This window comes from Solanum stenotomum, chromosome 9, assembly GCF_019186545.1.
Source record: "Solanum stenotomum isolate F172 chromosome 9, ASM1918654v1, whole genome shotgun sequence".
NCBI classification, from domain to species: Eukaryota; Viridiplantae; Streptophyta; class Magnoliopsida; order Solanales; family Solanaceae; genus Solanum; species Solanum stenotomum.
Window position 1 is genome coordinate 43,204,987 of NC_064290.1, and position 71,676 is coordinate 43,276,662.

General features: G+C 33.9%; 1 protein-coding gene across 2 annotated transcripts; it reads right to left on the minus strand.

Moving 5' to 3' along the window:
• Window positions 1–22,500: 22,500 nt before the first annotated feature.
• LOC125875983 (26S proteasome regulatory subunit RPN13) lies at window positions 22,501–37,338 on the minus strand. Of its 2 annotated transcripts, none has more exons than XM_049557069.1 (14): window positions 37,165–37,338; window positions 36,964–37,028; window positions 32,457–32,549; window positions 32,241–32,300; window positions 32,048–32,086; window positions 31,660–31,734; window positions 31,500–31,566; window positions 30,652–30,733; window positions 29,803–29,918; window positions 29,672–29,695; window positions 23,684–23,778; window positions 23,529–23,606; window positions 23,386–23,440; window positions 22,501–22,893 (listed from the first exon to the last, which is right to left on the minus strand). In XM_049557069.1, exons 2-14 carry the CDS (start codon window positions 37,000–37,002, stop codon window positions 22,751–22,753), a joined length of 966 nt encoding a protein of 321 aa, XP_049413026.1. In that variant the 5' UTR covers window positions 37,003–37,028; window positions 37,165–37,338; the 3' UTR covers window positions 22,501–22,750. The 2 variants fall into 2 exon arrangements, with proteins under 2 accessions (XP_049413026.1, XP_049413025.1); XM_049557068.1 differs by having other exon boundaries at window positions 36,964–37,040; window positions 37,165–37,306.
• Window positions 37,339–71,676: the final 34,338 nt, after the last annotated feature.

Sequence of the window (71,676 nt, forward strand, 5' to 3'; positions counted from 1 at the left end):
TTTTACCACTATATTTTTCAAAATTCATGTTCAAGTTTAAAATAATTAATATTATGAAAAACAAGCAAAGATAATATAACAAAAAAATAAAATAACTTAATTAATAAACAAATAAAAAATTAAAGTTGGAACGAATGTACCGAATGTCTACGTAAAAGTAGACGTATAACCAAAGCCGGAATTGAGAGATGCCAATTGAAGCTTCCGATTTACTTCAAATAAATCTCCGAAATTCGAACTCCAAGTCAATATCACAAAATAATAATTATGAATTTATGAGAGATTGAAAATTAAGAGATTTTATAAGATATTAATGAAATAGTTTGTAAATTTATGATTTAAATGAAAAAATATGAGTATATTTATAGTGTTAAGGGGTAGAGAGGGGTGGGGGGGCTGTTTGGAGCAGTTTTGGGCCCTAGCCCAACGGCTCCTTAACGTTCACATTTAAAAAAAAATAAAAAATAAAAAAATAAAATTAAATTGACCGTTGAACCGGACCGGAACCGGATCAATCGGATAAAAATCCGGGTTCGTTTCGATACCGGTTCCGGTACCTATAAGACCGGTTCCTTACCGGTTCAACCGGTACCGGTCTTACCGGTACGGGAACCGGACCGGAAACCGGACCGAAACCGGACCGGACCGGACAAAAACCGGTCCGTTTGCCAGCCTTAGTTACATTATCTCTCCCTTGGGAACATTCGTCCTCGAATGAGATTCTAGGCATATTTCAAAAGAAAAGACTCAAGACTAGTAGCCCATCATGCATGCAATCATATAAATGCACTTATCCAAGAAGGATACATCAACTCCAAGCTACAACACATTCATCTCTTCATATCATGAAATTCATATGCAACTCATACTTTCAATGCATATATTTGAGGAGGTAACATCAACTCCAAGCTAAAGCATGTTCAAAACATCATGTCATATAGCTCATATGCCATTTATACTCAAATGCACATAAACAAGTAGAAATCAATCAAGTTGACTCATTTTCTCAAAACTTATGCTTTTCATGAACATGCATAATAAGGAAATCATAGAAACATCTAAACCACACATGACACCAAAATAGAGAACCATGAGGAACTCAATACCTCAAGCTAGAGTAGGAGTAGAAGGAAAAAGATGAGGATATAAGGATATCATATCGGCCTCGACCTTCCAAGTATCAGACTCAACTAAATGATTCTTCCATAACACTCTCACGAAAGCAACTTTTTTGTTTCTCAACTTCTTTACTTGCCGGTCTAAAATCTCAACTGGAACTTCTTCATAAGAAAGATTCTCCTTAAATTTCAAACCCTCTAAAGGAACTATAGATGTCGGATCTCCAATGCATTTCTTTAACATATAGACATGGAAAACTGGATACACCGATGCTAATTCATTTGTCAAATCAAGTTCATAAGCAACCTTACCAACACGCCTCAAAATCTGATATGGGCCTACAAAACGGGGACTAAGCTTCCCTTTCTTACCAAACCTCATAACACCCTTCATGTGTGAGATTTTCAAGTAAACCCAATCATGCCCATCAAATTCAATATCTCTTCTTCTAACATCGGCATATGACATTTATCGACTTTGAGCCGTTTTCAACCCTTCTCTAATAAGTCGAACTTTCTCCATAGCCTCATGTACCAATTCGGGATCTATTAAGGCCACCTCACCCACCTCAAACCAACCTATATGAGATCTACACCTCCTTTTGTACTGCCTCAAATGGAACCATACCAATACTCGAGTGATAGCTATTGTTATAAGCAAACTCAATCAATGGAAAATGGTCATCTCAATTACCCTTAAAATCAATCACACAAGCCCTCAACATGTATTCCAAAGTTTGGATGGTACGCTCCACTTGCCCATCAGTTTGGGGATGAAAGGTCGTACTAAACTTAACACGAGTACCAAGCCCCTTTTGGAAAGATTTCCAAAACTGAGAAGTGAATTGAGTACCACGATCGGAAATAATGGATAAAGACACTCCATACAACTTTACTATTTCCCTCAAATACAAATTAGCATAATCTTCCACCGAATAGGAAATTTTGACGAGAATAAAATAAGCCGATTTCGTCATTCGATCTACTATAACCCAAATTGAGTCATGTTGTCACCGAGTACGTGGCAACCTTACTATGAAGTCCATATTCAAATCTTCCCACTTCCAAGTTGGAATACCAATGTCTTGGGACAAACCTCTCGATTTTTTATGTTCAACTTTCACTTGTTGGAAATTAGGGCATTTAGCCACAAACTCCGCAATATTCTTCTTCATCCCATTCCACCAATAGATTTCCCGTTATTCACGGTGCGTTGGCTCCCGGGTGAATGGAATATCGAGAACTATGGGCTTATGACAAGATCTGTTCCCTTAAGTCATCAACATTGGGAATACACAACAGACCTTGATATCTAAGCACACCATCTCCCCCTTGGGAGAAAGCCTCAACGGCTTTCTTAAGCACCACTTTTTGTCAATTCAACCAATATTGGATAAAGACATTGCTTGGCTTTCACATCCGCCACAAAAGACGATTTTGAACCACTGTGAACCATAACACTACCCTTGGTAGAGTCCACTAACTGGACACCTAACCGGGCCAATCTATGAGCATCTCGAACCAACTCTTTCTTTTCCTCTTCAATATGAGCAACACTACCCATAGATAAACGACTAAGAGCATCTATCACCGTATTCGTCTTACCGGGGTGATAGAGAATACTCATATCATAATATTTTGATAATTCAAGTCACTTTCTTTGGCAAAGATTTAGATCCTTATGACTAAACACTTATTGAAAACTCTTATGGTCGGTAAAAACATCCACATGAACACCATACAAATAATGCCTCTAAATCTTTAAGGCAAAAACAACAGCCACTAAATCAAGGTCATGGGTAGGATAATTCTTCTCATGGATCTTAAGTTGCCTTGAAGCATAGGCAATAATTTTACTATTTTACATAAGCACACATCCTAGCCCAATTCTTGAGGCATCACAATAAACCACAAATCCATCTGCTCCTTCTGATAAAGTTAACATCGGAGCGGAAGTAAGTCTATCCTTTAATTCTTGAAAACTTTCTTCACATGCTTCAGACCATATGAACTTAGCCTTTTTTTGAGTCAATGTCGTCTAAGGAGAGGCAATAGAAGAAAATCTCTCAACAAACCTTCTGTAGTAATCGGCTAAATCCAAGAAGCTTCTAATATCCGAAAAGGATAGAGGTCTAGGCCAACTCTTGATTGCATCCGTCTTAATATGATCTACCTCGATACCTTTGCTTAAAACAATATGACCAAGAAAAGCTACAGGCCTTAGCCAAAACTCACATTTACTAAACTTTGCAAAAAGTTATTGGTCCTTGAGAATTTTGCAAAACAATCCTGAAGTGATCAATATGCTCATCCTCACTTCTCAAATAGATCAATATATCATCAATGAATGGATTGTTTGGAAACCCGATTTCTTTTGTATTTATTCCTCATTTTTTTTATTTTTTTTTATTGAAGGGGTTTCCGTTGTTCTGCAACACCATAGGTTAAGGGGGACTTTTCCTGCACTTCTTGACTTCTAATTTTCCTTTTCACCACACCTTTTGGCCTAAGTTGGCTATTCACTAAACCACAAATTAAGAGGATTATAGGTAGTGAGTCAAGTGAGGTCTAGGGTTAATCAAGGTTCTTCCAAAGAAAGGTAATGCTCAAAGGGTGTTCAAAAGAGTTTCACACACTCACGAGTAGGCCACAAAAGAGATATATGTCAAATTTGGCTCACACTCTTTAAAGTTTCCTAGGATCATTTCAAGAGGACACCTTTTTAAATCAATTAGACTAACAGGGAAAATTCTAGGCTTATTCATGCATGGTTCAAAGCAAGCTAATCACACAAGGCATCGACACTTAAGTCTAAAAAGACTACACATTTTCGCTAGTGTGCAACGGTCATTACAAGAAAATCAATTCGATAAATGGCTAATTGTTGACACCCAATTTTGGACCTCCACAATATAAATTAATCATCGAGCTTCTTTAATTTCAAACGATTTCGAATAATTAGTTTTAGAAAATTAAAAAAATAAAATAAAAATAATATATATATATATATGTATATATATAAATAAAAATATTTTCAAGTCATTTTAAATAGTTTATCACTTATTTATAATTTTTAAAATAATATATGTGTTACGTATATAATTGGTACATTTTTATAAATATTCAAAAATGGTCTCAAAAGATTTTAGCTTTACTTAAATACTTTATTAAATTAATTTTGTCTAAATTAGTAGTTTATATTTTGAGTCATTAGTTCATGAGGCTAATTATTTTATTTCATTAAAATTAAGAAGCTCGTTAATTAGTTATATTTATTCATTTCATTTAAGCTCTAGCCGATTTAACTAATTACCTCAATTTGGTCAAAGTTGAAATTAATGTGGCTATGTGCTTAAGAAAAATTGACCAAACAATCAGCCCAACACCTCTCATTCTCTCAGCCCAACATACAATATTCCCTTATTAATAATCCAATACCCACTCTCCAATATAACATTACAGCAGCCCAACAACATAAACCAGCCCAACACCTCAACAACAATCCAATTCACAACCCACTCTACCCACTCAACCGACCCATTCCCTTAACCCGTAACCCGGCCCAACCCTTCACCGACCCAACCCTTTTTTTTTATTTCTCAAACGTTAACAACAACAATTAAAAAACGCTCACAGAAAACGTACAACAGCAAAAATTCAGTACTGTTCCGGCAGTATCGTTCCAGCGCCATTTTCGGCCAAGAACCGTCCTTGCAGTTGCGGGATCACGCCAAGTAGCTCGCCAAGGACGTTGGAATCGATCCAAGTCGTCCATCTCCCATTTCCCCTTTCGAAATGGAGCAAAATCTTCATAAAAAGATGTTTCTCTGTAATAGGAAAAGAATTCGAATTTGAATTCAAGATGGGCCTTAAATATTTTTTTTATCGGTTTCCCTCCAAGAAATTGGAACCCTAATCCTTGTCTATAAATACTCTCCTCTCCATTCACTGAAGGGGGATTTTTGATTTTTTTTTTAGAGTTGGGAAATCTCTTGCGAAGGCAAAAGGAAGAAATTGTTAAAGGTTAGAAAGAATTCTCAAAAAAAAAAATTCTGAAACCACAAAAATCTCCCTAGGGGCACATCAAAAATACTTGTTTCTCCCTTTCTCTGTTTATAAGCTGTCAGGGAAGAGAGAGTTGTTGATTTTGAGCTCGTGGAAGCTCGCTCTACGCTCGTAACCTCATTTCGCTGCCCCGAAAAAGGTATTGTCATTTCCTCCCATATTCCGTTTCAACGTAGCATATAGTGGGTATTCGATATTTATCTTCTTGTGAGTTTCCGGACAGTAAGCTTGGATTCGAAACCAATAAAGCTTGTTTCGATTCATGTTGGTCATATTCACATTTATGTGATTAACATTTTGAATATATTGGCAATGTTGTTCTGTCCCTCTTACTGTTTCTTCACGTCCCTGGCCGCCTTTTAGTATAGTTGTCAAGTTGTTCTATTTGTTTTACTTCATTTTCTGATCGCCATGAATCTGTAATATTGTTTAGATTTGATGTCATATGCCTCATTCTTTCACCTCAAGTTGAATGAATGAATCGAGATGTCAACATTATGAGTTAGGTGTTGTATCTACCTCTGTTTTGAGTTGTTGAGTTGAATTTGTTGCTGTCCGTTTTGACTCGGTATTGGTTCATTTTGGTTGAGTCTATTTTGAAAGGCAAGTTTAGTTTTATTTTTTTTAGTTTGCGGCATGTCTTTGTGTGTTTCTGTTCTCAAGTTCGATGTCTACGGTTCATTCTTTCTCGCATTTTAAATGTTGTAATATGAAAATTCGCATGTCACCTTGTTATTGTTAATCAGTATTGAAATGTTTAATCAAGTTAGTACGTGGTTCGATATTTGTCATGCTTTGAAGTTATTATTCGATAGTACCGTCTTCTAAGGATATCACTTTAGGTATTGCGTCTATTGGTGTCTATAATCGGCCTATATCTTGTTATTGTGTATTCCATGCTAATTTAATTGTATTGGGTTCTAACTTGTCCCTTTAGGAATCTTGCGAACATGTAAAATAATGATAACCAATCCTTTCTTCATTTAATATTTATGTGTGCGATTTGTTCCCATATTTTCTATAGTCGTTCAGGTACTGTAATGAGTATCCTCACTTTTGTTGCTCCATCTTGACCACTTTTTATATGTACCTTTAATTAGTATTTCTTTTAAGTGTCTTTTGTGCTCCATTTGTTTTTTCCTATCAAAGTCTTAGCCACCCATATGCCTCTGCTTCTCTCCCCAAATGAGACTATTTGCTAATTTGCACTTTCTTTGGGTTAAATGTATAATCTTAGTATGTTGGGTCATTCATCTTGTATTTATATCAGTTGAATTATAAGTTAACTCATTTCTTTTGTTTTGCGTCTACATGAAATCCACCCGAGTCTAGATGGGCTTCTTCCTTCTCCCTTACATTTTGAGAGAGTCGTAAAGACTCAAATTCCTTCATCCGAGTCTACCGGCCATCAAAAGTCGACGAACAGGTCCCGAAGTTGAAAGGATCAACCGATTGAGAAAGTTTGAAAAGATTGGGCCAAAGGCCCACTCTTAATTCATAATAGTTGTATTTTGTTATTTTGGGCCTAAGCCCTTGTCATTTTAATTGTTATTGTTGTATTAGTTTAGGACAGGCGAAGGATGGGCCCTTTGGCCTAAAACGAAATAGGCCCAAATACTGGTCCAGGCGAACAGAAACTAGATTTGGGCCCAACTCTCTCTCCCTCTCTACTTTACTGTGTTTTGTTTTGCTTGTTAATATTTATTGTTAACCTTAAGGTCGAAAATAATCAAATCCCCAAAAGACACCCATTTTGAATTAATCACCTAACTAAATTAGCCGTTTCTCATTCGACTTGAAAATAAATGAATGACTAAGTACGTAAGTTTACAAAATACTTCGTTTAAATAATATTGCGACATTTTTTTCTGTTCTTCCTTAAAATGGTCCTAATTACAAAATTTGTTCAATCAAGTTAAGTTAAAATACTTTAGCCAAATAATTAATTGTCGGATAACCACATTAGTGGATATTCTAGGTGCCTTAAAAACTTTCCTAGAATATTAATAGGAACCCCGAACCCCTTTTAATATTTTCACTAGATTCCTGTTTTAATCTATTGAAAATAAATAGTTTTCTTAATTTTCCTTAAAAATTAAGTGGCGACTCTTGAACCAGTCAAAATATATTTTAAAATAAAACACTAATCACAACGAGATGCAACAAGTTCACATATTGTCTATGCAACTTCATTTGGCCTCATCGTAGCCGTACATTCATGTTCGTTCAATTGAGAGCACTATTCAAGTCATTGGTATTGATTGAAATCGAGACTTAAATTCATGCAAAAGAGCAGCCACATTCAACTCACGAGGGATGGCAAAAATGTGCAAAAAATTCAAAAAAATTTCGAAAGGGTCAAAATCATTTTGCAATTAAAAGCAAACGAGAGCCACGAGCTCAAACATCCACAGAAAGAAGTATTTAACATAATTATAAACAGACAACCCAAATGTATACAAAACACAAGTATCTGAAACAAGCACACAAAAGTGTGGATCTCACCCCACCACAAATAAAAGGCAATTTGTCCTCAAATATATAACAATAATCTAGAGGTCAAATTAAAGAAAGACAAAGATAGGGCTATAGAATAATCCTGGTTAGACAGTTGTTTCGAGTTGGAGTCCTTCAACAGATGTCGCATAAAGTAGAAGGTATGTTGGGGACGTTTGGTGCATTTCCGAGTGGTTCATCAAGCTCTGTGCAGCTTTTCTTAGCATTCTAGTGCGCCTATCTTCGACCCACGCTCTCCAGTGATTAATCAGCTACCTTTTTGTGCATTGGCCTATAGCTTATCTAGTTCATTCCCATTTTATGGTCGCGTTTTGGTTTCTGAGTGATTCGGTGCTTCGCCAAATAAATTTTTACTTCGCTGAGTTTTACAGAACTTCTCAGCAGTTGTTAATGTTCAAATGGCGGTGACCATCTGGGTCGCCGATCAGGTGGGCATTTTGCCGAAACTATTCTGAGCTCGCCGAGTTTTACAGACTCCAAATTTTGAAGATATCTTGAATCAAACGATGGAATAGATTTAATCGTCGGCTTCTTCGACGACTCGCTAACTGGGTCAGCTGGTCGCCATTATGCACCTCTTTGGCACCTATTACACTTCAGTCTATAAGACTATGACATTATTATTTTACTAGTACGCCAATATAAGATAATATGGGGTTTTGGGTTGCCTCCTAAACAGCGCTTGATTTAACGTCGCGGCACGACGCAAGTCAAAGACTACTCTTCATCCTCGGAAACACCCATGGTGTAATTAGGTGAATCTTCGGTGAACGGAGGATAATGACCCGTCATTAAATGGGTGATTTGAGCATCCTGCATTTGAATTGTCATGGAGTGAGAGGCTGACGCTTCATTTAGCATTTCGACGTTTTCCTTCATCTCATTCAACAACTTCTCATATGCCTCATTCTTTTGTTGAATGAGTGACAGGGCTTCATCATCATGTATACCTCTCTGTGTCTTCCCATGCCTACATTCTCGAAGGGAGGAGTGCTTTTCTTTCCCCATAGCTTGTACCTCCAATTCAGTGACTCTAGTACATAGAATATTCAATTGGGTAGCTAGTGCGTCCCACTCCTGCTTTTTTTTGGCTTCTTTGTTGGCTTCTACCATGCCATCAAGGAGTTTTGCTACAACCTCGTAAGGCTGGTGTGGCATACCGCCCTCACAAATTTGATCAGCTATATCTCTATTCTCGGGTCCTAGACCCTTGTAGAAGCACTCCAGTAACCCCCTGTCTGTCATCCCGTGAGATGGGCATGGTTGCAGCACCGCTTGAAACTTCAGCCACATTTCCTGAATAGTCTCATCCCCTTCATGTTTAAAGGTCAGGAGGTTGTCCCTGAGGTTCAATAATTTCAGAAGGGGATGATCCGTGTGGTATCCATAATGGTTTTCCATCCTTAGTTTCCTGCTTTGATATTCAAACTAGCAAAACAAAACTACATTTTAGATTAGTAACACTAAAACTAGAAAGAATCAAAAAATCTATTTAACTACGAATTCCCAAATAACACCATTCCCCGGCAACGGCTCCATTTTGATGGCTATCGTGACCAACGACACTAACCTACGGTATGAGTGTCTACGATCGTCGATAGTATAGTAACCCAACTAAAGGTTGGGGTCGTGTCCCAAGGGAGTGGTTTTGAGAATTGATAGAAAGATAAAATTAAGCTCTAACTAGTCATAGCTAAAGACATTAACAAACAAAAACATGGTAAATTAAAGTGGGTGACACGAAAGTGTCAAATATCAAATTGGGGGTTTTGTCACAATTAGTAAAAATAGCGAAAATTAACAAGAAAATCAAGTATGGGGAAATGTTCTTGGGGTGTGACCGCAATACAAGTTGAGATAAGTAGTTGGGTACATGCTTTTTGAAAGAAAATTTGTAAAATAATAGTGACTAGGCTAAGCTTTAAATGGAAATAAGTTCCCTCTTGGGTAACTTACCCCGTTTCAAATGTGTTCCTCTCGAACACCCATTTGTCGCATGAAGACCAGCCTACACCTTAACCCACTCACTCTCTCGAGCTGAGTGTTAGGATATGGGACTAGGGCTCACCCTCTCGAGTTGAACCTCATGTCGACCCACTCCTTAGGCCATCAGTCTAGTGGTCTTGGTTTCGCGACCTCCCTCTCGGGGAAGCCGAAAACACATGGGTGACTTTGTATTTGCAACTACAAACCCTTTCGATTAAACCACAACCACGAGGTGAAATCACCATTAAATTACATCTAACCTATCAGCAAGCAAGACTCAATAATAATATCAACACATATTTGCTAAATAACACCCCAAGAATGGGGCCTCTTAGCCACACATCAAGAAATAAAAAAGTACACCTAAAATGATAGTAAAATCAAATAGGTATAAGAAATTAAACTTTGATTTAAGCAAAGGAAGAAGAATGGAGAAGACCCACTTCCAACTTGGGGAGAAATCCTTCTCTCTTCAAGTCTCCCACAAAACCTTCTCCAAACTTAGGAGAAAAAAAATCTAAAAAGTACTATTCTATTCTGGAAATTAAAATAAATTTTTGACTCTCTAAAATTAATAATAGGTTCAGTATTTATAGACTTCAGAAAATAGCGTTGGCGGATCTTTCGAGTTAGTCGATATCGCCGAATGACTTCGGCGACTTGCCCTTCGTCTGTTTCATCGTAGTTTCGTGCTTTCATTCAGCACCTTCACGTTCTAGACCATTGGGCAGTATAGTACTGCTTCGCTGAACTATTCGGCGAAGCGTCGACTACTTCTTTCATCGTCTTTTTTATCCTTCTCCTTCAGGGCTTCGCGTACTGGAACAAATGGCGAAGTAAATCCTTTTGGCGAATTGCCAAGTGTGCTTGGTGATTCTCGAGCTTCAGCTTCGTCGTTCTTTTCAGCCTTTTTGTTCCATTTTGTGCCTAAGTGTCCATGCTTTCACTAAAACTTCAAATACCTGAAACTTATGAGTTTTCATCAAATATTTAGACAAAATAAGCATCGAGGACACTATTTCTATCAAAATAAATCCCTAAATGAGTCTAATATGTGGACTCATCAGTCATACCCTAGAGACCATCGGATAAAGAATAAGAGAGAGTCATTATAGAGTTAAACTTATGGCACGACATGAAGAATGAAGAAGTGAGACTTTCCTAACACCCAATATCCTCTCATTCATAAATGTGGCGCGCTTCACACAATGAACAAGACTCTACTAGATGTAGTTTGAGACATCCTAAGATCATTCCAAAATCTTGTGCTCTGATACCATGTTTGTCACGACCCAAGGCTACCACTAGACGTGACACGGCGTACTTGACCTTGAAGGGGTCTCATACAAGCCTCATAGCATTCTTGAACATAAGAACATAGGAAAATAAGGCGAAATTTGAAACTTTCTTTACAATCGAAATCATTTTTCATAAAAGCAAGCAGATGACTTTCTATACCATGTCTCAAACCATCTAATACTTTGAATACAACTTTGGGACATTGCCCATACAAAACTCTAAACATATAATGAAAGACATAAAGGGAATATAGTGGGTTTTGTCCTCGAAACTATGAGGACTCACCAAGTCTTCATCTCTAAGCTCCATAGAAACCTATCCTTCAAGTATAGAACATCACATCTCCAAACCCTACACTTTGGTAAAAATGGAGAAGTATAGGTTAGCACAAGTAAGTACTAAGTATGGAAGCCATGCAAAAGCCATGCTTCAAACGGACATTTTCTTTGAAAATCATGTTTTATACCAATTTGAGAAAACTTTCATGAACATGAGTATAAGAGGCATAATATACAACCATAACTAACATACAAGTCATTTCATCACATTAGAGACATAATCAATATATAAACCATTACCTTCACATTAAGCTTTCACCTCAAGTAAACCTCAAGCTATACTTTGTGCAATGTATGAATAGCGTCCCATCCAACCATCCACACTGCAGTACCGCATTAAGGTCACCAAAAGTGAACTTACCATTCAAACTTTCCATTCTTACATAATATTCATACGTAAGAGACATAAATATTTCATAAGTCATATCATCACATTAAGACCATCATCTAGGGTAACTCTAAGTCATACTTGTGCAATGTATGAGTAGCATCCCATACTACTACTCACACTAAGTACTCCTTTGAAGTCACCATAGACAAGGCACATTCATATACAATAAGTCATAACAAGGAAGTAACTCATAAAACAATCCAAGTATAGTATACATCATCTCATTTAAGCATATAAGTCAACATTCTTCATTAGCTTCATTTAGAGCACTTTCATTCATTAGCCATTACGATGTAGAGAACTCACTATGACCCTCTCAAAGCCTACTCATGCAATGAATGGATGGCATACCATACTACCATCCACACTTCATAGAACTCATCAAGAAACCACAATGCACACCTCACATGATGGGAATAAGTGTTTAACCGACATAGACCATGTGAGCTTGACATGGAATCTGGTGTCATAAAGCCCCACACCGTAAAGAGGTGGTCTACTTGCCTAAGGTAAGACCGGTATATTTAGCTTAAGTGGATCCACTAGCTAGGACCTATGTGGGCACATAGTTATGGGATAAGAAGATGTTCATTGGAACCTTAACCTAACATTGGGAGAGTTTCCATCTTACCATATCCACTCGATGTTTAGCCTACATTCCCATAGAGTATTTCATTCACATAACATCATTATACTTGAGAGGAATGTCATTGGCCTATCGACCCAAGTTACATCATTACACATGAAAGGAATGCCACAAGCCTATCGAATCATGGTTCATTATTAGGATAGCTCTAGAGTCCTCATGAAAGGAATGCCATAAGCCTATCGATTTATGGTTCCTCATTACATTATCATACTCATAAAAGGAATGTCATAAGCCTATCGATTCATGGTACATTGACTCATTAGGAAAGGAATGCCATAGGTCTATCGATTCAAGAGTCATCATTACATTACTTTATTTATGAAAGGAATGTCATAGGCCTATCGATTCATATTCATCAAGTCACGACACATTCATTAACATAAGAGAGGATGCCTAAGCCTACCAACTCAAGATTCAACAATCAACTATACTTTCATTCATTCAAGAAGAGGATGCATAAGCCTACCAATTCAAGATACATCATCACATTACTTTCATTTATACAAGAAAAGGATGCATAAAGCCTACCAATTTCAAGATATACATCATATAGAAGAAAACCCTTCACATTCTATCATCAATATTCATGAGTGCATAATTGAGAATGTCCTTTCAATCATAGAACATTTACATTCTAAGCATGATCATCATACTATCATTAAGATCACATGCATATCATTCACATCATAATCATACATTAACCTTCATACCTTGCCTTTCAAGTCCATGGATCACATTCACCCACAAACCTTAGATTAATACAATTAGGCAAGAGTAATAACATAATTTCAACATTCTATATCCATATAGACATAAACAATTCACATACTTCATGATCAATCAATTCCCAACCACAAATCACAACTTAGGAATTTGGGGAAAAACATGGGTTTTAGGAATAAATCATCTTAATTCATCTTTAAATCCACAATTCATTCATAATTCAATGCAATAAAGCCTTTGAAAAACATTTGGAATCAAACCCATGCTAAGATTGAAAACTAGGGTTTTGGGGAAAACATTGGAGACTTGAAACCACTTTTGAAATTGGCTCCTTGAAATAAACTAAGTCAAGGATGAAGACCACCATACATTTTATGGAAGAACTCCACAAAAATCCCTTGATAAGGTTGAAAACTTGACCTTCAAAGCTTGCTTCCTTCACCTCCAATGGAGGTTTCTAGAGAGAGAATTTTTGGAGAGGAGAGAAGGTTTATATTTTGTGTTTTGAAATAATGAGTTGAAAAGGTGTTTTAATACTTCAAAAACCCTTAAAATACTTTATATAACCCATAATAACCGTCCATTAACTAAACTAGACTTAAAATGAATTTACCAAACTAGCCCCACCTTGGCCGAGTCCAAGACAACAACACAGTTGCCATCCACGGACCGTGGGTGGAACCACGGGATGTGCTATCATATCGTGGTCCATGGCTGCAACTCACCCTTTGGGACCTTTACCCACGGAGGCCATCCACGAGGCGTGGATGGACCTACGGGGCGTAGGTCCCATCCATGGTTCACCAAAACTTGGGCAGATTTTTGGTTTCTTGGGGTCTTGGGGGTTAGGCTTTAGGGTCCTCTTCAAGCACCCCTAGGGTGGTCCTTGGGGAGTCGTACCTTGACGTTTAACTCCTCAACCATAGCTCGGGACAACATTCTACCACCTTAAACCTCATCCATGTTAGTCCCTAGTTTTACCTATTCGTTTTACGGGTCATTACAGGTTGTTTGGAATTAACTTGTCATAACTTTTTATTGATTGACATTGTCAAATCCTTTGGGAGTAAACACCTAATCACTATTTTTGTGTTTTAATAAGAACAAAATAAAATATTCTTATTATAAAAAAATGCCAACTTTTTTTCACTTAGAGGTATGTTTATGACTTTGTGTTTAAAGATATTTCAAAGATGTAAATATATTTTTAGAATTCAACAAACTCTTATAGTATAAACTAAGAGAATATATTGATTATTTCAAAGTAGTCAAAATAATAAATAAAAAGTAAATAAAAACAAGAACACTTTCTTTTTAAGTTACTTATTAATTTTCAAAACAAACCACTCCATCGCGTAACCATCCATAGTAAATAAATAATATATATATCACGACCAATAAGACCTACAACCAACTTCAACCCCTACTCGAGTTTGGCATTCTCTACACATTCTTGACATCCGCCTTACGCTACTACAATTTCCATTATCTCCTTCTCCGCCATTTTCATTATTACTCGAAGATGTTGTTGTTGTTGTTGCTGCTTCTCTATGTTCTGTGACTTCCACGATTTCGACCTCCTTTCCAATCTTTCTTATTTCCTTTACAAGAAATTCTGGACGTACTGTCCCAACTACTATTAATTTTCTCTGGTCAGTTTTTATGTTTACAGAATCAATACCTATTGAACAAATAATGGTCATAACAAATTAGTTGCATGCATAACTAGCCCAAAAGAAGAAAAGGACATTTTATAAACAAGTCATGCATATTTGGGGTAAAAGTATGGATATTTTTAACTGAGGTGTATGTAAAAATTGATTAAACTTTCAGTGATGTGTATAAATTTTTTAGTGTATGTTTTCGCCTGAAATACATATAAAAGGGGATTGAAATTTCAGTTATGTGTGTCTGGAAAAAATATAATAATTTATTCTTCAAATTTCACAATTCAACAGACGAGTTAATACTCAAATATATTATAGATAAGCTCAAATTTGAAACATATCATATATCATAGAGAACAAAATACAATCATCAATTTCTCAAAACCACACAAATCTAAACACCTAAATCTACTCCAAAGAAGCTCAAATTTGAAACATAAATTTCATGTATCATAAAAAACAAAGTTTAATCATCAATTTATCAATTATAACAATAAATTTAACACCCTTATTATGCCCAAAAATTGTCTAATATTGACTATTCAGGCAAAAAAAAAAAGATGAATATTACTTAAATGGGACGATCAAAATAGGACACTAATCCATGAAATTTATACATAATTGGGTGACAACAACATTAAAGATAACACAACAAAATTAGTGGCTTAAAACTTTTTTTCTAGTAAGTGATTTATGTTCTTTTCTTTCTCTATCGCGTAATATCTTTAAATGACATAAAACCTTTAACTCCATGTAATAATGTTATTGTTGTTAATTAAACTAATAAAAAAACAATTCAAACTAATAAGATGTTAATCATGCATTTGCAAGATAATTCATTGTAGATGTTTTATAAACATCTAGGTTTTTTTTTTTTTAATTCTTGTAAGACATAATTTTTTATTGCTTAGAAGTGGATAGTTTAATTCAAAATTTTAAAATATATTATTATAAAAATAGACAAAAAAAATTATAAAGATTTTTTACCTTTTTATTTTTTCCTACTAACTTCAATATTATCTAAGAGAAATAAAATCATTAAAATCAACATCAATAAAAAAAAAATACCAATAAGAAAATTTGAGGCGTCTAATTTTTGGAGGCCTGAAGAAAAGGTGCTATTATCTCCCCTTCAACCACTCCTAAATGAAATATCATAGCTATAAGAAAACATAAGATCTAAAGTAAACGTATCAACATGACAAATAATAAATATAAAACAATCGTTTTTCTTTATTTTTTTTCTTTGTTAAATATGAATTACCTTCACGTCTTGAAATGGCTTGAAGAACGAATTTCTTGCACATAACACAATTGAAATTAACTTGCAGAACAGTGGTTCTAATCATATCTTGGATGATTATATATATAACCAAATCTTCAATTATTTGGTTTTTATGAAAACTAATTAAGAAGGCATTTTAATTCATGAACCTTGAGAGAAAAGACTCAAAATTAATGTTGTATCATTCTTAATCTTCAAATTAATTAGTAGACTTTGATGTGTGTGTATATATATATATATAACAAATATTTGAGTCTTTTTTAAAAATGTTTTTGAAGAAGTGGACTTTCATTAGGGAATAAATGGTTGGCCACTTTCAAAAATGATTTAATACAAGTTCAACAAAACACTATACCACTAATTAGATTTTCTACACTTGAATAATTCCTAGGTATCATTTTTAAAAAAAAGTTTATATGAGGTAATTAATATGGATTATAGACTAAGACCAACTCAAAAGACTATTTCTTTGGCTTAGAGATCAAGATAATTATTTTGTTAATTTATAAAACATAATTTACAAAAAGTATGCAAGACCAATGACCTCAGCAAAAAGTAGACTTTAATTAATTGTTATCCAAATACTAATTAATTATATATGTTCAACTGTCAAGATTAGTAGATTAATGAACACTAGTAATTTTATCTAATTAAGTAGATTATTTTTAATTATTTGGGAATATGTAGTGGGTGGCAATTACTCAAAAAACATCATGAGGTCAAGGTAGGAACTAGATTGGGATAATAAAAAAATTGATCATAGTGAAGGAAAATTTCAAACTCAAAAGGATTGATTTGAAGGAGTGAGAAACTTGAATTAATTATAAGGTACCTGAACTTTTCGTTTAATTTAGAGAAAACTTCCTCATTAAGCTAAAATTAACTATATGAAACAAGAGTAGACGAGAAACAAATTTAGTATGTTTGGTAAGAGGAATATTTTTTGAAAAATAAGTTGATTTCTAATATATTTTCTCATGTTGGGTTGGTGAGTAGAAAATATATATGAAAAATATATTTTCTAGAGTTTGGTTGGTGAAGGAAAAACATTTTCCAGAAAACATCTTTTATTTTTTGCTATAGAGTAGAAAATACTTTTTAGGAAAATATTTCCTGACACGGAAAAAATCCTCATAAACCATCTAGGACTCAACCCCGATATTCGAACAGAGATTCGACCATGATGACCAATTCAGAGTCTGACCCAAATTCCCAAACCGAGAGCAGACCCGAGTCTCAATTCAGGACCTGACAATCAAACTAGGATCTAACTGCAACTCTGACACCCAAACATGGACACATCAACGAATCTGAAATCTGACCCCGACACTCAAATTGGGACCCGACTGATAAACCATGACCCAGCCTCGACACCCAACACTCGACGAGAGATCCAACATTTGGATCGGGATTTGATCCCCTCTACTGCCTAAGATCTGACTTACAAACTAGGATTCAACTACTACTTCTGAACTAGGATACGACCTCAACACCCGACTCGAGACTAAACCCTGACTCCAGATCCAAAACCAAACTTTGAAATTGGGACCCAACACCAACTCTTGACCCAAGACCCTAACATCCGACCTGAAATTTGACCTTGACACCATACCTTGACGATTGATTTAGGACCGAAATACGACACTTGACTTGGGACCCGACCTCGACACGAAATCGGACTCCAACACCTTACTTAAAACACCACCCCGACACTTCAGTCAGGAACTGACCCCGATACCCAACCCAAGATCTAACCTCGAATTCTGATTGGAGACCTAACACTCAAATCGGGATCTGACCTTGACCCAACTTGAGACCCAACTTTCCAATCACGATCCGACCCCAACACCTGACTCGAGACCCAATCTTGACTCATAACTTAGCACTCGACTTTCAAATCAGGACCCGACCCCAACTTATGATCTGAGACCCAATTTTCAAACTAGGATCAAACTGTGACACCTGACCTGGGATCCGATTTTTTAATCGACATCCCACCTCGACAATCGATTTGGGAACCGAACCCAACACCTGGCCTAGGATCTGACCTTGAATCTCGATCCGAAACTCGACTCTGATACACAAATCAGAACACTACCCCAACGAGTAAACTGGGATCCCACTTCGACTTTCTACTCAGGACCCGACTTTCAAATCAAGATTTGATCCCAACTCTCAACCTGGGAACCGACTTCCAAATTGAGACCCGATTACGACGCTCAATTAAGGATATAAATTTTGAATCAGAGACTCTGACATCCGACCCTGACAAACTATTTGAGATCTGACTCTAACTTCTGAATCGGGACCTAACTCGAACACCCAACTTAAGATCCGACCCCGACATCCGACTCTGATGACTAATTTGGGACCCAACCTCTACTTCCTTTTAAGAACCTAACTTCTTAATCTAATCCCAACCCTGACACCACCCAATCCTACCTAAAATCTTGACTATCGATAGTGATCCAACCCCGACAATCCATTTGAGACTTGAGTTCTGACTTCCTAACCCAAGATTAGACACCTGAATCGAGACCCAACTTTTGAAACATGACATGATCCTGACATTTGATGTGGGACCCGAATCTCGACACCCAACTCTAGACCCGATCTTGACTCCCGATTCAGGACCTAACACCCAAATTGAGACTCAACCCCGATTTGATTTGAGACTTCGGAGTTGGGTCTCGAATCGAGGTTGGGAGTTGGGTCTTGAATTGAGAATCAGAAATCAAATTTTGAATTAGTATCTGAAATTGATTTCCGAGACTTGAGTTATGGTGGAAAGTTGAGGTATAAGGTTGAAAAAGAGTTTTGAAAAATGTTTTCTTTATTTTTTTGAGGTAAGTTATTTTTCTTAAATTTGAGAAAAATAGATTGATTTGAAAAATATTTTTCAAAATATTTAAGTTAGGCAAACATAAAAAAATTGGAACCAAACAAACTTTTAAGTTGTGCAGTAAGTATGTACAACACCTATATCTATAGGGTTATACAGAGAAACATCAAAGGGTATCCACTACCAAAAGAACACTATTTTGATTGAAATTTTCCATTGAGAAATGCTCCATGGTCATTTCCATAGGTTTTTTATTGAATCACTATGAGAAACAAAAATGTTTAGCGGCTACTTCAAGTATTTTAATGAGAATCTATTTTTCATTATGCGTTTTTCTAGTGAGCTAATTTGGTGGGAATGGAAGGAAAGAATCATATTTTATAACATAAATTTCTTATTAATTCTCAGTCGAAAAAAATCTTTATTTCTAGTAATGGTAGGGATGGCAATGAGGCGGGGCAGATGCGGAGTGGGCGGGTTGCGTGTCTATGCGGTTTTATACGGGTCCAAACTTAATTCTACCTATTTACATATTATAAGAGTGGTAGAGCATTATTTATTAAGATAGCTCCTTTAAAGTTACTAAAATATTCAAGATAGTAAATGAAAATGGTTCAATCGAAACTAATAAGGTTTCTTACATGCTTCCTAATTGACCTCCAAAAAATAAAATGTTAAGTCATTATCTATTAAATTAATACAACTTAATGAGAAAATGAATTTCTTTTTATGAATTTTATTTTTAGTATCAAACTTAATTAAAAAGAAAGATATTAAAAAAATTATGCAGGGTGGGGTTGAAAATGAAAAAAATGTTATGCGGAACGGCTTAAAATTTTGGAAATTTTACACAAATCTCATAGTGTTAAGAGCTAATTACATCTTATCCCTACTCTTTTCCAAATTACAAAAATTCCTTAAATTTGGTGGAATTCAAATACATCCCAAAACGTTCTGATACATCACGTCTCAGTTTTGGATACATCGTTCAACGTCCCGATATATTGCGTCTCGATTTCAAATACATCACTCAACATCCCGATACAATGCATACGTTCTGATACATCATGTAAAATGATGTATCCGACCGATACATCACGTAAAATGATGTATTTGAGAATTGGAGAGTAGAGATTTTTGTATTTTTTTTCAAATGATAAAGAATTTTAGAAAATATGATAAAATAAGTTATATATTTAGATATTTATTTCTAAAAGTTTTGCATGTTAAGCTTAACTCACCCCGCATCCGTCCCGATCCGCCCCACTGCCATCTCTAGGTAATGGTCATAAATATTTACATTTACCCTTGAAAATATAATAGAGGAAAGATTATGGGAGTGCGGAGATCAGTGAGAAGATGGTGAATATATAAATATTACTATGCATAAAGATGAAGAATAGTATTAGGAAAATTGTATTTAATGGATAATCACATAAATAATATATTTCAAATACTCTAATTTTTGGATAACCTTTTTTTGGACTATATGGTGCCTTTATTTTCGATTCTCCTAGTAGATATGAACAGAATAAATGTTTGAATATATTTATTTTCATTTAAAAAATTGAGTCATACGCATGCCTACTAATGTTTATAATGAAAATTTCTCCAACTCTTACAATATAGTAGCTATTTTTACTAGTTGATTTTAAGGCAAGAATCGTGAGAGCCTTAACCCCTTCACATTACTACTACAAATTTCCTTGACACCATCTCAAGGCACATATATCATTGTTTACTCAGAAAGAGTAACGTCTGATGTTGTCCTTGGAATAAATCATGTGTAACGGGTGATGCCATCCGTTGACCCTTTCGTCGAGTACTTGCATTTTTGTATGATTAAAGTATACTTGTTTTTTTCAGTGTTCAATTGTTGCATGCATGTTTGACTTTTCATGTGTATTCAGCTAACTTGATCATGTGTCTTGCTTATTTTTGTCCTATACAATCATGACCTACAAGCAATATCAACGAGATCAACCCAATTGAAAATGTTAGACGATCGGTATTAATTACCTGCATTTTGAATACCTTAGAGGTATCATTCATAGATCCACATATATTCGAGGATTTTTTTTTACAAGAAATTTGTAATTTAAACCGGATCAACTTGTCAATTTCTCCTTGTAAATGAGACGAAACTTGTTTCTTTTTTCTCCTTTGGCTTTACTTTGAGCTAAGTTGTTGATAGAGACCTAAAATTAACTACTATATATTACACACCTTACATGGTTTTTGACAGTTATTTGCATTTTCTACTCCTAACATATGTACATTTTAAAAATTTATATCCTACTCTATATTTTCTTAATAGAGATTTTCACTCAAATATCTATATTTTCTTACAAAATATTTGTTTCTTATCAATTTAAGTGTCTTAGTTTGATTGAACAGACAACATGTTCGGGAAATAAGTATGTTTATTTGAATATAGTTAGTTGGGTTATATTAGGGTGTTGGGTTGTACTTTTAAAAAAAAAGTTGAGTAATTTCAATAGATTTGGGGTTTTTTTCCAAAGAGGGGTAATATAGTAACTTTAGAGATGTCGGAGCTATAAATGAAAGTTGAGAAGTATTTTTTACCCTTTTTTCCTTTTTGTGCATTCAAATCAAAACACAAAACAATTCCACGTGGAAAGAGGAATCGTCCCTTCATTGTTCTATATAAATAACAAGTTGTAGTGGGGTGGGTGGGAGGGGTAGTGGTGGTGTGGGTGATTAAAGTAGTAAAAAAAAAATTTAATTTCTTTTAAAAAAAGCAAATAAAAAATAATAATTTCTTAGGCGTTGGGGAAAAAAATTTGAGGCATTGGAGTTGGGGTGGGCAGGTTAAATAAAATTTGAGGCATTGGAGTTGGGGGTGGGGGTGGGTGGGTTAAATTTAAAAAGTTCTAAGTATTTTTTTCATTGGGTTGGGGTTGGGTGGGGTGGGGGGTAAGGGGTGAAGAGTAATTTTTGCTTTTGAAGCTTTTAACATGATCCCTATAATATGAGTCATATAATATGGGTAAATATGGATACTCATATTACCCATTGGGTAACTCGTTTTACCTAATAAAATATGAGTCGAGTCGAGTATTTTACCCATTTTTATTTAACTCATTTTCGATCGACTCATATTCGACTCAACCCGCTCGTTTGCCACTCCTAATAACAACCTTCGATTTATTTTGACACAAGAATTAACATTGAAATTTTAATCATTTTGCTTCCCCTAATTCATGTATAAAATTTCAAACTGCATGGGGCAAATACTTTATTTGGCAAAACTTTCAATTTTTGTTTATTTTAAAGTATCTTTTACAAATAGGAATGTTTTTCAAGAATATATAGCAATTTATGTTGGACTAATCAAATAAAAGAAAAACATCTTTATCAATATTAGAACAACAATAAGCGTATGGTCAAGATACCAAAAAATACTTGGGAAAAATTAACTTTTTCAACTTCTGAAAAATAATTTCTACTACTTAAAAACATGACCAAACCCCTCAATTCACTAAAACAAACTTTCAAATATTTTTCAAAAAGGCACTTTTAGCTATCGAGATGCTTGACCAAACAGTCTATAAATATGTTCTCCGAAAATAGAAGAGAGGAAAAAGACAATTTCGAGATCCCATGAATAAAGCGATAGAATCTCAAACTTTGGTGTTGAAACATCATACATGGACACAATTGGAAATGACTTGAATGTCTATCACCTCTAACAATACACAACTTTTGTTTACATCAAAGGAAATGTCACTCTGAGTAAGTACCTTCTTTACAGTGCTTGTAAGTAACATGTTCACATCATCTGAAAATCAATTCTTTCAAATAAACATTGTGATCACTTCACAACAGTCTTGATTTGCTCTGTTTATCTTAATGCCCTTCATCCATGGGATCACTTCTGTTACACGTTTGAGATCTTAAATCCTTCTCATCCTGCCTTGATTCATTGGATCCTGATGCCTTGGAAACAGAATCTTCTAGGGCCTCGAGAAAAGATGGAACCGTCAACTTATCTGCAGCAATGATGTATGAAAATTAACCAATTTTAAAACTAAAACAACACTGATAATTAAGTTGATGAAGCATATGATCTAGTGCATCAGAAATGAATGAGAAACAAAGTTCTGGTACCAAATCAGTAAGGGCCACAAACAGAGGTATAACCAGCTGAACTAGATAAACAGAGTTACGCTTCACATGAGCCGCAGCTCAAGCTGCCAAAAGGCAAAGGTTTCATACTTCACCCACTTATAATTAGTTGAAATTGTTGCATGGAGAAGAATCTTCCATTAAAGAAAAGGTCAATATTTTTTAATGAAAGCAAGTCATGTATACATACAGCTCAGTGATTATAAGCATCATCTCACAAGCAAACTTGCTTAAGTTTCAAAAGAGATGAAAGAAAGTAGGCAAAATATCGAGCATATAAAATAATTAACCATTAGAAATTAGTGTGTTTCATTCCTTTCAGCTTGAGATGAATTATCAAACAATGCTTTGCTTACATTGACTTGGATCAATTCCAAACTGAGTCAGATCTATTTGTCCAGTTCGAAGAACCTGCAGTGAGAAGAGAGTCAAATTTACAGACATAACCTACAAGCATACCTAAAAAGCTGAATGAAAAAATGAGATTTTGATGACTCACATAAGTAAATGAATCTAACTGCTGACGGAACGGAGGACTCTGTAGCAATTCCATTAATTCATATGGTGTCCAATGACCCTGCAAACATAAGAATTTTCAAGATAACATCAGCACTGTAATCCTTGTAGTTTGTGTACCAGGAGCCAATTTTTTACCTCTGGCAAATGTGAAGCTAGTTGTTCTTCTAGTGGTATTTCCTCAATCAGTGGTAATATGAGCTCAGGCCTCAAAATATCTCCCAATCCCAATCCTGATACAGCGGCAAAATACGAAGTTAAAGAAAATGGTGTATATGCTATATTTTTTGTATTACATGAATGTCTAGATCTTGGTTTCATTCAAGTGAAAAAGAATATTGTTATACTCAAACCCTAGATGTTGTTCTCCAATTGCAAGGATAAAGAAAATGAAAAAGATGGAAAGGAAAACCTGTAGGGAAATAAAGCACTAACAAAGGTGCACGACAGTGTAATAGCGAAAGGATAACCAAGTCTAAACTGTCCCTTCTATTTGAATCAAGAGGAGACAAACAAATTCAAGCACAAACAACATTTTGGGCAGCAAGTATATCAGCAAACTGAATATGACCAGATAAAACTAAACCAAACCAAACGAGACACCTAGATTTTACGTGGAAAACCTCTTCATAGTGGAAACCACAGGACCAAAGCTCCACTATAATCAACAAGAGTTGCAATATGTTCTCCAAAATGACCACCAAAGAAAAGTCAAATGATGAGCAACAATAACTAGAAGATAGCACCAAAGAACTTGAGAAATAGAGTAAAATCACCAAAACACATATATTGTACAAGAGCTGAAATCTGGTGCTATGGGACTCCAAATCCACCTCTTTCAATTCCCAATCAAAGATTAAGATAAAATGAACAAGCTGCCCAAATATCAACTCAATCGGACAAGGAATGAAGCGGGAATCACAATTTGAAATTGGCTGCTAGGGCTGAAAGATTTTGGGCAAAAATCTACACTCTCACTTTTCTCTATATGGTTGCTAATCTCTATCTCTTGTATATGTGGAAATAAGACAATTAAAGAGGTCTTACATATGCACCATATAGTGGGCTTATGGGCAAAAGTGGACTGGTCCAAATTGGACTTTTATTTATCCGCATATTCTTTCCCATCTGTCTCTCACCAAGGTCTGGAAATTCTTGAACACATCAAGTACTTGATCCTTGGACTTCAAAGCAAATACTCAGAGTTTGCAAGAATGATCTCATCAATAAAAGTCACAAAGTAAAGTGCCCCACCATGAGACCTTATCTTAAAAGGACCACACAAATCAGAATGCATCAACACCAGCAAATCAAGCTTTCTTGAAAATGGTTATTATACTCAAAATGACCAGTATGATATTAATGCTCCAGTGCAAGATGATGTGGTTGGCCAACAACCAACTGTTATTGATGCTCCAGAGAGTTCTCTCAGAAGATCTACAAGAGAGAAAATACCTCCATCTTGTTATTCTGCAAATGAGTATGTACTCTTCACTAATGGGGGAGAACCTGAGAGTCTTAACGAGGCCATGGAAAGTGAAGAAAAAGAAAGATGGTTTGATGCTATGGGAGATGAGATTAAATCTTTACATAATAATCATACACTACCTAAAGACAAAAAATCTTAGAAAAATAGGTGGGTCTTCAGGGTGACAATGAAGATGGCCACCCAGTTCCACGATACAAGGCTAGATTAGTTGTGAAGGGATTTATCCAAAAAGAAGGAGTTGATTTTGATGAGATATTTCTCTCCAATTGTGAAGATATCATCCATTTGTATGGTTCTAGGCTTAGCTGCAAATCTGGATTTCGAGGTTGAGCAAATGAATGTTAAAACTACTTTACTCCATGGTGACTTAGATGAAGAAATTATATGGAGCATCTATAAGGCTTTGAAGTTGAGGGAAAAGGGAATTATGTTTGCAAATTGAACAAGAGCTTGTATGGTCTAAAACAAACTCCCAAGCAGTGGGTACACGAAGTTTGGTTCTTTTATGAGTCAACAGGGCTTCAAGAAGACTCCTTTAGATAATTGTGTTTTTGTGCAAAAATTCTCTGATAGTGACTTTATCATTGTTTTGTTATATGTTGATGTCATGTTTGTTGGTGATCATAATGCTTGTAGGACCAAAAAGTTGAAGCAAGAGTTGAATAAGCCTTCTGCTATGAAAGACTTGGGACCAACAAGATAGATTCTTGGCATGCAGATTGTCCGTGACATACGGCCAAGAAATTGTGGCCATCACAAGAGAAATACGTTCAGAAAGTACTTTGTGGGTTCAACATGAACAAAGCTAAGGTTGTCATTACACCTCTAGCTATACACTTCAAATTGAGCACGAAGCAGTATCCTTACAATGAATGGTGAGAAGGAAGATATGAAGAAAGCTCTTTATGCTTCAGTCGTTGATAGTTTGATGTATGCAATGGTGTGTAAAAGACCAGATATTTCTCATGTTGTTGGTATTGTTAGTCGTTTCCTTTCTAATCTAGGAAGAGAGCATTGGAATGTTGTGAAGTGGATTATGAGATATTTTTTTTAGGATTAGTACTGTTGTATTCTTCAGCATTGGGAATGTTGGCCACCATCAAAACATCCTACAAAGCAAGTAGACTCTAGCTTTACCAAGCTCCTAGAAATTCTTCCAACTCCTCTATTTTTATATGACACTTCTAACTCCTCTATTTCCTCTATATAGTTTTGTTTACACCAAAAAAATAAAATCATCAAACAATTCCATTTCACATCATGGACTGATTTGATCTTGTCGAATTATGAAATATTTTTATGGCAATTCTAGTTTGAGTTTGTGTTATGGGACAAGAAAGCCTATTCTTTGTGATTACACTGATGCAGATATTGTCGATGATGTTGATACTCGCAAGTCTACTTTAGGCTACTTGATTACTTGTGTAGGAAAAGTTGTGTCTTGGAATTCTAGGTTGCAAAAAATGTGTATGTGCTTGATTGCTTTATTGAAATAGTCAAAGTGTTATTAACCTTGGCAAGAATTTTACATTTCATGGTCGATCTAAACACATTGATGTGAGATACTATTGGATTCAAGATGTGTTGGATTCTAAGTTGCTTGAACTTGAGAAAATTCATACGGATGATAATGGTTCCGACACGATGACTAAAGATTTGCCAAGAGGAAAGTTAGAAGAATGTTGCACGATCGTCAGGATGGCGGTCTTCTCCACATAGTCGGGAGGGGGAGATGTATCAGATTTTGGGTCTTTTTTCCTTCCTATGTGGATAAATAAAAGTCCAATTTGGATCAACCCAATTTTTCCCATAAGCCCAATACTATGGTGCATATGTAAGATTTCCTTTAAGGTCTTATTTCCAGATATACAAGAGATAGAGATTATCAAACATATAGAGAAAAAAGTGAGTGTAGATTTTCGCCCAAGAACTTTCAGCTCTAGCAGCCAATTTCAAATTGCAATTCCTGCTTCGTTCCTTGTCCGATTGAGCTGATATTTGAAAAGCTTGTTCATTTCATCTTAATCTTTAATTGAGAACTGTCAGAGGTGGATTCAGAGTCATGTAGCTCCATTTTTCAATTCGTGAACAGTAGCTACATTTTGGTGATTATACTCTTTTACTTCTCTAGTTCTTTGGTGCTATCTTGTAGTAGTTATTGTTGCTCGCTGTTTGGTACTTCTTTGGTGGTCATTTTGGAAAACATATTGTAACTCTTGTTGATTATAGTGGAGCTTTGGTCCCGTGGTTTCTACTCTTCACTCCAAAGAGGTTTTCCACGTAAATCTTTGTATCTTGTATGGTTGATTTAGTTTTGTCATATTTATTTTGTTGATATACTTGCTGCCCAAAACGTTGTTTGTGCTTGAATTTGTTTGTCTTCTTTTGATTCAAATAGAAGGGAAAGTTTAGACTTGAGTATCCTTCCGCTATTACTCTATCGTGCACCTTTGTTAGTGTTTGTCTTTCCCAACAATACCCTCAGAAGAATATTAGAAGGCAGTAAAGGAAGCAAATTAGACATCAAGCTTTTAGTCCTGTATACCTGTTGTGGATGTGGGTTGCTCAATTAATTAAGTATTTAATTAGATTTTAAAGTAGATCTATATTATTTATATTTTAAGTAGCTTTATTTATTATTCTAGAATAGGATTTATGTTTCATAGCTTCATAAGGATTAGGTAAAGCTATAGTTATTAGTTTGGAATAGGATTTATGCTTCCTACTTTCATCATAACAAAGACAAGCTGGACTATGCCGGAGCATACTGCAGATTTGCTTAGTTGCTGGATGAAAAGAGGAGGCAGCAAAAGTCAGAAGAAGTGGTGGAGGATCATCCCACAATGCATCTGGTGGACAGTTTGGAGAGAGAGAAATGGGAGGTGTTATGAAGATAGATCCAATTCCATCCAGAAAGTTAAATGGTATTGTATAATATCTTTCTACTTTTGGTGTAAAGAAGTAGGTTTAGAGGATATAGATCAGTTTGTAGATGTATTAAGATCTCTGTAAGTATCTTGTTTTCTAGTTGTTGTTTTTTTTATCTAACACGTTTTGATGGTGTCCAGCATGTCCTTAATGCTGAGGAATACACATTTACCAGTTTCAAAAAAAAAAAAGGATTAGACTTCCTATTGTTATAATAAGACTCTTATTTAAAAAGATTTCTGATGAATAAATCAGTAAGTCATATATCAACAAAAAAACAAGAGATCAACACTCTCTCTCCCATTGAACTCTAAGGTTTTAGTCTCCCCTAAAAGACCTGAAGAGATCAGAATTCTCCCTTCCATTGAACTTAAAAGTCTCAACCTCCCTTTAATGAGTTGAATTTATATATCGCTCTGTGAGTCAATCCTTTCCTAAAGATTCATAACATTTGATATCAGAGCCTAACACAATGGGCGATAGAGATCAGTTCCAAATTTGAGAAGAGCGTGTCACTAAAGAAACCCTAATGGACTCTAAAATTGCAGCAATGGAACTACACCTTGACGAAAGAATTATCCAAGTCATTCAAGAAGAATTGTCTAGATTGGGAGTTGGCTCTACAAAACTAGCAACCCATAGACCTGAATCAAAGCGCCCAGACGACGAGCATATCAACAATTCCTGCTACTAATTGTAATACACCACCTATTCAACTGCTAATAAAAATCATCCAACAAGTGGTAATTCACATCTGATAGTGCCAAGTTATACAAAGATAAATTTTCCTACTTTAATAGCATCAACAATCCATTAATTTGGGCACATCGTTGTGAACAATTTTTAGAGCAATTTGGACCTCGTGAAAAAAGCAATCTGATGTGAGAAATAGTCATGCTTCAGCAATCTAATAGAGTTGAAATTTTTTCACGTCAACTTCAAGATAAATTGGCTAGGGATGGAATTGGATAATTAAGTTGATATTATTCCAGATTTTTTGGATGATTTCCTTGAAATTTGAGCTTGAGGGCAAGCTCTTTCAAACGCGATGGGAGTAATGTCATGGATGCAGGGACTCATTTAATTAAGTATTTAATTATATTTTTAAGTAGATTTATTTATTATTTATTTATATCTTAATTAGCTTTATTTATTATTCTAGAATAGAATTTATGTCTCATAGCTTCATAAGGATTAGGTCAAGCTATAGTTATGAGTTTGGAATAGGATTCAGGTTTTCCTACTGTTATAAGGATTAGACTTCCTATCTGTAATAAAACTCTTATTTAGCAAAGTTACCAAGTTCAAAAAATAAGACTCTTATTTAAAGGGGTTTCTCATGAATAAATTATTAAGTCATATTTCAGCAAAAAGCAAGAGATCAGAGTTCTCTCTCCCATTGAACTCTAAGGTTTTAGTCTCCCCTTAAAGAGCTAAAGAGATCAAAGTTCTCTCTTCCATTGAACTCTAAGGGTTTCAGACTCTAATGACCTGAATTAATATATCGCCCTGTGAATCGATCCTTGCCTAAGGATTCATAACAATACCATAAAAATTGTTTAAATATTCTTTACTCGAATTTTAATCAACATCTCACCAACGGTTTAACTACCTCAAAATCCTTTCAACTACAAAATAGTGAACTATGGCATGCTGGCCAAGCATTAAAAAAACAACCAACAAAAAGTATGAGTTGATCAAATGCCTACCTGCATCAGGATCTACAGCTTCATCTGTACCAACCATAAGAAATAGCATTATGTCCACATGAAGATTAAATGAAAGAGATTGTTAAACAGTTAAACTACAGAAAAGTTGAAGGGAAGTAAGTCAACCGAACCTGTGGACCCTATGTTACTCAATATTCTTTGAAGATCAGACAACTTTACTGGGCCTGAAGATGTCACATCGCTACTTGCTTCAGTATTCATGCTTGCACTAACCAAATTTCCCGCCCTGAAAGAGGTCATCCAGACATTTTAAATGATTACTTCCAGCCTCTAGCAACTTCATAGAAATGAAGATGGTTGTGTACTACTACTTAAAAGGAATGCAAGAAGGAAAAGAAATTATTCAACTATGTCTCAGGACCTAAGTTGCTCGGACTCTCCAAAAATGTTGTTGCACCTGTGTCGAATCCTCCAAAAATGCACTACTTTTGAAGGATCCAACACGCACCCGATGACATTTTTGAAGAGTCCGAGCAACATCGCTCAGGACTAAAAGGGTGTTTGGATTGGCTTAAAAGTTGGTCCAACCTACTTTTAAGTGGAAGTGTTTGGCAAATATAAAAATAACTTAAAATAAGTCAAAAATGACTTCATAAGTTAGAGAGTGTTTGGCAAAGTTAAAAATAACTCAAAATAAGTTTAAAATGACTTTAAAAAGTTAAAAACCATTTTAAGCCAATCCAAACGGGCTCTAAGTTCATAATTGTAGCAGCATGGTTAGTGAGGAATTATATATCCGATCTGACTTAATTCTGATTGAGGTTTAGTAGTAGTTTTTGTAATCAACTATGACTCAATGTCGAACTAAGTTGCTTGTGTTCTTCAGTAAAAGTGAAGTGAGGCAAACCAATTTGCATCAGGTCTTAAAAATCTTTGTTAGCATGTGAATCTCCCCCATTTTTGTGACAAGATGCAACATCAAAAACAGATCTTATACTTCTCAATGATATTAGTATTACCTCGATGAAATATCTTCTTCTACCATATCTTCAGAATTTGGTAAAGGAGCTGAAGCTTCAGGCTCATCTTCACCAGGAAACTCTGTTCAAACAAGTTAAATTTTACCTAGGTTAAAACGGGTACATTAAATAAACTTCTACTCTGCGAATTAATAGAAGTCATATAGATGAAACGCCCATTAACATCATCCAAATGTAGTTACTAGAACAACATATTAGAGTGCATTCCCCAAATTAAAATTCCATTTTCAGCTCCTTTATGTTGTTACAACCAGTCAACTACTACCAAACTTGAAGTTCGTAAAGGTAAAACATTCATGCTCGACACAGAACAGCAAATAATCAATAAATCAAAAATGTCAAGAACCAAACATGACACTTGACTTGATGAATAATTTTATGAATTGAAATCAATCTAACAATTAAAACAGCAACATGAAACACGTAAACAAGGGTGAAGAAGAGCTAGTCACATTGCAAGTCCATGATGCAGAAGCCTTACAAACTATATCAGAAGGAAAAGCAACAAGGGATGGCTAGTCGACAGCTAATACATTTAGGTCTGCAGGATTGACAATAGGCCTGAGGAAAGAAAAGAATTTAAGGCAGAGACTAAAAGAACATATTGGCCTTGACAACTTGAAAAATCTTAATATTTGTTGAGTTCATGTAATCCTAAACTAGGTTGGTAGGAGAAGGTAGGAGAAGTTATCATTCTTTTAATAAATCAACTTTCAAGTTACTAAATTTCAGAAAGGACATAAAGCAAATTAAAAGTGAAGACAAAGGAAAACAAAATAGTAAGAATTAAAACCCACAAAGACAGGAACTGAATAAATCTTGATTACCTAGTGGTTGATTCAAGTAGAAGTTGACTGAGCTACATAACTGTGCATCATTGTCAGCTGCTGGCTCCTGGCAAGAAATGAAGGAAAATTTTATCACAAACTCAAAGCATGATCACAAAATTCAAAAACATAAAGTAATATCTATGGCAACAGATATGACCTGCATCCAAAAGAAAAGCCTTCTATCGTCGGTACAGAACTTCAAAATGTAAACCCTTCCAGATGACTGATTGACCTGAAGAGCATCGAAAAACAATGAATTAGCATCAAACAATGAATTAGCATCAGATATTAATTGAAGTGAGAACCTCTAATCGACACTTTTAAGGATTTTTTTTTCAAATGGGAGGAAGTTTGAACCTCTTGTAACTTAGTAAGTGAAAAGTGAATATTTAGATTGGCAATAAAGTTTAAAGTCGGTCATTGGTCACTAGACACTATTGATTCTGTATGTTGTGAACTTCATCTTAATAATCACAGAATTTATTTTGTTGAAATTGAACAGTTTTTCAGCAATCTGAGTAACAAGCAACAGGGAATAGAAATACCTTCTCAAAGACTGCCTCCTCTGGGAAAACAATCTGATCCTATGATCAACTTTTGTCAAGAAACAACTTTCAGATTTACAGGTTAATCACTATGGATGGTACCATATGCAGAATAAGAGAAATGATCAATAAAATCAAAGTGAAGCAACATCAAATAACAAACTTCACTAATATTTGGCTGGAACTAGGATACATCTTCAACAATGTTGAGATTACGGTCAAGCCACTGAAAATGGAGTAGTCCCTCTTCACCCTAAAATATCAAAATGACATCTTATCACAATAGGTATTTAGACAATTGTCAAGCAACATTTTGTAAGATCACCACCATGTAAACTAAATGAGGTCTCAAACTTGGGTGAGCAAGAAAAATGATAAACCAAATCAAATATGATTTCTTTTCCCATACCCTGCCTATACGAACAAGTCCTTTCCGTGAATCAGGGAAAACCTTTTTGCCCTCCATGAGCATTTTACCAGCACGAAATTCCATTAAAGTTTCCTGAACAAAATAATACCAATGTCTTTTATACCACACTATTAAGACAATCAAATGTCACATGAACAGAAAAATATTTATCATGACATGAGATAGGATACACATATATTGTTTGTTTTTCTAATTTTGGTTTCTTTACAAAGGGGGAAACAATTGAATAATGATACAAACAGCAAAACAATACTCACTTATCTTTGACAACTAACAATTTTCTTATGGAGAAGAGCAGAAAGTGCATATATAAGAGAGTTATGCTACAAAGGAAAGAAGAATAAAAGTGAAGCTCCCTGCGACTGTCATCAAATTTGTGCATACAAATTGGATGCCTATGTACTCCAAGATGAACAAAAGGTACTTGCATATTTTCCATCAGATTAGTGACATCCTTGACTTCTTTGAATACCTTCCATCCATATCCTTCCACGTGTGAGATGGACCATCTGATGCTTTGTACATCTCCTCATTCCACTACTCTAACTTGTTGTAAGCTCCTTAGCGCATCCAGGAATCACCAAGCTAACTTATTCTACAATACTGATGCCATATTGTGATGTACCAGAAGGATCCAGTATTAGCATAAAAGCACCACTTTATGAAGGATCTTCCTCTTTCTTACATTTTCTACTGTTTAAGTTGGGGATCCAAGAAACAATCTATACGAAAAATTGCTAAGTTAAGAATGCAAAGTAGCCAGACAGACTCTATGAGGAAGTCCTTCCTCTTCAAAGGCAGATTAAACAAGGATTTTACTAACAACCTGTCCCATGCACACCAGGACCCCTCCAGTTTTCCAGATGTCCCCTCAGACACCATAATGGTGTTCAATTCTTACAACCATCATTGTTTTTTCAGTATTCTTATGACAACCAATGATGGAGTTAATGTGCTTTTCAACCACTTAACATCCTCTGGACCAAACATTGCCCATATACTTTGTAAAATGTCATTGCCCATATACTTTCCTTTCTATTTCTTGTACTTGAGTAAAGGAAGGAAAATGTCTACTGCTGCCGCCGCCACCACAATTTAAAGAGTTTGCAGAATAGGTAGACACACAAAATGCCAAATGCAAATCTCTCTCAAATTATGATGTGTGCTACTAACTAAAAGTTGTCACCCACACAAAAGTGTGTTTGTTTTTCAGTAAGCAGAATTTTAAGAAAGGGTCTTTCTTTAGAAATACATAATGCTTGCATCCAAACCTTATTCTAATATCTCTCCAAACAATAAGCCCTAAAAACCTGATAAAGAAGCTTGCCACTTCAGATCTATAGGTTTTATTTTACATCTTCAGATTTCTAGCTCAGTTCTTTCTACTATAACTTTTGAGTAAACTGTAAAGAACAGGAAAAGCGCAACACTGATACAGGTGGCATTTTAGACTTGTTCAAACTGCTTAGTCTTTTAGCTTCATGTAGTTATGTTTTGAAGCTAAATAGTTCTGTCACTTTGTAATGATGCATCTTCTTGATGCCTTTCCAATACAATTTAATTACTTAACCAAAAAAAGTGTGGCATCAAGTATTTGTCTACCTCCAACATGATAACATCTCGCAGTAAATAGTGATTCATCCAAAACCTATTTTACTCTATATAAAGAACCTTAAATATAATCTTATAGATATTTCCACTAAACTAATAGGTATGTAATCCTTGATGCTCGTAATCCCTCCCTTTTTGGAATGATGGCAATGGAAGAAGCATTAAGACTTATTTTGAATACTTCCGTCTCTTGAAAAGCTTCAATGGGCTCCATCTTTGGAAACTGCAAAAGTAAAACCAACTTTGTCCCCTGCAAAGACTCCACTGCCTTTTCAATCTCCTCTTTCTCAATGCCCCTCTCCAACCACACACTCTTGTCTTCCCCTATTTAGGGTCAAACGCTGGACCCCTATGGTAGGCCTCCAACCTGCCTCCTCGGCCCCTTCCTAAATAGCTGCACATAGACTCCTATGATAGCCCCTTCTACCTCCTCCTCCCCTTCATGCACTACACCTTTACATCGATTAAATGAAGTTTCTCCTCCTATTTGTTATGCCTAGCTTGTAAAAAAAGATTTTATGTTTGAGTCCCCCTCTTCCAACCATAACGCCCTCAACTTGTCTCTAACTACTATCTTGAGTTATTCCTAGTTAATGTCTTTTAGTACTTCCTATAAGCAAACTAATTCGGCACTCACATACCTTCCTGGTTTGTTTCTTCAAAAATTTCCTAGAAACACACTAAATCAGCACTCTCTTACCTTCCCTGTTATATCATGAAGTTAACCAAAGAGAGATGATTAATAAGGGCCTGTTTAGGCATAATAGAATTGCTTTTTTCCAAGTTTCATTTTCAAAACCCTGTTTGATTATACATTTTGTCAATTTTTCACCCAAGCTTGAAAAATCAATCCCTCACAAAACTTCCAACATTTTTTCAAGTGTAATACATGTACAAACACAACTTCAACTTTCAAGTACTTTTTGAATTTAATACTTTTTTCAAATATTACTGAATCCATGTCCAAACTCCAAACGCCTACTTATTATATTGTGCGAATTCACCACTTCTACGTTTTTTGAGATAGTAAAGAATATATTCATAAATATTGGAGAAAATTCCTGTATACAAGAGGAATACACATATAGAAAACCTACAAAATAAATGGTTCTCTACAATAGGCATCCATCCTTCAATAGAAAAGGAACTTCATAGGTGCACCAAAAAGAACCCCTCTCTCCCTTTCTTTCTTTCTTAATGACCGTGATGTCCGGGCCAGCTTTTGTGCACCTCGACTAATTCCATGTCCTCCAAGGCTCGGACAGAAGGGAAGAATAACCTAGTGTTTTTTGTCTCCACTGAGTTTTGATCCAGAGACCTCAGGGTTCTCAACCCTCTCTCCCTTTCTTTTCATCCTTGCTATGGAAGGTCTTAGCAAGATTGCCCAAAAAGCATGTTGACTACAATGGATTGAAGATTTCAAAGTAGGCAGTCCCTCCGGAAACAATGTCACAGTTATATCTCTATTTTATGCAGATGATACTTTGCTATTTTGTGGGGCAGATAGATCACAAGTGATTAAGCTTCACTTGATTCTGCACATTTTTGAAGCTGTCTCTAGACTTCATACAAATATGTCAAAAAGCACTATCTATCCCGTAAAATTCAGTGCACAATCTGGCAGAGCTAGCAGGAATCATGTTCCAAAAACTGATCTTGGGCTGCCTTTAGGTGCAAAATTAAAGGCAAACGAGATCTGGTGGGGAATAAATGAGAAGTTTGAAAAAAGACTAGCAACATGGAAAATGCAGTATCTTTCTTTCGGTTTTCGGAGGAAGAGTAAAATTGATTAACACTGTAATGGATAGCATCCCTACTTATCATATGTCCCTTTTCCCTATTTCAGAAAACATTCTCATAAAGCTTGACAGAATTAGAAGGAGTTTTCTATGGGAAGGGAACAACGAGGATCCTAAGTTCCATTTGCTTAAATGGGCAAAAGTGATGACCTAAATCCCAAAAGGGTCTGGGTATCAAAGATCTCGCAGCTCACAATAAAAGCAAGACAATGAAATGGTTAGGGAGGTGTGGAACTGAATACATTGGACTGTGGAAGGAGGTGAGCAAAGCTAAATATGGTGAGCTTACTCACTCGTGCACATTTTACATAATAAGACATCACTGAGAACCGTCCTCATTCTCTAACTCCCAAATTGTGTTGATCCTACCATTAGTAAGAATTGCAGACCAATAACTTTTCAAGTAATACTTCATCAGTGGTTGTGAAAAAAAAAAATCAATATTTTCGACCTTGGCCATATGGCAAAATGTTTACCAATCATATCCTTGGGTTCACTATTGAAGTTCTTTGTTTGCAAATTTACTTAAGGTCTTGTAATATAATAATAATATGTATCATGGTCATAAGATGATTGTACTAGATCTAGCAGACCAAACTATTTTTGCTTCTACTTTACTAACAAACTTGCATCTTCTTCATGCCTTTAATGAAACATTTACTTCAAAAAAAAAAAAGATACAATTTCATTATCAATCAATTAACTAACCGCCAATACTAAAAACTAATATGGATCTGCTATATGTTCTACTTTGAGTCCATATCCTATCCCTATGTTTAATACGTGTTTTACTTTTCTTTTCAATCTGTTTCAAAAAGAATGACTCTTTCTATATTTGGTAACTCTCTAATTCCAATATTTACGTGGCTTGTTTAAGATTATAAGATTCAAAGAGCATTTTGTTAGATTACACAACTGCAAGATTAAAAAATCTCCTTTATTTTCAATTTCAAGTGAGCAGATACACGAGCCTCCTCAAATAAAGACACTCCTACATGAAAAAAAGTCTATAATTTGAGACCTTGATGGTATTACAGTACTCCGGGAAAGACAATAGATACAAATTTAGTGGGTACCTGAATTTGGGGTAAAGCGTCCGTTGACGAAGAACCCATTGATTCTCCAATGTATAAACAAAGAACTGAAAACAAAACTGGCAATTTAAGGAAAAACTAAAACAAGTTACCAAGCCGTAATACCCAATTTGTAGGTTTGAAATTGAATACTGAATAATTAGCGAAACAAAAAAAAAAGTGTGAAACAAAGCAACAGTTTACCACTCTATCACTGTGCTCAGATGAGAAAGAAGATTCGTACAGTTTTGCACACCCAACAACTTGTCCCGTTGCCGTCACCGAGTCGGGCTGCGCAATTTATACTGAACTTTTCCGGATTCAGGACTACTTAGGGATTGTTTGTTTGATGGGACACAAACCAATATTCGGAGAATTTACACCGGGTAGCCACTTTGCAGGGTGTATTTAACATTTAATCACAAATGTTGTAAGCTTAGCCAAAAGAAAGCATCTCTATTTTTTAATATTTTTTCTTCTCATTTGTGCAGGATCCATATGAGAGTTTATTAATTTGAATTCACATTACGTAAGGTCCATTTAGGAAAAGCGCTTTCTATTAGAAATTATTTTCATATTTAGGATTAGAATTTGAGACATTTGATTAAGGGACGATGGAAATTTATCATCGTGGATAAGGCACAACAAACAAAATGTGTGTGAGATTCATCCGTATTTGACAAGTGACGTTGTGGTCCCACAAATAATTTTATTTTTCAAACTTTTCTTCTCTTTCATCATTTTTAATTTATTACTAGTACTACTCTTATTCTTTTTCATATTTCTATCTTTTATATTTATTTTTATAAGAAAAAACGTTATACTCCTCTCATAATCAACATGTCAATAAGATAATTTTAAAATCATAAAAAATTGAACTGGCCTTTATTTTTTGTGATAATTTAAATATCACAAAAAATAATATTTTATAAAAATAGAGCAAAAATTATGAAATTAGTTATCAAGTTAAATATATTGTTTTAAAAAATTGTATACGGAGAAATATCAAAATAAGGAAGAAATATATTTCCTTGGAACTATGTCTTTAATCTCTTTGTAATAGTTCTCATTATAAATTACTTCTTTCATATCTACTTAATGTTGAATGATAGGGCTGTTGATGTGGCACGCTTCTAAAATCAAGATTTATATTTATCTAATTTTTTTTAATTTCTTTTTATTTATCAATTATTTTGTAACTAAATAAAAATAATATTATACATTAAATATTTTACAATAAATATTACTGAAAATTAGTGTTATTCATATCTTTTAAAACCTTTTCTCAATTCCTTCATTTTTTTTCTCCCCTTAATCTCACAATTAATGTCATTCATATCTTTTCCTTAAATTGCTTCATTTCTTTTCTGTTTTACTTATTTAATCCAAGTTAAAAATCTTACTACATTTCTCAATAGCTGTATTTTTTAAACACATTTTTTAAAAAAAAAAAAAAATAGCCGTCCTCATATCTTCTATTCTTCTTTATGTTTTAGCCTTAAATTTTGAATAACCTAATAATTAACCTTGAAGTTTGATTAACCTAATAATTAAGATTTTATCTTTATATTTTTTTTTATCTATATTAAGTGATTTATTAGATATAAGAAATTATTTTAAAGATAAAATTAAAGATTATCATTCACTATTATACTTTTAATTATTTCTAAACTATTCTTTTAGAAAATGTCAAATAATTAAGAATCTTATTAAAAGAAAAGGTAAATATGGAAAAAAATCAATAATTATCTTAAACTTTGAAACATTCAGTTATTTTGAATCATTAAAAAAGTCTCAACAATTCACTTAACATGAACTAGAGGAAGTATATTCAACTAGTAGCTAAAATTATTTTTGTTGATTTTCCTCCATTAGTTTTGATTTATATGATTGATAGTTTTATAATTTTAAGTTTCCGTATGATTTAGTTATTAAGTGATATGTAATTTAATTCTTAGATTTTTTTAACTCACTCCTCTAAAAAAAAAAATCGATTGTTTTAAAGTTTGAACACCCTTGACGAAATTTATGGCTCCGTCACTGGCCTATTTTTGTTTCGGTATACAAAGTAGGCATGGGTCCCATATTTAATAGCAAAATATATTAAATTGTAGTCACACACAATAATTAAATGAAACTATACCATCATTGAATAATAAACTAGTAATGTTTGTCAACTTGGATAATTTTCCCAAAAATAAATGGAGAGCATGTATTAAGAAATAAGTCATTCTCATCTAGATACAATTTGGGCTTTAGAAAATATTGGATATCAATTTACTATTTAGTAGTGTTTGTCACCTTGTGTAATTTTCCCAAAAATAAAATCTGATTTTTTAATTAATGTTAACAAATTAAAGTGAAATGAGGAAAATAAATATTCCTAATTAGTTTGAATCTCCTAAATTTATGCTAATTAACAATTATCATCAATGAATTCAAAATTAATTAATACACATTTATCCGTTTTTATCTTCTTCTTTTTTCAAAATCGATTAGTTTTCCTTTTTTATATTTTTCAAAACGGATTTTTTACAATTAATTAATAAAAATTGTAAGTATATAAATTGTTACAATCTGAAATATTTTAATGTTATAACTTGAAAGTTTTATTCTACTGTTATAACTTGAAAATATTAGTCTAATAAATGTCATTTATAAAATTTTCACTAAAATAAATGGAGAGTGTGTATTAAGAAATAAGTCATTCTCATTAGATACTAATTTGGGCTTTAGAAAATATTGGATATCAATTTACTACTTATATGAGGATTTTTCAAAATGCTATACTATCTCTATAAAACCCATCTCTATTATAAAAAAGTTTACATTATATGATATCTTTTTAAAAAAGTAATCTCTAAACTATAACTAACGAAATCCAAATGATAACTCTCTTGTTATTTCATGAGACACTAATACTGAAATTGTTGTCACAGTGAGCAAAGATATTAAACACGAATAACACTTTTCAATATGGAGAAGGCAGAAATAAGAATTGAAAGATTCAGACAAAAATATTATATTGGTTCAATACTTGTATACATATATGCCTAATATTAATTTTTGTGCTATTTGTAGAATTATGTGATAATCTTTGCATGATTATAATTATCAATTAACGTGTCTATTAATCCTCCATATTAGGACAATTCCAACTCACCCCAACTCTCCTCCACCTTCACTGTCTCGCTTCACCTTCACCACCCCACTCACACTTCCACCCCTTACCACCTCCCTGCACACACCTCCTTAATTATTCATCTTGCTTTTCATAAATATTATAATTTGTGTATGAGCGAGAATAATAGCAAAAATTAAATAGATTCAGTTATATTGAAACAACATTACGTTGCAAAGTAATAAAATTAATAGGGATGAGAATAAAAAATTAATAAGAATGAGAATATTTATATCTTAATATTGCATGTATGAAGATTATTACAAACCTTTAACAAAGCAACACCATATGAAACAAATTAATCTAAAAAAAATAGAGAGGAAAAGGGAAGCACAAAACTTATCGTAAATTACAAATAGCAAAAAAATTGTTGTGCGCTTAAACAATATAGGTAGCCGTTGGGTTCAATAAATGAGGGTTTTACGAATTTGTTTACTACATCGACCTAATTTGCTTTGATAATGAGTTGAAAACAGGTTAACACAAACCTAAACGGAGTATTATTAATTTCTTATATTTTAGTAAATGGCTTTTACAAAGAAAAATATTACAATTTTATTTTAGGACTTTTTAAGTTAACTAATAATTAAAATTTTAGTTGATTTTAAAGTCCTAAATATTTTTAAAATAATTTAAGAATAATAGTAAATGACATTTTTGTTTATTGTGGTTTAAAAAGTTACACTAAGCTTGTTAAAAATTCTTGTTTTCCGTTTTATCAAAGTTTTTTACAACAAACGTTGAAAAAAGTTCAATCAACATTCCTAATACCTTCCGGTTTTTAATATAGTATTAATATAGATTGCTTAATTAGTATACCAAATAAAATATCTACAACAAGAAACATAAAAAAATTATAGACCGAAACAAATGCATAATTACAGCTATATACGGTAAAACCTTACTAAATTAATGCTCGATTAATTAATAACCTCTCTAAAATAATACTCAAAATAAATACATAAATTAAAGTAAAAAACATATAATTTAAAAACGTAATAGAAGCATTCTTACTCATAAATTCTTTATGACTTTGTTGAAAACAACCATATGATGTGATGATTATCATTTTCTTCCTCACCCTACTGTATGATATGGTGATGAAGAAGTAAAAGAATAACTTTGAATGACAATTTTCTTGATACAAAATATGAATTTATATAGACAAAGAGGAGGAATACCATAAGACATAAACTTACAAATTAAATTTTGGGGGTTATGAAGATTAAAAAAAAGGAGTTATGCATACTGTATTATTAAGTTGAAGATGTGCGAGTTATTAGTAGTTATTTTTTATTTTATTAAAAATATTAAATATATATTATACTGGTAGATGAAAAGTTGAGTAAATGAATGTGAAAAATATTTAAAATATTAAAAATAAAATAAATAAATAATGAAGGAAAACTGTTATTTTTAAAAAAATAGATGAATATGAATGGAGACCAGAGAGAAGTGCCACATCACCTTCTCTATGTTTCTCCTTTATATATATACTAGGGAATTTATCCGCGCTTCGCGCGGTGGTTAAAATTTTTAAGGGATAATTTTACAAAACTCACCTCCCCTGTGGTTTACAATATTATGTATACCTTCCTTATTTTAATTTTTTTCGTAACCATTCTTTAAATTTATTTAAAATAAATATATATTAATTATAATTTGACAACTTTGTCCTTTTAAATTAATTTCTTCATATTAATTCACATTATTTTTAAAAATGACTTATATAATGAAAGTTTTAAAAATAAATCAATATGAAGAAGTGTGAATCTTTGTTTGGTAAAAAAAGAACACGTTTATATATTTATATACTATAATATATATATTATAGTACAAACTTATTTGTGTTGATTTATTTTTAAAGTATTTATTAAAAGTCACATTTTTAATAATATGCACTAATATGAAGAAATTAATACAAAGAAGGGCAAATTTGTCAAGTTATAATTGATTTATATTTATTTTAAATAATTTTAAAGAATGGTTACAAAAAAATTAAAATAAGGGATGTAGGCGTCATATCGTAAACTACAGAAAATGTGAGTGTTATAAAGCGAAACCCAAAGAAATTATCCACTTTTTTTATTAAAAAATAATTTTTGATTTCTATCAATGTCATGTCTTTTTTTTTTATCTCCAGTTATAACATCATTAATTATTCTAATTATATTATTTTATCAAGATAAATAACAACGTGATTTTTTTTTCGTTAAACTTCACAATTACTATTGAACAAAAGAGAGAATTTATTCTTAAGCAATAAGCTATAATATATATATATATATATCCTTTAATCAATTTCATTTCTATTGTACATAGCAAATATTTCATAGTAAATTTTGATACACATACCTTCAAGCATTTATTGGAAATTGACCCTTTAAATTTCTTTTAATCTAAATAAAAGTTAAAAAGTTGTCACGACCCAAAAATGGACGTGATGGCACTCGTCTTATCCCATCAAGACAAGTCAGCCTAAAACCCAACTAATACAGTGAATGCGGAAGTAAAACGTGATAAAAGTCTAATACTATAAAATACTGCGAAAAACAAGGTCAACTTAATTAAACCCCCAAAACCTGGTTGTCACGTGTACAAGTCTCTAAAGTATTACAATTGATTCAAAAGAAAAACACAAGTCTCAAATGACATTATTTCTAGAATAGAACAAGATCATAAATAGGAGTAAGAAGGTACGCTGAAATGACCAGCAACTACCTCACAAACCTCCATAAGAAGGCTCAGATAAGGAGAAGAGAAAAGATCACAAAGGTCCGGGCAAGTAACCTACAAAAATGTAGAAGCAAGGGGTGTGTAACACCCCGTATTCAAAATAGACAAAAATGCAGATTTTGAGAAGTTGCAGGTGCAACTTACGGTCACCATCCACGGACCGTAGGTCAGACCACGACCCGTGCTGGTGGACCGTGGTTCACCACTGCAACCCCTCCCCAGCCAGCTCAGAAAATTGTCTAAGTCCCGACTCACGGACAGACCCACGGTCCGTAGATCAGACCACGGTTCGTGGTCAGTGTCCGTGGATCGAGACTTCCCTTACCAACCTCTGACACAAACTACGGTCGACCAGCACGGACCGTCAATCGATCCACGGTCCGTAGGTCTAACCGTAGATGAGGATCAACAGCCAGTTAGCTGAAAATTCTGATGGGTCAACTTCAGATGGTCATAACTCTTAGCACAAAATGAATTATGTGTTCCATGACCTATGGTTAGATAGATAATTGAATTATCTTTCCAACGCCACCAAGTTTGCTAAATTCCGGCCTCCGAGTAAAAAGTTATGCCCATTTTAGTGAAGCCCTGTCGGGCAGACTCGACCTACAGACCCAATCGACGGACCGTCGATTGATTGACGGACCGTCAGTCAGGTCCGTCAGTCACTCCGACAGCAGCTAATTCAAGGGTCTTTTGGTCTTTTCCTATTTCGTTTAACCCATAAGATACGTCGTTTAGACCCTAAATCATGAGATTTTAATCAGTTTAAACCTAGAAACATAACTAGAACTTACCTAAGTCAAATCATTAATCAAACTTAGAAGAATTAGAATGCTAAGAGGAGAAAAGAGGTCAAGAACCCTAGTTCAAGAAAGCAACAAGTTTTCTTCAGTTCCAGCCTCGAAATCGAAAGATTTCTCCGTGGAATTAGTCACCAGGTATGTGGGATTTCACTAGTGGGTTCCTTTCGCCCATTAGGTCCCTAGAATTCAGTCAGATTCTTGATTCCATGATTATGAACAGACCTAGGGTTTCTAGAATTATAGCAGATCATCATGAATTAGTTATTTAAATGTTCCAAATCAGATTATCATGTTATTGCTCAGTTTATCGCATGAATTTCAGAACCCTAGCTATGTATTTCTTTAGTTCTTGAATTACACATGCTAGGTCAGATATTTCAGTATTCAGTTTTACATGCATCAGTTTATGAATGCATCATTATCAGATTAATTGTTGTATTCTCAGTTTGCATGTTCAGTTTCTAGCTATCCAGTATTTACAAAAACTCAGTCATAATGTGTTAACCACTTAATCTATTGGGAGTAGCATAATACCGAGTTGGACTAGGGTTTCAGTGTACCCATATAGTCCAAGAACTATGAGCCACGTAGGTGTAAGTCCCCTCTGTGGGCAACATCAGTTTAGTGATCACGCCAGCATGTCTCTATACCTCTGGCAGGGTATATTGGGTCCTCTCGATGGGGCGTATACATCAGACTCCACATTTAGCTCATGTGGTTTTATGTCGGTTATTAGTAGCTCCCACAGTTCAGTCAGACTCTATGGCATTGTCCACATTTACAGTTCATTCAGTATTCAGTCAGCATGTTATAAATTGGTCATTGCATTCAGTTAGCTCAGTATTCAGTATCTATATCATGTTCAGATTATTTCATTGCTTTATTGCTTTGTTCAGTTATATGTTCTTTCAGCTTTACTCTAACCTGCCTGCTCAGTACCTTTCAAGTACTGACGCATACGTGCGCTACATCTTCTCGTGATGTAGGTTCAGGTTCTCAGTATCCAGATCACGCTTAGATCGGTTCCCGATCTCCAGTTCAGCAGAATCAGTGGTGAGTCCTCATTCTCCAAGGACAATAGTCATGAGTTTCTTTTCAGTATTTTTAGTCTTTAGTTTCAGTTTTGCTAGATCTAGTTGGGGCATGTCCCAACATTTCTAGTCAGTTTAGAGGCTTATTTCAGACATAGTTAGATTCAGCTTAATGTTTTGAGTTTGATATTTCGTTTGTATTAAACTCTCAGTTTTGATATATTTAGTTATAGTATATGGGTATTCCCCATCTTTTTAGATTTATTTATGAATTAGCTTCCGCATCAGTTTATTATCTTTAGTCTGCTCATGATCATGCCAGCAGGGTTAGCTTGGGATCACTTGTGGTCCTAGGTCCCGTGTCCGCGTCTTGGGGGTAGCTTGGGGCGTGACAAACTTGGTATCAGAGCATTAGGTTTAAGTGTCCTAGGATGTCTGAAAAGCCGCACTAAGTAGAGTCCTTTTAATGGGTGTGAAGTGCACCACATCTAATGAGAGGGAGGCTATGAAGTGTTATAGGAAAACTTCACTTTCTTGATATTCTTATCGTGCGTAAGGTATGATTTAATTCTATTCTAACTCAACGCTCTACGTTTCAACGATCATGCCTCTCCATAGAGCTAACGCCAGGAATGCGAATGCCAGGAATGCAAACGCAGCTCCTCCAGTTCCAGATCAGGAAGTCTCAAATGCTGAATTTAGGAATGTCATTCAGATGTTGGCTCAGAGTGTCGCTAACCAGAACAATCAACGGGTTCAAGCTCATGTGAATGCAAATGATGGATCAGCAGCAGCGAGGGTCCGTGACTTAGTTAGGATGAATCCTCCTGAGTTCTTAGGATCGCAGACTGGTGAAGATCCCCAAAATTTCTTGGATGAGATCAAGAAGATCTTTGAGGTAATGCAGGTCACTGGGAATGATCGGGTTGAGTTAGCATCTTACCAACTTAAGGATGTAGCTCATAACTGGTATACTCAGTGGAAGGAGAATAGGGGTACAGATGCTGCTTCTATTACTTGGGAATGTTTCAGCGAAACCTTTCTAGACAGGTTTTTCCCTATAGAGTTGAGAGAAGCAAGGGCCCAGGAATTTATAAACTTAAGGCAGGGTAACATGACTGTCCAAGAGTATGGGCTCAAGTTTAACCAACTCTCCAGGTATGCTCCTCACATGGTTGTTGATTCCAGGGCTCAGATGAATAAGTTTCTCTATGGAGTGTCAGACTTAGTGAAAACAGAGTGCAGGAATGCTATGTTGTTGGGAGACATAAACATCTCTAGGCTCATGACTCATGCTCAGCAAGTTGAGGGTGATAAGCTTAGGGAACAGGCTAAGGAGACTAAGAAAGCAAGAATAGGTAACTACGAGTATTCCCACCAGAAATTGGGTGGTGGAAACCGCTCGCATTTTCAGCAGAAGTCTTCGACTCCAGCCCCTTCATCAGCTAGTGTTCCATCCCCCAGGTTCCGTAATGATCAGAAAGGTAGGGCGTCAGGCTCTAAGTCTCAAGGTAGTGTTTCAGGCACCAAAACCTACCCAACTTGCCCGAAATGTAGTAGGAACCATCCGGGCGAGTGCCTTGCAGGTAAGGAAGGATGCTTTGGGTGTGGCCAGTCTGGTCATAGATTGAAGGATTGTCCTTCAAGACAAGGTCAATGAGGAAATAATGGTAGAGCCCAGTCTACAACTTCAGCAGCACCAGCAGGTCGCCCGACTCAGCAGGGTAACTCTTCTGGTACTAGTGGCGGACAGCGCCAAAACAGGCTTTATGCTCTTCAGGCTTGTCAAGATCAGGAAGATTCTCCTGATGTTGTCACTGGTACGTTACGAGTCTTTGATCTTGATGTTTATGCATTGTTAGATCCAGGGGCTACTTTGTCTTTTGTAACTCCTTACATAGCAGTCCAATTCAGTGTTAGTCCAGAAACTCTTTCAGAACCCTTCTCAGTCTCTACTCCAGTCGGTGACCCAATTATAACTAGACGAGTATACATAAATTGCCCTGTCATAGTCTCAGAAAGTCACCTCAGCAGATCTTGTAGAGTTAGAAATGGTAGACTTCGATGTCATTCTAGGAATGGATTGGTTACATTCATGTTATGCCTCAGTCGATTGTAGAACTAGGATTGTTCGTTTTCAGTTTCCAGACGAACCAATCTTAGAATGGAAGGGTAGTAGCTTAGCGTCTATGGGTCGATTCATTTCTTACCTTAAGGCCAGAAAGATGATCTCTAAGGGTTATCTCTATCATCTAGTTTGGGTTAAGGATTCTAGTTCTGAATCCCCAACTCTTGAGTCAGTTCCTGTAGTCAGTGAGTTTCCAGAAGTGTTCCGAGAAGATCTTCCTGGAGTTCCTCTCGAAAGGGAAATAGACTTTGGAATTAATCTCCTTCCAGATACCCAGCCTATCTCTAACCCTCCTTACAGAATGGCTCTAGCCGAGCTTAAGGAATTGAAAGAGCAGTTGAAAGACCTTCTAGATAAGGGCTTCATCAGACCCAATATTTCGCCATGGGGTGCACCAGTGTTGTTCGTGAAGAAGAAAGATGGTTCTCTCAGAATGTGCATTGACTATAGGCTGTTGAACAAAGTCACAATCAAGAATAAGTATCTTATCCCCAGGATTGATGACTTGTTTGACCAACTTCAGGGTGCTAGTCATTTCTCAAAGATAGACCTCAGATCAGGTTATCATCAACTTAGAGTCAGAGATAGTGACATTCCGAAGACAGCCTCCAGAACTCGGTATGGTCATTATGAATTTGTAGTTATGTCATTTGGACTAACCAATGCTCCTGCAGTTTTCATGGATTTGATGAACAGAGTGTTCAAGCAGTACTTGGACTTGTTCATTATCGTCTTTATTGATGATATCCTCATTTACTCTAGGAATGAGGAAGAACATACAAGTCATTTGAGAGTTGTTCTCCAAACTCTCAAAGATCGCCAGTTATATGCAAACTTTAACAAGTGCGAGTTTTGGTTACAATCAGTTGCCTTCCTTGGGCATGTTGTGTCTAGTGAAGGAATTCGAGTAGATTTCCAGAAGATAGAAGCAGTGAAACAATGGCCCAGACCTACCTCTGCTACAGATATCAGAAGTTTCTTGGGTCTAGCGGGCTATTACAGACGGTTTGTGGAAGGATTTTCATCCATAGCCTCTCCATTGACTAAGTTAACTCAGAAAAAGGTTAAGTTCCAATGGTCAGATGATTGTGAGAAAAGCTTTGCAGAACTGAAAACTAGGTTGACTACAGCTCCTGTCTTGACTTTACCAGAGGGTTCAGATGGTTATGTAATCTATTGTGATGCATCCAGAGTCGGCCTAGATTGTGTGTGGATGCAGCGAGGTAAGGTTATAGCTTATGCTTCTAGACAGCTTAAGGTACATGAGAAAAATTATCCAACTCATGACCTTGAGCTAGCAGCAGTGGTGTTTGCACTTAAGATTTGGAGACATTACTTGTATGGTGTTCACGTAGATGTGTTCACAGACCATAAGAGCCTTCAGTATGTGTTCACCCAGAAAGAGTTGAATCTTCGCCAGAGAAGGTGGCTTAATTTAATTATTATGACCACATTGACACATAAGTATGCAATTTGTCTAAAGGGTGTTGGGGCCCTTTAGACAATAAGGTGGCTACTAATTATGTGGATTGACACCAAGGGTCAAACCACCTAGGGTTTATGCATCATGTATGACCTAATCAAGATTTCTAAGAGTTGGCTTGACATAGACTTGAAAGAGATTTTACGCTAGAAGGCTCGTGGTTTCACGGTAGTAAAACTATCTGTTCCGTCCACGCATATGCCGACTCTCTATAATTGGGTATTTGAAGAGAATTGGAGTAGTTGTGAGAGGTGCAAAGGCACAACATCACGGTAACAAAATAAAAAGGAAGAGGGTCCCAATTGGGAGAAGTATGAGCGGAATGCCAGTTTATCAAAGCGGTAACATTTAGCATTTAGATTGAAAGCGGTAACATATAGACAATTTTATGAAAGCGGTAAATAAGTAAATAAATACACGCATAAATAAAAAGACGTAAACATATAAAATAATAGAGAATCAAGGAAATAAGGAAAGAGGGTATGGGATCATGCAAACAAGTAAACAAATAAGGGAAAAGGGAAAAGGGGAAAGGGGGAAACATGAAAATAAACAAATAAGGAAGAAGGAAAGGGGGTGGAACATGAAAAACAGAAAATAAATAAGAAAACAAATAAACAAGGAAAAATAATAACAGCTTAACATGCTAATAACCAAACAAACAATGAAATAACCAAGTAAACCCCATATAAGCAAGAAATACGTAATGGTTAGAACCTAATATCTCCAGCAGGGTCGTCATTCTGTCGCGCCCCATTTTTCTTAAAACGGGTTCTGGTGCACGACCTAACAACTCTTTTGGGCTTTGGGTGATTGAAGAGTCGCCACCTAACGAATTAAGGCGCGTTAGGACACCTATCTAACCTAACCAAGTCTAGCTAAGGTCAACGAACCAGAGATCAGGGTAAGGGTTCAAATTACCTCGAGGGGAAGGTGTTAGGCATCCCTCGAGGTCCACAAATGTGGGTCCCGGCCGTATCTCATGCAATATGTGGGGGTTACAAATAGCAATTAAGGTCACTTCATTTATTATTTACTTAATTAGCATGGTTACTAAGTGATGAATAATATTAACAATTCAAGCCATTTTAATTATTTGTTTAATTAATTAAGCATGCGAAAACTAGGTGATAATAATATTAAGAAATTAAAAGCACTTTAATTATTTTAATTAATTAGTTAAACATGCAACTAGGTGATAGCATAATATTAAACAATTAAGGAAACTTTAGTTATTTTAATTAATTAATTGAGCATACAAGACTAAGTGATAAGCCAACAGATAAATATTAAACAATAAGGAGATAAGCGAGGAGAGAGAAATTACACAAATAGGTAAGCAAACAATTTTATTTTTATTAAACTACCCCAAATAAATATAATTATTATAAACAAATAAAGGGATAAAGGAAAGGGAGACTCTGAAGGACTTAGGATCAACACTCGACTTTCTTTATTTCGGTTGGTTTCTCGTAGGGACAAACAAAACCAAAGTTTGTCATTTAGACCGAGTCGATGTCATCATCTCCATAGGGCCTAAACTACCCCTACCCCACCACCGCATGCTTTCGTCTCTAAGAGGTGTCTAGCGTCCCCACGTAAGGTCCAAGAGGCATTGGACTGTTATTAGGCTGAATTTAGACAAAATAAAATATAATAGGCCCATCTAGACACCAAGTCAAACACTTTGGACGAGCATTTAACACGTAGGGTCTCATATTGGCCTCTAGATTTTAATTTAAACATGCTAGCAAACACACATAAAGTGAAGGGTTTCATGCTTAGGTGTGTGACATACAAAACAATTAATATAACAGTGAAATTAATTAATTTGAGGGCAATAGATTACTACAAGGTGAGTCTTATTTAACTATTAGACAATGAAATTAGCTAGAAAAATACGGGCAGAAACATGTTGAAGCAATGACAAGTTTGATTACTAATTCCAGAAGTTTTATTTTTTGCAAAATGAATTCGGGGCAGCAAGTAGCAGTTACAGAAAATTGACTTAGTAGCCAATTTTAATTATCAAAACAATATGCAAAATAAGCAATTCAAACTGATATTAACTAGGGTAGCAAATAATTGAAGTTGCAGATCTTATGTAAGCATGCAGAAAAGATTATTAGTTAATTAGATGATTAGCAGATAGACCACAAAATACAAGAAATATATATATTTATTTATTTTTACAAAAGCATGTAGCAAATCAGAATGATTTATTAGCATATTTTAGTAGCAAATAGAGCAGAAATTAGTTATCTTAAGCCAGATTCAATTCAGGAAACAGATTTTATTTTAAACATAAATTCACTATTTCATTTATAAATGCTGATTAACATCTTAAACTACTAATTATTTCCTATAGGCATGATTTCTAGATGTAAACATGCTGAAAACAATTAGATTCATAAATTGCTATTCTAGAGCATGCTGAAAATTATTAGAGATTTATTCTAGTTGGCAGAAAACATGTATAATAATATTTTATTTCTGTTATTTAACATGCAAAAAAAATGACTTATAATCCTATATACATGATTTCTAAGTGATAGAAAGATTGAAAATATTGTAACTCCTCAAGGCATGATATCTACACACTAATGACATTTAAAAAATTTAAATGTATCTCTAAGTACTGATTGTTCAAATAAACATATAGACATGCTTTTCAAATGAAGTAAAAGGTGACAATTGTTCAACCTATTTGATTTCTACGCCAAGTGAAATATGAAGAGTAATTAATTAAAATTTTATTATTTTAGGGAAACGGCTGAGTTAGAAATCAAGGAACAATCATGCAGTGTTTTAGTATAATTAGTAGGATGATCCCACAAATTCAATAATTCAATATAATGACTAGCTAGGTATTTAAACTCATAATTAACTTCCAAATTATAATTAGACAAGATAGAAATGAGTGATTAATGATGACGATAACTTATTTCATTTTATTTTTTTTGGACAGATCTTGATTTAAAATTATTAGAAGGAACGATCAAAACAAAATCACAATCCTATAAGCATGGTTTCTAACATAAATAAGTTATGATAAAAAAAGTAAACAAGTAGCACCCCCCCCCCCCCCCCCCCCTTTAGGCGATCCCCCAAATATATTTCACATATAAGAGAGTTAAACAAATATTACAAACTGAAATAAAATCAACATTTTAGTAGAAAATAATATCAAAACGGATTAAAATGAAACTCCATCCCAATGTATCCCGCCCCAGGCGAAACTCTTCGCGTCTTGAACTTTAGTTCAAAATCCTGTTAAACCATAAAATATACAGACAATAATAATAATAATAATAATAGCAAAAATAATAATAATAAGATTAATCACTCAAAAACAGGTAACACAAGCAGATATAATTAATACAAAATGGTTCAAAGAGCATGCATACTACATTGATAGCAAATAGCAAATATTACGTCACACAGAGGAGTGAAAGAAACTAACCAGTTAAACAGTTAAAGAATAATCAGCAATGAAGACACTTTGATCCAAAATGACCCGAACACAGCGAAACAGTAAAGGGAGAATGCTCAAAAACTAACAACTTCTCTTTTCTTATGAGTGGAGAGCCTTTTTCTAATTTAAAGTCTCGTTTTTGTCGTTCAAGCCGTGTCTAATAACAAGAATGAGGGCACTTTATATAGTGATTAAGGGCCAGTCAGAAAAGGAAAAGATGTTAATTAACGGGAGCCAAATTTAGAATATTATTTTCCTTTAATAAATAAAGGGTAAATTAGTAGATACCATTATTTTATTTTATTTATTTGTTACCTAAATCAATCAAAACCAATTACCAAATATAAACTAAGTAAGAAATCAGTAACACTTTTAAATAAGGTAAATAAAATAGTCGGTATCAGTATCACAAAAAAAATATCACGCCTTACCTGTTAATTAAAAGACTTACCATAAAGGCACCAACAAATCAAATCAATTTAAGCCTAAGTAAAGCAAGAATAACAGTAAGACTAATTCACAGCTAAAATACTCCAATCCACAAATTAAGGAATTATTAAGGATTGATATATTTACCCTTTTTAAGCACCAAATAAGGTGAAGTCCGCACATGGAACCACACAAATAGTCCAATAATCTAGGGAAAATTGCATGATTAATTTGGGAAATAGAACAACATAATTCTCAATTACTTAAGGCTAAAAAAAGGTTTTATAAGTAAGAGATCAATCCAAATAAATTCACCAAAAATTGAAACTCACAGGCATGGAATCAAATTTATTATAACCTGCATGTTGAATTAACAATCTTAACACAAAGATCACCACGGAAGCCAACGAGCACTAATTTAGATAGATAAATCACAACCTGGACTTGCTTTTCTAAGAATTAATAGAAAGGATTACAATGTTCGAATAACTCGCAATATTTTAAAAGTCAAGAACAAAGTGTTAAAAATGAATGGAATAAACTTGCCTGGACGGATCTGTCAAAGATCCATCTTAAAACTCCAAAGGAATCTTAAACGTTTGCCGGAGTTCGCTGTCTTCGAAACTCGCTGGTTGTTGCAGTTGGTGGTCGCTGCTGCTGGTCCTGGGTGTTGGTGTTGCTGTTCGATGCTACTATTTCCACCGGAGAAGCAGGCGACTGGTGGCGCTGCTGTTACTCTCTATTTCGCCATCGCTGCTGCTTGCTGGTGGCTCGCTGGAGCTGGCCTTTGCTGTTGCTCGCCTGGTGCTCGCCTCTTGGACCTACTGGTCGGACATCAGTTTTTGATGCTTGCTTTGTCCGCCAAAGGAGAATGAGGAGGTGGACGAAGAGAGGTGGGGGAGAAGGGAGAGAGAGGGGAGCAATGAAGAGGGGGAGAGATGGGCGGTTGCCACTAACGAGTGGTGGCGATCTCGCCGGAGAGCATAGAGAGGAGGGGCTGCTGCTGCTTCAATAATAGAGAGGAAGAAGCAAATGTTTTAGGGTTTGGAGTCTTTAGTGGATAAAAATAGGAAGGATGAATTTGGACCCTTGATTTAAAGAGATGAGGGGCTAGGATTTGATCTTAGATTTTGATTAAAAGATAGACGGTTGAGATTAAAAGATGAAAGTTTTAAAATCAGGTTGAATTGAATTTGAAGTGGCTAAAATTGAAACGAAAAGTGGCTATAATCGAAATAAAAAATTTAAATTGAATAGGCTAGAATTGGAATGAATTAGAATAAAATGGGCTAAAATTTAAATGGTTTTGAGGAAAATTTTTAAGAAATGCTATTTCGATTAAATACTACACATATCATAATATTTTTATCTAATTGAAATCACTTAAATTTTAAAACATTTAAATAAAATAAATACTTTTAGTTTTACTAATAATTTTAAAAATATCTTAATAATATTTATGATAATTTTATAAAGCACACATACTAAAATGTACAATTTTTAGACAAAATCAATTAAAATTTTAAACACGAAATATATTTTTAAAAATACGTATTTAATCGAATAGCATTCCAAAAAGGTTAAAGGTCGGTCAAAATTGGGTGTCAACAGCATATACATCAGACTCCACATTTAGCTCATGTGGTTTTATGTCGGTTATTAGTAGCTCCCACAGTTCAGTCAGACTCTATGGCATTGACCACATTTACAGTTCATTCAGTATTCAGTCAGTATGTTATAAATTGGTCATTGCATTCAGTTAGCTCAGTATTCAGTATCTATATCATGTTCAGATTATTTCATTGCTTTATTGCTTTGTTCAGTTATATGTTCTTTCAGCTTTACTCTAACCTGTCTGCTCAGTACCTTTCAAGTACTGACGCATACGTGCGCTACATCTTCTCGTGATGTAGGTTCAGGTTCTCAGTATCCAGATCACGCTTAGATCGGTTCCCGATCTCCAGTTCAGCAAAATCAGTGCTGAGTCCTCATTCTCTGAGGACAATAGTCATGAGTTTCTTTTCAGTATTTTTAGTCTTTAGTTTCAGTTTTGCTAGATCTAGTTGGGGCATGTCCCAACATTTCTAGTCAGTTTAGAGGCTTATTTCAGACATAGTTAGATTCAGCTTAGTGTTTTGAGTTTGATATTTCGTTTGTATTAAACTCTCAAATTTGATATATTTAGTTATAGTATATGGGTATTCCCCATCTTTTTAGATTTATTTATGAATTAGCTTCCGCATCAGTTTATTATCTTTCGTCTGCTCATGATCATGCCAACAGGGTTAGCTTGGGATCACTTGTGGTCCTAGGTCCCGTGTCCGCGTCTTGGGGGTAGCTCGAGGCGTGACAGGGTGAGTACCAAACCACATGGTACTTAGCAAGTAAACTTCTAAATACAAGCTAAGGGAATAAAATATGGGTAGTCCTTACACACCAACCAAACCTCCACGACTACAACCTGCATAAAATCAGCCCAACCTAACAGTTCACAGTGTACATAACACCTAGCTCAACAACAATCACTTTAACCAATTACATATCCAAAAAAACAAACTTAATATTCATCAATCACAACTTTCAAAAAAAGGGCACTCACAATATCAACAACATAAGATCAAGTTCATCAAATTGAGGTAATCAACTATCAAGTACTTTCCAACCACCAAATAAACACAAATCATCAAGAATGAAGAATGTCATAGGATGCAGTGCAATATGACACCATGAAATGAATGAATCAGAATATCAAGTACTCTCTCAACCGTATATAGATGATACTCCTCGGAAATACATCGAGAGTTCATAACCCATGGGGGACTCGCGAGGTCCATATATCGACATGGACGATCTCCATGCGTCTGTGCGGACGATTTCAACAGACTATCATAAAATCAAACAATCCCCAGCACGGACGATCTCTACGTGCCCAACTTATAATCATAATCAATTCCTCGCATGGACGATCTCCATGTGCCCAAATTATAATCATACTCGATCTTAACAGGGACGATCTCCACATGTTAGACCTTTACTCATACCCAATCTCATGTCAATGCATGTGCATAATATGATAACAATTAAAGGGGATGATGCAACATCTCAATAAATCAAATGTCGCTATGATATATAATCACCTCAATTATCACATTTATACGGATTCAGTAAAGAACACAATCACACATAATAAATCAAGTCAATAATATATCAGCTAATGCCCATATGTTTTGGCATTCTCGAATTACAATCCGCATTCTATAGTAATAAACTTTCCCTTTATAACACTGGTACTCGTACCATTCTCAACACATCACACACAAACAATTAATCACAATGCCTTTTATTACCCTTTTTCATCATTAGATTAATCAAGGTGGACAAGTCAACCCTTCACCAAGTCTTATTACTCCCAAACACATACCACAAGGAAATACACTAATTTCATACACTTAACAAGGGTTTAGAAATCCACTTGCCTCAAATAATCAAGAATTCACTCGGGCACTTGAGCCTTCCACTTTCGTTGAGCTCCCAAATAAATGCAATCTATTCAAATAAATGATCACAATAAGATTCCAACACTAAAAACACTCATATTACTATGTGTTTAGCCTTGACCCAAAAATTCACCCAAGTTTATAATCAAGTTCCTAAATCTTGATGTCCATAAACATTTCAATTATCATATTTTCCAAGTTTCAAGCCTAGGGTTAAGTTTCAATTTCTCCAAATAATACAACCCTAACTGTATTCATATAATATAATACATCTATTATTCAATTACATATACTTTTATTATAAAAAATTGACTTATAATTTGATAATTATAGACGGGGAAAAAATCTGGAAAAAAAAAGATCAAAATGGTCCACTAATTCCTGAATCCACCGTAACTCCTGAATCTTATTCATATTGCCTATTATTTACCTAATCATTAGTCAATCATCAACTTTCCTAATCATGAATCACATTGGCAGAAGCAATTTATACACATATATAACAATTTAACCTAGTAAATTAACAACTCATGCTGCACATAAACCAACATATAATACTATCTTAATTTATATCTACAACATATGACTTTATCTAAAACAAAAATGCCTAATTGAATTCTTACCTGAATCGATTATTTCTTACTTTTGATTGCCACCACATCGTAAGTAGTTTTTGCCAGAAAGTTATTGTTTTCCCATTGTTTCGTCAGTTTTCAACAGTTCAGGGCTTCTTGGCCTTATTTGTTTTATTTATTAATTATTATTTATTAATTTATTTATTTTCCTTTTCTATTTTTTCCCATTATTATTAGCAATAAAATAATCTTTTATTAAATCTGGAAATCATGTCACTTATTCTTATAAGTCATAAATTATTTATAAAAACTACTAAAAAGGTTATTATAAAAATAATTATTAACATTCATAAAACGACTAAGATGGTCGTTACATTATCCACCACTAATAATCACCGGTCCTCATTTAAAACCCTCGGGATGCACTTCTCGACTCAACGCATTAATATTGTATCAACGATCCACCACTAAATTCTTCCTTATACACACGCTTAACCCCAAACATCTGCAGTAACAGCCTAGTTGGTTTCTCAAATGTGAATACAACATCGAATCTCATTATACGAGCATGTGATATAACTGATAACTCTTTAAGTAGTTAGTAATCGCACTTGACATCAACATATTTATTTTCATATACCACTATTGCCACATTGTGAAGTCTGTTAAATCCACCACTATAACACATCATACCTATCGAGAAGATTGTACCCAAATAGCCTAGATATTTTTAAGTAACTAACATACACTACCAAATCTGTTCGTTCTCTCGTCCAAATTGATATGCATCCCTTCGTAGATCAGGTCAATAACAGGAGCAACACATTCTGTAACTCTAAACAAGTAAGAATTAGTATCATTATAGTAGTCGTATTATGACCTTTTTTTATATACACTCAATCTATGAAATATTCTAACCTTGATTGTTTCAACATCATACGCTAAGCAACCCATATATGTTATGAGAACTATACCAACTATATTTTCCAAGGTTACACTATTCATTATTTAGCCATCCTTTTAATCATTCCACTTCCAATTGTAAAACCACTCCAGATATTGCTTATACCACACAAGTATTGATCCCACTACTAGATGACTAGCCTAAAAGATAAATATTAGACGCTCTTGAAGTCCCTTAAACCATTGTTCAAACTAATCATCCAAATATCCTCAAAATATTTTGTCAAGTCACCACCTAACTCAATCTATTTGAATCGTTTAACATTCAATATTTGACCACATATCCTTTTCATAAGTCTATCACGTCTAAAACCAAATCTAATCTCTAAGCCATACACGATACAAACTACTCGCATGAATGACCATGCACGAGTCATCACTATACGAGAAAGGGAATGGAATGAGGTGATAAGAATCAAAATCGGACCAAGTACGCACGATAGAGATCCAAGAAGTGAAGATTTTTCCTAAAAGTCACTATAGCCTCTCGAAGATAAGTACAGACGTCTCCGTACCGATCCTCGAGACTCTACTTAGACTCGGTTTGTACACACGTGAGACCTATGAACCTGGGGCTCTGATACCATGTTGTCACGATCCAAAAATGGACGTGATAGCACTCGTCTTATCCCATCAAGATAAGTCAGCCTAAAACCTAACTAATACAGTGAATGCAGAAGTAACGTGAATAAAAGTCTAATACTATAAAAAACTGCGAAAAATAAGGTCAACTTAATTAAACCCCCAAAACTTGGTTGTCACGTGTACAAGCCTCTAGAGTATTACAATTGATTCAAAAGAAAAACACAAGTCTCAAATGACATTATTTCTAGAATAGAACAAGATCATAAATAGGAGTAAGAATGTCCGCTGAAATGACCAGCAACTACCTCACAAACCTCCATAAGAAGCCTCAGATAAGGAGAAGAGAAAAGATCACAAAGGTCCGGGCAAGTAACCTACAAAAATGTAGAAGCAAGGGGTGAGTACCAAACCACATGGTACTCAGCAAGTAGATTTCTAAACACAAGCTAAGGGAATAAATTACGGGTACTTCTTACACACCAACCAAACCTCCACGCCTACAACATGTATAAAATCAACCCAACCTAACAGTTCACAGTGTACATAGCACCCAACTCAACAACAATCACTTTAACCAATTACATATCCTAAACAACAAACTCAATATTCATCAATCATAACTTCCACAAAAAGGGGACTCACAATATCAACAACACACAAGATCAAGTTTATCAAATTGAGGTAATCAAATATCAAGTACTTTTCAACCACCAAATAAACTCAAATCATCAAGAATGAATGATGTCATGAGATGCAATGCATTATGACACCATGAAATGAATGCCTCAGAATACCAAGTACTCTCTTAACCGTATATACATGATACTCCTCGAAAATACATCGAGAGTTCATGACCCATAGGGGACTCGCGAGGTCCATATACCGACACGGACGATCTCCACGTATCTGTGCGGATGATTTCAACGCATTATCATAAAATCAAACAATCCCCAGCACAGACAATCTCCATGTGCCCAACTTATAATCATAATCAATTCCTCGCACGAATGATTTCCACGTGCCCAAATTATAATCATACTCGATTTTAACACGGACGATCTCCACGTGTTAGACCTTTACTCATACCGAATCTCATGTCAATGCTATGCATAATATGATAACAATTAAAGGGGATGATGCAACATCTCAATAAATCAAATGTCGCTATGATATATAATCACCTCAATTATCACAATTATACGGGTTCAGTAAAGAACACAATCACACATAATAAATCAAGTTAATAATATATCAGCTAATGCCCATATGCTTTGGCAGTCTCGAATTACAATCCGCATTCTATAGTAATAAATTTTTCCTTTATAACATTGATACTCGTACCATTCTCAACACATCACACACAAACAATTAATCACGATGCCTTTTATTACCCCTTTTCATCATTAGATTTAATCAAGGTGGACAAGTCAACCCTTCACCAAGTCTTATTACTCCCAAACACATACCACAAGGAAATACACTAATTTCATACACTTAACAAGGGTTTAGAAATCCACTTGCCTCAAATAATCAAGAATTCACTCGGGCACTTGAGCCTTCCACTTTCGTTGAGCTCCCAAATAAATGCAATCTATTCAAATAAATGATCACAATAAGATTCCAAAACTAACAACACTTATATTACTGTGTGTTCAGCCTTGACCCAAAAATTCACCCAAGTTTATAATCAAGTTCCTAAATCTTGTTGTCCATAAACATTTCAATTATCATATTTTCCAAGTTTCAAGCCTAGGGTTAAGTTTCTCCAAATAATACAACCCTAACTGTATTCATATAATATAATACATCTATTATTTAATTACATATACTTGTATTATCAAAAATTGACTTATAATTTGATAATTATAGAGGGGTGGGGGGAATCTGGAAAAAAATAAATCAAAATGGTCCACTAATTCCTGAATCCACCGTAACTCCTGAATCTTATTCATATTGCCTATTATTTTCCTAATCATTAGTCAATCATCAACTTTCCTAATCATGAATCACATTGGCAGAAGCAATTTATACACATATATAACAATTTAACCTAATAAATTAACAACTCATGTTGCACATAAACCAACATATAATACTATCCTAATCTATATCTACAACATATGACCTTATCTAAAACAAAAATGCCTAATTGAATTCTTACCTGAATCGATTATTTCTTCGTTTTGATTGCCGCCACATCGTAAGTAGTTTTTGCCAGAAAGTTATTGTTTTCCCATTGTTTTGTCAGTTTTCAACAGTTCAGGGCTTCTTGGCCTTATTTGTTTTATTTATTAATTATTATTTATTAATTTATTTATTTTCCTTTTCTATTTTTTCCCATTATTATTAGCAATAAAATAATCTTTTATTAAATCTGAAAATCATGTCACTCATTCTTATAAGTCATAAATTATTTATAAAAACTACTAAAAAGATTAATATAAAAATAATTATTGAAATTCATAAAATGACTAAGAGGGTCGTTACAAAAATATTTTCTATTATTGTTATTAAATAAAATAAAAAATGAAATAAAAATTAAAAAGTAACTAAAACAAACCATTGAATTACATTTTTTTTGGCTTATACTCTTTCCCCGTCTTTTATCCTTCACTAATGCATCTTCTATTGTTTTGTTCTTTTTTCTCCCTATTATGTTGTACAAGTAAAAGAACACACACACATATATATATATACTACAAAGTAGTAGTGATTCAAATTCATTAAGTTAAAGTTTTCTGATAATTACTTTTAACAATTGAAGAAATGAAACAAATCATGATTTAAATGTTAAGTATTGATGTCTATTACTCAATACAAACTAATCTCCTCCTCGTAATTAAGACTCATAAATATGTTATAGTAAAAATTGTAATTTCATCATTATAGATGATAAAAATATTATAATAAGGATAAAGAAATAAAAATATTATAATACCGATATTTCAATAAAAAATAACTATGAAAAATTAAATATGAATAAAAGAATCATATACCTTTTTATAGATTTATTACAACAAAGTTTTGAAAAATTTGTCAATTGAAGAACAAAAGTTAATATTTATTTCCAAGAAAATATGAGTAGCATAAGTCTTTCAGCCTGGTGTTCTTATTTAAACGGTGTTCATATATTTATATTAGTAATTGTAATTTAATTTTATATATATATATATATTAAAAGGTTATTTTTTGTTGTTTGGTTATAATATTATTATATCTTTTATTTTATTACTTTTTATTGACATTTTTATGAGGAAAAATAAGAGACCAAATTATATAAATAAAAATGATACAACAAATAACTCTCACACTTCTAAAATTAATTCAATTACTTGTGCTTCCAAATAAATTTTAAGTTCGTATAAAAATTATCCTTAAGAGGCATCATAAAGATACACAAGAAAGAAAAACATAATACAATACACATATCATTGTGACTTTAATCATTAAAATTAAAAATAGAAGGAAAAACAAAATCAACACATAATTGTCTAAGATCTTGTCATATCCACTTCACAAGCCTATCAATATTCAAAACTTTCTTCTTCTTTTTCAAGTCAAACAAAGGTAGAGAGGCATCACTCTTGTTGATATTCACTTCACAAATCTATCACGATTCAAAAGCTTTCTTCGTATAAAAATTAAATTTAAGAGTCATCATAGAGATATTTAAGAATAAAAAGAGAGAAAAAAATAAAGAAAGAAAAAAAAGAAAAAGTACAATATACATATCATTAAGAAATAGAAGGAAAAAGAAATCAATACATAACTATCTAAGCTCTTGTCAATATCCACTTCAAAAGCCTATCACTATTCAAGAGCGCCCTTCTTCTTCTTTTTCAAGCCAAATAAAAACATGAATATAATACTATGGTGAAAATGAAGGGTAACTTTGGATAGAATCTCTTGAAACAAAAAATATGAATTTATAGAGAAAATAATAGAGGAATACCATAAGGTTTCATATTTAATATTTAAGGGTTATAAATATGAAAAACTAAAAATTATGAGAGTTATGAATATATGCACATTATATCTAATAAAGAAGATATATTATAGTGGGAGGTGAAAAGTTGAGTACTTGAATATAAAGACTTTATGAGATATTAAAAATAAAATAAACAATTAAATGAAGAAAAATGGTCAAAAAAAGAAGAAAAAATAAATATGAATGGAGGCCATAGAGAGGTGCCACATCACCTTCTCTATGTTCCTCCTTTATTATATATATATAAATGTCATTTTATATAAGTAAATTTTTTAGGAATCCAATAATGTTAGGAGCAAAATACATTTTATCCCTGACTTTTTCCAATTTACAAAAATTCCTTAAAATTGTTGTCATCTGGATACATCTCATTCTTCCGGATACATCACATTTGATACATTATACAACTAGTTTGTTGAGATTAAAAAGGAAATAAATATAAAATTAAATGTCAGTTCCCTAAATCATGCAAATTATATTGATGCCAATATCTTCAAGATAACAGCTCCAAACAATTCAAATTTCAAATTTTCTTCTCTCAAATCTCTCCCAAATCGTAACAGATTAAAAAAACGTCGATAATTTTATATAGTTATGTATGATAGACAAAAAAAAACTATAAATATGATATACACTGATTTATTTATAAAATAGTGTTGCAGATACTTAACAACATGCGATACATCACAACATCTGATACATAACTAGTTAACTAATCTTTGAAACTAAATTGAATAAACTCAATCTAAATAAAATCATGGAGTAACTAACAATTTCATAATATACTATTTGCGCTTGCAGGGTGAAGAAGAAAGTTGTGGAAGATATATTTCTTAAAGAAGGAACAATTTCATTTACTCACTGCACTCGGCGTTTGGTGATATTATTTATCATATATATATAATAGAGACACACAATAGAACTCTAAAGTGTTGTAGAGTGAGCAAGAAGATAAAAGGAAAAAAAAGACTACCAAACTTTTTTTTCTCTCTCTTAGCTGTTTTTTCTTTTTGTTTTTTGTCTGAAGAAATTATTGAAATTCTAGTAAACAATTTTGAATTTATTAATCCAGATGTGATTGACTCAAGGGTGAACAACAACACTATCTTATAAGGTCTATATTTATATTTAAATTCTTACCAATTACATTTATAGTAATACGTAGCTGCAGAATTTATTACTAAAAAAACTCATAATGTTGTGTTTGATGACATTCATAGCCTTGATATATGTTTGTTCTTTCTCTCTTATATGACAACTCCCTTATAATGTATATTATCTATTCTTGATATATCTGTAATTTCCTATCACATACCTGTGATGAAATCCATATTGATCATTCCATTTCGAAAGTTCTATATTCTGAGTCATACCACCGAGCCTTTGATGCTCTACTTTAACTTGTTGGCAATTCGGGCACTTAGCAACAAATTCTACAATGACCTAAAAGTGACAGCTAGGACTGGAAAGACTATTTTTATCGTATTTAATGTTGTGGCTGAGAAACTCCTTGATACATCAGCTCACAAGTTGTTCAACAAGCTTACCTCGGCTAGCAATGATGTGCCTGTCCAAGTCCAAAGCCTTTGCGGGAAAGAATTTGTTTTTAAACTGAAATTAAATCATTATAATTTGAAAGAAGGGATTGAGAATTTTACAATATCAAAGCTTTGGATTCCAGATGATAATTTGGGAGTACAATACAAACTAAGATTCCAAATGATAATTTGGAAGTACAATACAAACTAAGGAAAGAAGAAAAGGTATTGCAATATAGACTATGAGTTTGTAATTTATAATTACGTTTACTTTGTAATTTATTTTTCCTATTGTTCTTCTTCCAGGGGAAGAACTTATCCAAGAATGAAATCGATCCAAAAGATCAGGAACCAACGGATTGACCAAAGAGATGGTAATTACATTTAATGTTTTAATATACAAAGTCAAATCATTTTAATGATTAACATGATTAATAAATATGTTGATAAATTTACTTTTTGAAGAACAATCAGGTATTTGTTGATGTGTTGTTGACTGACTTCGAAGATCATGAGGATGAACTACATGTCACTAATGGTGCTAAGAGTAGGAAACGAAGAAACCTAATCATAGATGATGAGGAGTTAAGCGTTGAAGACACAAATAAGGTAAAAAAGTAAAGGGATCAGTGTTGGTCATAAATGACGAGGAATAAGTGTTCAACGCACAAATAAGTTGAAGAAGTAGAGGGCTTAATGCTGCTTCTGATTGTTTTCTGTTGTTTGACCTAAGTTTAGTTGTTTCGTCCTTTTATAATTTTTAGTTTAGTATAATAACTAGTCGCCTTTTAGCTTAGTTAAGTTGTTTCGTCCTTTTACCATTTTATGTTTTGTTTAATAAGTAGTTGCATGTTGTCCGTAGTGATGATATTCATACTTGTATGGTTTTATCCAAACTTAAACAACTTCTATTATTAATCTATTTGGTTGTTTGCATACGATGTCGTTGTCAACAAAATCAGATCTGCTTCTTCTTCTCTTATATTCAGTCCCCACATTGTTCGATTCATTCCTTTGGTGATTGCTATCTACCCGTACGTACAAAGTTGTGCTCTTTTTTACTATTCATTTTATAGTCACTTTGAACTGTGACCTTCACAGTTGGAACAGACTACTTACTTGACGAAAAATCAATGATTTTTCACCATAATCGCTTTGTTCTCTTAATAATAAGTTATTATAGCAAAATTAAGAGAGAGTATGGAATTACTATGCCACATAAGCAAGCTTGGCGAGCCCATGAAAAAGGCCTGCAAGCTATATATGAAAAATACGGAGAAGGGTACTTGCATAGCGTGAGCAAATAAAGAAGACAAATTCAAAAAGCAAAAAGGGTTGTTTATACAGTTCTCTTGAATTTTTATTTGTATTAACGTTGATTTGGATGAGTATTTGAGGATGTAGATGACTTTATTCTTCGCGGCTAGTAGTTTATCTTTAAATTAGAATGGAAAGTGTTAACTACAGCATAATTTATAGAGCTGCATATTGTTTATCAGTACTGTGATGACGACATTGAGGTGTTAACATGATCTGTTTGGTAAGTTCCTCCATACTTGACCCAAATTTTCCTTCTCCGTGTAACTTCTAATTGAATTCTAACAATCGCTTATTCTTGCCTTTCAGAGTTGGTTTCTGATCGACATGGTTCCACAATAAGGGTTATGCTTTGTACACTTCGAATTTGTGTTGTTGACGAGGAGAAGCTTTTGGTTCATAAACACAACAAAAAGGTAGTGCAAATGCATGTTAGTGACATAAAAAAATACTACATGACAAATCATATTCTATTTTAAATATATCACAATGGGTTGGATTGATTTAATTCATATTAAGTGTATGATACATTAAAGAGATATTTTACCTCATTTTAAATATTTACATACTTTGAAGTCATTCTGAACATGTATATTATCAGGTGTTGCATAATTCCTTTATACTTTCTCGACATCTTGTGGCCTATTCATATCCTTTATACTCTGTTTTAGGAGTGTTCACGATTTGGATAAAAACCGATTCAAATCGAAAAACCAAATCAAACCGATAAAATAAAACTGATTTTATTTGGGTTTGGTTTTAAATTTTTGAAAACCGATAGTATTTGGTTTGGTTATGGTTTTATTCGAAAAACCCTGAAGAAATAACCGAACGGATGAATTATATACATATTTTATTAATATACATACTTAATATATTATTTTTATAAACAATTTTAAAGATCTTATACATATTTTCATTAAAATTTCTTTATAATTTACTTATTGAAAGCAAAAATGTCCAAGATGAAACATTTATCTTATTGATTTCATGTATATGAGTGTCTATGTCAATTCTTTGTGGGACTGAAAATGTTATTGTCTTTTCTTTCTAGGCCAATATAGTGAATTTTAAAGGTTTATTGATAGTAAATTTAGTGATTGAAAGTTTAGTAATTTAAGTCATTCTAACTATTTTTCGTTTTGAATGGATTGTTGTCACTTTTTTCACATTTTAAATGAATTGTTTCTTTTATTTTTATGTATGGTTAATAACCGAATAACCGAACCAAACCAAACTGAAACCGATAATCACCAAACCGATAAATGTATATTATATTTGGTTTGGTTTGGTTTTGATAATTTTAAAACCGATTAAGTTGGTTTGGTTTTGATTTTGACCAATAACTGATCCAAACCAACCCGTGAACACTCTTGCTCTGTTTATTCAACCTCCCCAACTTTGTGAATCTATTCACAAAACATATCAGCTATTAATTGCTTTGGATGGTTCTTGTATAGTTTTTCAAGTCAAGCAACCTTACACTTCAATCTAGAATACTTGCATCTGCTGTTTTTTAGAGAGTCCACTTCCTTATTCATTCGACTACACTCCCATGTTGATGCATTTGCATTTACCTTTTGTTTTACCATCCATTCTTGGAAAGCTAATTCTGGTAGCAGCTACTGTAGGAGGTTAATTTACATTGAAATATTTACTGAACCACTGTATTCTTTAGTGATAGCAAATAACAATTTTATTTAACATGGTATATTTGTTTTGGTAGAATAGAATATGTTACAAGTAGATATTTTTGGCTATATCCAAATGTAAATGTTTGATACATTAAATATATGTTTTATCCTCATTTCAAATATTCACATACTTTTGAAGTCATTCCGAACATGGCTATTATCAGCGCTTATAATTGCTTTATAGTTACTCTATATCTTATGACCTATTCACATCCTATGTGCTCTGTTTATTTCTCTTGGAAAATATAACCTCCACAAGCAATTGAATGAACACTATCAATCACATCATCACAATAATCAATTACCAACAACTTAGTTTGTGATGAATCGACCTAACGTCACTCCAACCTCTAGGTAAAATTAATAGCATATTATTTTACTGCGAGCATATTCAATATAGTTATTTTTCTGATCAACTTGAATAATATAGATGGATTCTTTCCTCTCCTTTTTCTATTACTAATGGATTCTTTGTTAACTAATAATCCACTCCATTCGTTTGTCTTTGAGGACTGATGGAACTAATCTGTCCACAACATCCCCTTATCTTAAGAGGTACATTTTAATACTTTCCGTCAAAGCTTAATTTAACATCAAACGGTCATTTTTTACTTAATGATAGTTAGTGGTAAAAATTAATGATTTTCGGAGCCAACTAAGAGTATAAGTTTGTTCTTTTGATGCTTTATTTGTTACATGTTCTAATTTCTATCTTCACTTGCAGGAGTTATATAACCAAAGAAAATTTTGGTGAAAGGTATTCGGATACAAAGGCTCTTAAGTTGTTTCACCATGTTTCAAGTGGATGTTGACACATGGATGTCTTAGTTTCTTATACTACCATTCCATAAGTTGCCTTAAAGTCAACAACTTAACACATAGAGGTATTTGATGTTACATTCAATTATAGCCTTGTGTTGTTGAAGACGAGAAGCTTTTAGTTTATAAACAACTGTCAAATGGTACTTTCCACTCATACTAGAATGGGAATGCACGTGAACTGGATTGACCTACTTAGTTTTGAATTGGTTTGGATGCTACTAGGGACCTTGCTTAGTTACATCATGGTTCTCAACCACCTATCTTTCACCAAAACATATGTTCTATTGTTCTTTTCCTCAATAAAGACTTTGGTGCTAGATTGATGGCTTTTGGATTGCCAAAGTTGATGACATCAGTTTTCAATCATTACTTATCCCATCAGCAATAATCGTCGGGTTAGTTTTGGTCTCACTATTCTTAATCCATTTTTACACTGTGGATCTTTTGTTCAGTTGTTTGCTCTCTAGCATATGTAGTAGTAGTAGAAATTTCCAAAACTTTCTTATATCTTGAGAGGTACATTTCAGTAGTTTCCGTCAAAGCATATGCGCTTCTGGTGCACATGTTTAACTTTATTCAAATCATCACCATATATCATGTGTACCATGTAAAACATTTAATAACATATTATAGAAGATTACTTTTCATCTAACTACATACTAAACGACTGACTGTAATGTGTACGCTGCAATTGACTTCAACTTACTTGAACTGTCTAGCTCCATTCACATTATCTATTTAAACAACTCGAAATCATGTTGTGTGTGCAAATAAGGTTTCACATTCCTATCAAGAAAAAATTAAACAACGTATAAGGGTGTACTGCAAGCTTACCCAAAAATTTACAGACGATGGATACTTTGAAATTTTTTATGAACACATAACTGATGTACTACCAATGTGAGTCAAATGAAACTAATGATCCCTTCTCACCTTTGACAGGACAAGCTAACATCATTTTTCTTCCACCAAATAATGCTTATGTAGGTGGTTGGATTTATAGGTGGAAGAAACATGCCAACCATGATGCAAAGCAAACAACAAAATATTATAAATTGGACAATTCAGATGGTGATCCACAGATAGCAAGGATGTTATCGACTCGAGTTTAACTTCCTGCTGTTGGAGTTTTCATGGATGAGTGCTTCAAGTTAAACTACATTCGGTGATATCATTGAAAATCTTAGTAGTACTTTTTAATTTTATCTATAAAAATATTTCAAATCTCAAGATTTATGTAACGTCATATCATGTCCTAATATGTGTGGATTACATTCTATACAATAACACCACACTAAGCAATTTTAGTCCACCTTTCACTTTATTTATATAACAAATTAATAACACAAGCAACTGTGCACCTCATATTTTCCCCTCTGACAGATACTCTCAAGCTCTCTCGCAATACTCTCTACGACTTTACCCTAATTCATTAAAACACATACAAAAATCAACCTTTATGCCTATTCTTTTTAAAAGTGACTAACACTTATCTTTACATACAAATTTAACAATTCAAAAAATAATCTCATTAATTAAAAGAGTTAAATGAACATCACAATCAATGAAAAAAATTGTAAAATACACTTTGACAATATTGACGTTGATCTACATGATCAATGTGAAAACTTATATATATCTATTCCTCCGCAACTTTATATTTACTATATCTCCATAATAAATTCTTAACATATCTATCATAATAAATACAAAAACAATCCAAATCAACAACAATCCTCCAATTATTTACAAAATCTTCACACTTAACTTTACACAAACATTTAAAAAAGTCAAAAGAATTAATTCATCAAATAAAACAATTAAATAGTAGCACAGCCAATAAATGAAAAAAGTGGTATAAATACCACAAATAAAATAATAAACATCCACACAGACCATTTATCTTCATAGTCACCATCTGCTCGTACTGATTAATTGAGGTTAGTTTTTCAATGTTCAATATTATATGATACTTACTTTTTATTGCAATACTCTATCCTTAGTTTGACTTCGACAAATACTTATACAAAAGTACTACAATGGATAAGACAAATAAGGATCGCCCCCAAATAATCAGTTCAGATAATTATCAAGGTAAAATATAAATGATAATATTCATAACTATATTAAATTGTTCTTCTAAACATTTATTTTATAATACAGATACAACTGAAGAATCAAGCAAATCAGTTAAATTGATGTATGAAAATATTATGCAAGAGCGAATTGCATATTTCAGAAAGGAATAAGAGCAGTTGAAAAAATATATTTACAGAGAAGCTTCAAAAGATCAAACCAACAAAGAATGACATGACGTTTTACATGTATTGGCTTCTATGTAATAGGGAGATGAAATAATTTATGATTAGAGAATATATTCTCTAACCATCAATCTAATAAATAATGATACGCCGTTGTTGATGTATTTTTTTATATATCTTAGCAATGAAATAAAGTATCTTTTTAATAGAGTATATATTCTACTTATTCATTAAAATTAACAATGTATTATTCTCATTAAATTTATGAGAAAAACATAAAGTGACACCGAAAGTTGTTTCGAATTTTCAAAAAAACACCTAAACTATGCGAACGTCCTATTACCCCCTTAAACAATCGTGAACTGATATTATTACATCATTTTTGGTGCACCTAACATGGAGAGTGTATGCACTCTCTTAAAGAGCATGAACAAACTAAAAGAATGAATATAATTTTATTTTTACAAGTATTTTACTATAAAATATATTTTCTTGTTTTTCTTACTATTTTAACTTTTTCTCTTTATTATTTTTTTCTTATTCTTTCTTCCTTCTTCTTCAAAAATTCATTGTCATCTTCATTGAAGCTTCTCACTTTCAATGTCACTTTTTACCTCAACTCCACCTCCCTTTTTTACTACTATTACTTTAACTCTCTTCAATTTTAAAATTATATCTAAATATTTTCTTACACTTTGAACAATTTGATAAACCCATTAGATTTCAAGATGATTAGTAGGTATTATTTAGTTTTTGAATCCAAATTTCAATTAAATTTTTTCAATTTTCGGAGAATTTCGATTCTTTCAAAATTATCATTTCTAGTTTTGAAGTTATATGAAAATGAGATAAATTAATGAGGAAATACATAATTACCCCATGGAACTTATACCATTTTTTTAAGTAGACACCTTAAGTTTACGGGAGTCCTATTACCCCACGAAACCATTCAAACGCACAATAAATACATCATTTTGACCCGTTTCAAACCCATCAGTGTTGTCACGCAAGTTGGGCGCGTCAAGGAATAAAAAAGCAACATCCAACCAATGTTAAACCACCATGTGGCATTTCCAATTTGAATTAGCTTCCTCATTAAATAGACCATCTTCCCCAAAATTCTCCATTGTTAGCCGTTGGATTTCTGCATTTTTTTTTTAATTTGTTTAAAATCTGTGATTAGGTTTTGAGGGAGAGCTGTCAAATGCAAGCTTGAATCGCATTTGTAATGACGAGAACGATCCAATGTTGCATTTAACAATGTGATGCAAACATGGAGACTTGATGCAATTGCAGACTTCGTGGTTTGAGGACAACCCAGCTAGAAGATTTTGGTCCTGTCCACGCTTTCGTGTAAGTTCGATACATATTTCTTTACTCTCTTTTTGTTGTTCAATGTTTCAATAAATTCACTGTGTATGGCCTATTTTAGAAAAAATCATGCAAGTATTTTAGATGGAGGGATCTTGAGGAGATTGATATGTGTTCCAAGTCTATTATTCCAAGATTGGCGAATATAATTAAGGAATTGGAAGAAGCATTACAATTCTATAAAGGTAAAGAGAAGATGAAATTGTTGGAGAAGAAAGGTGATCACGTATGTCATGATAAGCTAATCAAGAAGAAGAAGAAGATGAAATGTAGCATCTTGAATTGGAAGCTTATCATAGTGTTTGTCGTAGTGTTTTTTCTGATTTTAGGCATTAATAAGAATGTAAATGCTGGAAAATGTAGTTGTATGCTATTGGAATTGCCTTAGTTGTTATTTGTTGTTTTCGTTTATGTTTGGTTGTGTAATACATTGGAAGTTTGTTGTAGTTGCTTCTTTTTTCTGGTTTAAGGCAAGCTTATTTGGTTGTGTAATACATTGTTGTTTTTGTTGATATTTGGTTGTATAATACATCTATTTTGTGTGATATTATGACCATTTAACAGTATACAGAACATTGTAATCTCTTCTGCCAACTTCCTTTCATACTTGATCGAAAGAGAATAATCAGAATGACAATCATTGTGACAAAATGAGAACTTCATTTCATTCTTACTGAAAGTTTGAAGTTGATACAACTTGATTAAATATTACAAAGAAGAAAGTTGCATAAACAAACTTGGCAAAACACAATTGATACCCAATAATCCACCAAAATATAGTTTGGTATCAAGAAAAGTGTAAATAACACAATAATAACCAAACACAAAAAAAAAAA

Coding starts and splice junctions, on each gene's coding strand:
- LOC125875983 (XM_049557069.1), bottom strand. CDS start 37,002: ATGGGTTCTTCGTCAACGGACGCTTTACCCCAAATTCAG. Junction 30,734..31,499: donor CTACTTGAATCAACCACTAG/GTAATCAAGATT, acceptor TTGTTTGAACAG/AGTTTCCTGGTGAAGATGAG. Junction 23,607..23,683: donor TAGCTTCACATTTGCCAGAG/GTAAAAAATTGG, acceptor TTATGTTTGCAG/GGTCATTGGACACCATATGA.